The 69,014-nt window shown below is 38.6% G+C and overlaps 9 protein-coding genes and 2 pseudogenes across 9 annotated transcripts; 5 read left to right on the top strand and 6 right to left on the bottom strand.

The window, feature by feature from the left end:
• Nucleotides 1–2,253: 2,253 nt before the first annotated feature.
• On the bottom strand, nt 2,254–4,231 carry LOC141775884 (signal-regulatory protein beta-2-like). The gene is made up of 6 exons (XM_074649627.1): nt 4,189–4,231; nt 3,733–4,062; nt 3,251–3,592; nt 2,640–2,771; nt 2,479–2,513; nt 2,254–2,388 (listed from the first exon to the last, which is right to left on the bottom strand). Exons 1-6 carry the CDS (start codon nt 4,229–4,231, stop codon nt 2,254–2,256), a joined length of 1,017 nt encoding a protein of 338 aa, XP_074505728.1.
• An 11,009-nt stretch (nt 4,232–15,240) lies between these two features.
• On the top strand, nt 15,241–16,324 carry LOC141775945 (uncharacterized). The gene is made up of 4 exons (XM_074649683.1): nt 15,241–15,283; nt 15,399–15,743; nt 15,848–16,183; nt 16,302–16,324. Exons 1-4 carry the CDS (start codon nt 15,241–15,243, stop codon nt 16,322–16,324), a joined length of 747 nt encoding a protein of 248 aa, XP_074505784.1.
• A 149-nt stretch (nt 16,325–16,473) lies between these two features.
• On the bottom strand, nt 16,474–20,592 carry LOC141775944 (uncharacterized; annotated as a pseudogene).
• A 4,720-nt stretch (nt 20,593–25,312) lies between these two features.
• LOC141775943 (immunoglobulin kappa light chain-like) lies at nt 25,313–27,514 on the top strand. The gene is made up of 4 exons (XM_074649682.1): nt 25,313–25,390; nt 25,506–25,850; nt 25,954–26,289; nt 27,408–27,514. The coding sequence occupies exons 1-4, from the start codon at nt 25,348–25,350 to the stop codon at nt 27,512–27,514; spliced, it is 831 nt and encodes a 276-aa protein (XP_074505783.1). The 5' UTR covers nt 25,313–25,347.
• Nucleotides 27,515–30,052: 2,538 nt separating this feature from the next.
• On the bottom strand, nt 30,053–31,521 carry LOC141775942 (signal-regulatory protein beta-2-like). Its single transcript, XM_074649681.1, has 4 exons — nt 31,296–31,521; nt 30,837–31,166; nt 30,237–30,593; nt 30,053–30,057 (listed from the first exon to the last, which is right to left on the bottom strand). The coding sequence occupies exons 1-4, from the start codon at nt 31,336–31,338 to the stop codon at nt 30,053–30,055; spliced, it is 735 nt and encodes a 244-aa protein (XP_074505782.1). The 5' UTR covers nt 31,339–31,521.
• Nucleotides 31,522–35,911: 4,390 nt separating this feature from the next.
• On the top strand, nt 35,912–38,225 carry LOC141775941 (immunoglobulin kappa light chain-like). Its single transcript, XM_074649680.1, has 4 exons — nt 35,912–35,915; nt 36,221–36,565; nt 36,669–37,004; nt 38,119–38,225. The coding sequence occupies exons 1-4, from the start codon at nt 35,912–35,914 to the stop codon at nt 38,223–38,225; spliced, it is 792 nt and encodes a 263-aa protein (XP_074505781.1).
• Nucleotides 38,226–43,169: 4,944 nt separating this feature from the next.
• Nucleotides 43,170–45,474, bottom strand: LOC141775940 (uncharacterized; annotated as a pseudogene).
• A 2,519-nt stretch (nt 45,475–47,993) lies between these two features.
• LOC141775939 (signal-regulatory protein beta-2-like) lies at nt 47,994–54,729 on the bottom strand. Its single transcript, XM_074649678.1, has 6 exons — nt 54,672–54,729; nt 49,437–49,766; nt 48,946–49,296; nt 48,379–48,510; nt 48,219–48,253; nt 47,994–48,128 (listed from the first exon to the last, which is right to left on the bottom strand). The coding sequence occupies exons 1-6, from the start codon at nt 54,727–54,729 to the stop codon at nt 47,994–47,996; spliced, it is 1,041 nt and encodes a 346-aa protein (XP_074505779.1).
• A 146-nt stretch (nt 54,730–54,875) lies between these two features.
• On the top strand, nt 54,876–57,562 carry LOC141775938 (immunoglobulin kappa light chain-like). Its single transcript, XM_074649677.1, has 5 exons — nt 54,876–54,894; nt 55,538–55,882; nt 55,976–56,318; nt 57,060–57,087; nt 57,419–57,562. Exons 1-5 carry the CDS (start codon nt 54,876–54,878, stop codon nt 57,560–57,562), a joined length of 879 nt encoding a protein of 292 aa, XP_074505778.1.
• A 2,689-nt stretch (nt 57,563–60,251) lies between these two features.
• LOC141775937 (uncharacterized) lies at nt 60,252–62,492 on the bottom strand. Its single transcript, XM_074649676.1, has 3 exons — nt 62,459–62,492; nt 60,885–61,211; nt 60,252–60,640 (listed from the first exon to the last, which is right to left on the bottom strand). Exons 1-3 carry the CDS (start codon nt 62,490–62,492, stop codon nt 60,252–60,254), a joined length of 750 nt encoding a protein of 249 aa, XP_074505777.1.
• Nucleotides 62,493–66,091: 3,599 nt separating this feature from the next.
• On the top strand, nt 66,092–68,761 carry LOC141775935 (immunoglobulin lambda-1 light chain-like). The gene is made up of 4 exons (XM_074649675.1): nt 66,092–66,169; nt 66,285–66,629; nt 66,733–67,068; nt 68,730–68,761. Exons 1-4 carry the CDS (start codon nt 66,127–66,129, stop codon nt 68,759–68,761), a joined length of 756 nt encoding a protein of 251 aa, XP_074505776.1. The 5' UTR covers nt 66,092–66,126.
• Nucleotides 68,762–69,014: the final 253 nt, after the last annotated feature.

Here is a 69,014-nt window from a genome sequence, read left to right as displayed (position 1 = left end):
TACAGTTTCTGACCTGCATATCTTTATCTGAGGGAGGAAACCACAAATAAAACAATGCAATGATTAACAAGGTGATTAATATAAAACAATCGTAGGCCACCATACACTATGTGCAGTGGTCGACACCCCCACTATAACATTGACAGGAACACCTGACAATATAATGCAGCCCAGTGCAACACCACAAACTCTGGCATCAAAATAATCATCAAAGATTTAGAGTGGGGGTTTGTTTGAAAGGTGAAAGAGAAAGAAATACCACGACCAACAACCTATCTATTTATAGGGATCAGTGCATTTGTTTAGGGTCAATATATTGTTGACAACGAGCCATAACACCATTTGTACTTTCACACAAACAGACACAAATAGACACACATTCACAGTCACCACTGACAACAAATGATGCATGGAAACTTCAGCATTTTTGTGGTTGGGCTTCAAACTAAAGTGTCAGTACAAAGGGGCTTTTCTACCTTTCTCACTCTCTGTTTTAGCCTCAGGAAGCTGGGCTTGCACTGCTGTTTTAACTTTTATAAAAAGGCAAGAGGAACACCACACTTATTTATACGATTGTTATTTAATTGATAACATTTTTACGTAGACAAATATTTTTTTTTTTAAATAATAAGGGCTGTCGAAGTTAACACGATAATAATGCGTTGATGCAAATTTGTTTTAACGCCACTAATTTCTTTCAACTTGCAAATTTTAGGTTGTAGCGGGTTCAGTTTTAAAGCTAGAGTGAAGATACTGGCATCATATGAATCTAGAAAACCTAAGGAGCATTGGTACCAACCATGTCATACTAGCTTCTTGCAAAGGAGGCTAAATAACACTCCAAACTTAAGTTAGATTTTGGCGAGGAAAAACTGGCATGGCCTTTTTCAAAGGTGTCCCCTTGACCTGTGACCTGAAGATATGTGAATGAGAATGGGTTCTATGGGTACCCACGAGTCTCCCCTTTACATACATGCCCACTTTATGATTTTCAAAGGGGTAAATGCAGTAGTAGGTAACCTGCACATTGCACAATGCGACAAAAACTCCCACAAGACTCGTTGCCCGACAACCAATCCTAACCTTAACCATTCGAGATCAATGCCTAATCTTAACCATTTTATGAGTTTCCCAACTCGTGGGTTACCTTCTGCACACGACCCTGGTTCATGCTGTTACAGTAGTGATAGAGTGGTGCAGGATGACGTATTTTTGCAGGCCAACCAGGAAGTTAGCATCGCCCTGTGTTCCCTCGACAAAAAGCCAATGAGATTCTTCCATTGGATTTTGTATTATTACAGAAAATAAAGTAAAGGTGGACGTGTCGGCGTGATCACGGTTAGTAGTCTCATTTAGCCACTTGTTAGCAACCGCCTTTTTGAAGACACGTTAAGGCTTCAAAATCCTCGAGTGGGATATTTACTGTCGTATTTTATATTGTAGAACAAAACAATAAAATCTCTAAAGCTTGTGTTAACCACAGACCTTATTTCATGCATCTAATCAAAAACCCTTTGACTCTCAGACGAGGAAACAGGAAGTGCTAAAATATATTACAGGCCTACTAGTTGAACCCTGTGGATTTTTATTCATGCAAAATCTACTTGCAAAGTCTGTTTGTTTTTTATTTTCACAAGCAAATGTGAGTAACATGTTTGCAGTGTGAAGTCTTAATAGCAATACAAATTTTGAAAATCAATGTTTTAAGTGTGGTAAGAGATCAGCATGAGCAAGCATAAATCAGAAAAATTAAGCAATATAAAATGATGACGCTGTTTGAGTCTCTTACTTTAAAAGTATTTTATTTGTTTCTACTGTGTTGTAAACATTAAACAAGAAAAACAATCAATCTTACTGTCTTATACTAGATGATAACTTATAAAGTTATTTTCAAAATAAAGAGATCATGAGTAAACATTTAAAAATGTAACTATGTCATTATAAAAGCAAAGAGAAAACTAAAGTTTTACCTGAAAAACCTTAAAAACAGACAAATATATATTAGATGCCGTAGAATATCACCAAAAGCCATTAAAACTATTACATTCTGCATCATGATAAATCATACCCTTTTATTCAAAAAAAGTCATCCGTTGATTGCAAACGGATTGGACAGAAAACAATGTCAAAATGATACATGAAACATGTTTAAGGTTATCCAAATACAATATTATTATCGATATCAGAAGTGAAATTTATGTGAAGCAGCATATTTACAACAGTCTATCTTTAACTAGCAGATCCAGTAGATTGTTAATCTATCACCCAAGTCCTGACATCAGTGTAGATCGTCTCTCCCTCTGCTGTTTCTACCTTCCTTCTCTCTGCTCTGCCAGTTTTCCTCTTGGTGAAGGCTGGAGCAGAATAGGCCAATGAGTCCTCATTTCTCTAAATGAATAAAATATATGGAAAAACGTCATGTGACAGCATGCATTAATATTTACATATATATAGAGAACATTTCTTTAAATTCCTTACCTGCTGACTTTGGTGATGACCACTGGCTGTTGCAGCTGTATAATAAAATAAAAACACAGATATAAGAAGAAAGACGCTGTAGGTTCATTTACACAAATCAATAATCAGTAATCCTGGGAAAGTTAGCTTTTGCAAAATATTGTATGAGAAACTTCTATTACCGATGCAACAATCACAAGTTTTCATCTTGATGGTATGAATCAGGAAGGCAATAACAATCAGACTTAAAGCCAAAGCTGCACATGACAGAATCAGAACTGAGTTGGCCTTCTGCAGATCCCAGATGTTGAGTCCTGAAACAATATGAAAAGGAGCAAGATGTTATAACTAGGGCTGTCAAAGTTAAGGCGATAATAACCTGTTAACGTAAAATTGTTGTAATGCCAATAATTTCTTTAATGCATTAGCGTAACCGATCTTTTGGAGGTTGTCGTGGGCTCAGTTTCAAAGCTAGAGTGAAGGTACTGGCATCTAGGTTAAAAAACGCGCCAAACTTGCGCTAAATTTTGGCGTGGAAAAGCTGTCATGGCCATTTTCAAAGGGGCCCGTTGACCTCTGACCTCAAGATATGTGAATGAAAATGGGTTTTATCGGTACCCACGAGTCTCCCCTTTACAGACATGCCCACTTTATGATAACCAAATGCAGTTTGGGGCAAGTCATAGTCAAGTCAGCACACTGACACACTGACAGATGTTGTTGTTTTAATTGTTTCTACCAGATTCAGAAGTAATGATTATTAATGGTTAATATGGAAATGATCTGTAGTTACCTTCCACGTCCAGTTTTGTTCCTCTTCCAAAAAATATCTCCCCACACGTGGCCACAGCACAGTAATAAGTCCCGGCATCAGAGGAGCTGATGTTCTTAGAGAAGCTGTAGATACATTCCTGTAAAGAGTGAGCCTCGAGGCTCTTCTCACATTCACCACTGTTTCCATGAGCGTAAATTAAACTGGGATGAGATTCATCTGATCCGGCTCTGAACCAGAACACACTGTGTTCTCCTGGACATTTGCTCTCAGAGTCAGAGAGGACTGAACACTGCAGAGTCACTGAGTCTCCTGGACGGACCGGATCAGATGGAGGGGCTGTGGTGATATCAGGTTCTGGTCCTGGGAAATACAACGATGAAAATGAACATGCATTACTCACTCACAAATTAAACTATGTAATCTGTTGTTATAAATGTTTGATGTAAGCATAATGACTACATTTTTAAGGAATGTGAAACGTTTTTCTGTATTTTATTTACCTTTAATTCTCAGAAATGTTCCTTTCAAAAATGTCATTTTGAGTACGTTTACTTCTATACAGTAGTAAACTCCAGTATCGCTTGGCTTTGTTTTATGAATATGCAGAAGAAATGTTCCAGGTCCTTGTTTTGCTGTAAAGCGAGGAGTCTTATTAACAGCCTCATAATCAAATATATATGTTCCTCCCAAGAATTCAGGAAAGTTTCCAGAAACAAGTCTGACCCAAAACAAAGTTTTTGTGGACTGAACCCCCTGGCGAGGACACGTCAAAGTCACATCATCTCCAACACCAACAGTCTTTATCTCAAAGATCTGATCATCTGTGCATCCTGAAAATATTAGAGAAGCATTGATCAGTGATTAATGACAGAGAGAGAATCATGTATGTGCTGCTAAATTACTGTAAAAACTATAAATATATCTGGAGCAAATCTGATATTTCTACATGTACTTACGCCCGACTCTGAGCATCAGCAGAAAATAAAACACGATAATCATTTTCTGGTTAATCCACTGGAGACTGCAGTTAAATTAGATCGTACTGGAAGACGATTCGCCTTAATGTAATCATATGAAGTGGGAGGGAACAATTTCAGAGCAATCTGATTGGCCCCTTGTTATGTTTGTTTCACTAAACCACCAGTGGAAATAATACCACCCATTGCCCAGCTTAAACACATGACAAAACACCGACAGCACGTATTTGTTTCATGTTGGTTTTCTATAACTGACACAGAGAGTAACCTCAACAGATGATTTGATCTTAATGTGAACTACCGTTACCCAAAAATAAACTGGTTCACGAAATTTAGTTTTCATTCACTGTTGTACTACTTCAATTATTATTATTTTGAATTTAAAAACACAACATTGTAACTTGCACAATGTATTACTGTCTGGATTTTGTGATTGGGATGCTTTCTAAGGAAGAGTGCCGAGCTTGAAATGCTTTGCCAATCTAAGTCTTTGTTCGTGTGTTCTTCACACCATTGAGTGTCCTCTGTATTAGATTGGATTTGATAACATATATATCTCTTTGCATCACTGTCATCTTTTAAAGAAAGTCAAATGATTCAACAAACGAAAGATTTGCCATGAATTTTTTCAATAGCTAACCTTTGAATATAAATGCATGACATGTTATTTATCTGTAAATATACAGGCCTATGTATTTAGGTCTAACAGGAAATCCTACAACAATGTATGTAGCACTAAACAGAGATTTTTAGATCAGATTGATTTGTGTGCATATAAAAAAGATGCATCCAGCCATTTGCAAGAGTGATACACGACGATAGAGGAGCCATTTTAAATGTTGTGTGAGCCAATTCAGATGCTCCACATCATCAATGATGACCCGCCCACTCTGCCTGTCAATCACTTGAACAGGAAGAGCACAGAGTACAGAGGAGGGCTGTTAAACCATCCATCCTCTATACTCACATCACTTCTTTTCAGAGGGCTGGTGAGAGGAAGCAGCAGAGCGACGCTCTCACAGTATTACAGTCACCTGGAGACAATTTACAGTTTCTGACCTGCATATCTTTATCTGAGGGAGAAAACCACGAATGAAACAATGCAATGATTAACAAGGTGATTAATATAAAACAATCGTAGGCCACCATACAGTATGTGCAGTGGTAGACACCCCCACTATAACACGGACAGGAACACCTGACAATATAATGCAGCCCAGTGCAACACCACAAACTGTAGCCTCAAAATAATCATCAAAGAGTTAGAGTGGGGGTTTGTTTGAAAGGTGTAAAGAGAAAGAAAATAGAACAACCAACAACCTATCTATTTATAGGGACCAGCGCGTTTGTTTACGGTCAATATATTGTTGACAACGAGCCATAACACCATTTGTACTTTCACACAAACAGACACAAATAGACACACATTCACAGTCACCACTGACCACATGATGCATGGAAACTTCAGCATTGTTGTGGTGGCGCTTCAAACTAAAGTGTCAGTACAAAGGGTCTTTTCTACCTTTCTCACTCTCTGTTTTAACTTTCATAAAAAGGCAAGAGGAACACCACACTTATTTATACGATTGTTATTAAATTGTCTTATTGATAACATTTTTATGCAGAGAAATATTTTTTTTTAAATATTAAGGGCTGTCAAAGTTAACATGATAAAATGCATTACAGGCCTACTAGTTGAACCATGTGAATTTTTATTCATGCAAAATCTATTTTCAAAGTCTGTTTGTTAAGCAATATAAAATGATGAAGCTGTTTGAGCCTTGTACTTTAAAAGTATTTTATTTGTTTCCACTGTGTTGAAATTAATCAAGAAAAACAATCAATCTTACTGTCTTATACTAGTTAATAGTAAGTTATTTTCAAAATAAACAGATCATGAGTAAACATTTAACAAATAAACTATGCCATTATAAAAGCAAAGAGAAAACTAAAGTTTTACCTGAAAAACCTTAAAAAAGAGACACAAACAAATCTTCCTGAACTCCGACTATTTCAAGGTAAATCTTTCAAAAAGCCTGTTTGAGTGGTAGAATTATACACCTTTAATAGAAGACTTAAAAAAAATGCCCAAAACTTAAAGAATTAATAGATATGAGATGCCGTAGAATATCACCAAAAGCCATTAAAACTATTACATTTTGCATCATGATAAATCATGCCCTTTTATGAAAAAAAAGTCTTCCAATGATTGCGAACGGATGGGACAGAAAATAATGTCAAAAAGATACATGAAACATGTTTAAGGTTATCCAAATTAAATAATGTTACCAATATCAGATGTGAAATTTTTGTGAAGCAGCATATTTACAACAGTGTGCCAGACAAAATTATATTATCTTTAAAGGGACTGTTTGTAAAATCTTACATATAAATCAATCAATCCGGGTCGGTGTCCCACGTGTGCTCGCGTGTGGCTACACTGTTCAGACAAGACTCCAACACAAACGACACGGAAGCACCAAAACCGCAAAGTTATATCTAGTGAAGCCCGTCTTGCAAAACAGTGTTGACCGCGGTCGGAGGACACGGGGGAGACCGTACCTTTGGTCTCCAGGGCAGGAGTCTCTGCTCCTCTGCCTGCCTTCACTCACAGCTCGCTCCACCTCACGTGCGTTCGCGCACACTCCACACTGCAGAAAAGTTAGTTTAGCTCTGAGAATATCTAGTGAATGTGTACGTTTGTGCAGAAATAAATGCTGCAGCTCCTCCAGACCAACAGAGGTTTCCCGTGTCTTGTGAAGTGACGGGGCTCCGCAGCGAGAAACGTTATCGTCTCTGACCAAAACTCCGGTGTCTCCCCTGTTCCCTCTGGCCGCGGTCGGGAGGCTGAGGCAGGAAAAGCCAACACTAGGATCAGCAGTGATTCATGGAGAGACTTTCGTCAGGTCAGCTAACATTACTGCCAAGCAGTTGAAATATAGAGTGATATTGTGGTTTTAGCTGACGTGTGTCGCCTCACTGTGTTGAGCGATGCTCGTTCATGTCTATGTAGAGCGAGCACAAGAGCGAGCCCGACGCTGACTTTTGTTGACTTAACGGCCACAGGTGTCGCTGTTAGCAAGCATTTCTGATTCTTACAAACAGTCCCTTTAATTAGCAAATGCAGTAGATTGTTAATCCATCACTGAGGTCTTGACATCAGTGTAGATCGTCTCTCCCTCTGCTGTTTCTACATTCCTTCTCTCTGCTCTGTCAGTTTTCCTCTTGATGAAGGTTGGAGCAGAATAGGTCAATGAGTCCTCATCTCTCTATATAAAGAACATATATGAAAAAATCTCATGTGACAGCATGCATTAACATTTACATATATAGAGAAAAAAATTCTTTAAATTCCTTACCTGCTGACTTTGGTGATGACCTCTGGCTGTTGAAGCATTTGTTTGCAGGGCAACAGCAGCTGCATTATAAAATAAATACACAGATATAAGAAAAAAGACGCTGTAGGTTCATTTAAACAAATCAGTAATGTAAATCCTGGGAAAGTTAGCTTTTGCAAAATACTGTATGAGAAATTTCTATTACCGTTGCAACAATCACACGTTTTCATCTTGATGGTATGAATCAGGAAGGCAATAACAATCAGACTTATAGCCAAAGCTGCACATAACAGAACCAGAGCTGCGTTGGACTTCTGCAGATCCCATATATTGCATCCTGAAACAATATGAAAAGGAGCAAATAATGAAAATTAACAACTATTTTGACAAGATGTTATAACTAGGGCTGTCAAAATTAAGGCTTTAATAACCTGTTAACGCAAAATCGTTGTAATGCCACTAATTTCTTTGATGTATTAGCGCAACAGATCTTTTGGAGGTTGTCGTGGGTTAAATAACGCGCCAAACTTGTGCTAAACTTTGGCGTGGAAAAGCTGTCATGGCCATTTTCAAAGGGGTCTGTTGACTTCTGACCTCAAGATATGTGAATGAAAATGGGTTCTATGGGTTTCCACGAGTCTCCCCTTTACAGACATGCTCACTTTATGATAATCACATACAGTTTGGGGAAAGTCATAGTCAAGTCAGCACACTGACACACTGACAGCTGTTGGGCTGCAGTTTGCCATGTTATGATTTGAGCATATTTTTATGCTAAATGCAGTACCTGTGAGGGTTTCTGGACAATATGTGTCATTGTTTTGTGATGTTAATTGATTTCAAATAATAAATATATACATATATTTGCATAAAGCAGTATATTTTCCCACTCACATGTTGATAAGGGTATTAAATAATTGACAAATATCTCTTTAAGGTACATTTTGAAAAGATAAAATATGTTCGATTAATCGCGATTAACAATTTTAATTGATTGACAGCCCTAGTTATAACCAAGTAGGAACAAATGTTTTGTGATACTTGATTTTAATTGTTTCTACCAGATTCAAAACTAATGATTATTAATGGTTTATATGAAAATGATCTGCAGTTACCTTCCTCGTCCGGTTTTATTCCACTTCCAAATAATATCTCCCCACACGTGGCCACAGCACAGTAATAAGTCCCGGCATCAGAGGAGCTGACGTTCTTAGAGAAGCTGTAGACACATTCCTGTAAAGAGCGAGTCTCGGAACTCTTCTCACATTCATCACTGTTTCCATGAGCGTAAATTAAACTGGGATGAGATTTATCTGATCCGGCTCTAAAACAGCACACACTGTGTTCTCCTGGACACGTTTTGTTCTCAGAGTCAGAGAGGACTGAACACTGCAGAGTCACTGAGTCTCCTGGACGGACCGGATCAGATGGAGGGGCTGCGGTGATATCAGGTTCTGGTCCTGGGAAATTGAAAAAACATTAAACATTAATTTTTTTAACAAAAGACAAATGTCATTGTGACACATTTTTAAAACAAAGCTGCAATGCAAATTAAGAATTATTTACCTTCAACTCTCAGGTCTGTTCTTTTCAAAAATGTTAACTTTTGTTGGTATGTTTTCACACAGTAGTAAACTGCAGTATCACTTAGCCTTGCATTTTTAATATGCAGAACAAATGTTCCAGGCTCTTGTGTGGCTTTAATGCGAGGATCTCTCTCAACGCCATTGGTTTTTCCCAAGATTTTAGGAAAGTCTCCAGAAACAATCCTGATCCAGAACAAGCTTCCTGAAAACTTGCGGGTACAATTCAGTCTCACATCCCGTCCAACACCAACAGTCTTTGTCTCAAAGATCTGATCATCTGTGCATCCTGAAAAGACATTATTTTACATTAATAACACAGAAAGAATCACGTATGCTCTCTCCTAAATCAATGTAAGAACATGTTATAACTATAAATATATATCTGGAGCAAATCTGATATTTCTACATGTACTTACGCCCGACTCTGAGCATCAGCAGAAAATAAAACACGATCATCATTATCTGGTTAATCCACTGGAGACTGCAGTTAAATTAGATCGTACTGGAAGACGATTCGCCTTAATGTAATCATATGAAGTGGGAGGGAACAATTTCAGAGCAATCTGATTGGCCTCTCGTTATGTTAGTGTTTCACTAAACCACCAGTGGAAATAATACCACCCATTGCCCAGCTTAAACACATGACAAAACACCGACAGCACGTATTTGTTTCATGTTGGTTTTCTACAACTGACACAGAGAGTAACCTCAACAGATGATTTGATCTTAATGTGAACTACAGTTACCCAAAAAATAATCTGCTGCACGAAATGTTGTTCTCATTCACTGTTGTACTACTTCAATTATTATTATTTTTAATTTAAAAAGAAAACATTGTAACTTGCACAATATATATAGTAGTTATTCTATGTTTATATTTTTTCTGTTAGTCGTAGTAGTCGGGTATATCTATCTATCTATCTATCTATCTATCTATCTATCTATCCTGTACTACCATATGTACGAAGGTTGTGGCCTAGATAGAAACTAGATAGCAGTTGCATTTTTTAATTTTTACTATGTTTTCTAACTGTGTTTTCATTAGTGTATAATCACTTGAAACCAGAAGGCCATCATAGCTCTCTGACACACGTGAAACTACAGTAACGTGAACTGCCGTCTGACTTCTGTTGCTCCCAAAGTAGTGTTGTTTTGGTAATGCTGGCGTCTGAGGGGAGTTGAACGGCGTTACCACGGTTTTGCACTCTGCGGCTCACGTTACCGCAGTCTTGGAAAGCTAGGAGTGAGCGGAGGGGTACTCAGTTGGTTGCAATCTGCAGCCACAACACTAGATGCCGCCAAATCCTACACAACACCAAGTGTGTGACACATGCAAAACAATACAGTTAAAAATATTAACAGTTTGTCTGGATTTTGTGATTGGGATACTTTCTAAGGAAAAGTGCCGAGCTTGAAATGCTTTGCCAAACTAAGTCTTTGTTCGTGTGTTCTTCACACCATTGAGTGTCCTCTGTATTAGATTGGATTTGATAACATAACAATATATCTCTTTACATCACTGTCATATTTTAAAGAAAGTCAAATGATTCAAGAAAGGAAAGATTTATAATGAATTCTTTCAATAGCTAACCTTTGAATATAAATGCATGACATGTTATTTATCTGTAAATATACAGGCCTATGTATTTAGGTCTACAACAATGTCTGTAGCACTAAACAGAGATTTATAGATCAGATTGATTTGTGTGCATATAAAAAAGATGCATCCAGCCATTTGCAAGAGTGATACACAACGATAGAGAAGCTATTTTAAATGTTGTGTGAGCCAATTCAGATGCTCCACATCATCGATGTTGACCCGCCCACTCTGCCTGTCAATCACTTGAACAGGAAGAGCACAGAGTACAGAGGAGGGCTGTTAAACCATCCATCCTCTATACTCACATCACTTCTTTTCAGAGGGCTGGTGAGAGGAAGCAGCAGAGCGACGCTCTCACAGTATTACATTCGCCTGGAGACGATTACAGTTTCTGACCTGCATATCTTTATCTGAGGGAGAAAACCACAAATGAAACAATACAATGATTAACAAGGTGGTTAATATAAAACAACGGTAGGTCACCATACAGTATGTGCAGTGGTCGACACCCCCACTATAACATGGACAGGAACACCTGACAATATAATGCAGCCCAGTGCAACACCACAAACTCTGGCATCAAAATAATTATCAAAGAGTTAGAGTGGGGGTTTGTTTGAAAGGTGAAAGAGAAAGAAAATAGAACGACCAACAACCTATCTATTTATAGGGACCAGCGCGTTTGTTTAGGGTCAATATATTGTTGACAACGAGCCATAACACCATTTCTACTTTCACACAAATAGACACAAATAGACACACATTCACAGTCACCACTGACAAACAAATGATGCATGGAAACTTTAGCATTGTTGTGGTTGCACTTCAAACTAAAGTGTCAGTACAAAGGGGCTATTCTACCTTCTCACTCTCTGTTTTAGCCTCAGGAAGCTGGACTTGCACTGCTGTTTTACCTTTTATAAAAAGGCAAGAGGAACACCATACTTATTTATACGATTGCTATTAAATTGTCTTATTGATAACATTTTTATGTAGACGAATATTTTTTTTTAAATAATAAGGGCTGTCAAAGTTAACATGATAATAATGCGTTAACGCAAATTTGTTTTAAGGCCATTCATTTCTTTAACGCATTAACGAAAATTGCGAATTTTATGTTATAGTTGGTTCAGTTTTAAAGCTAGAGTGAAGATACTGACATCATATGAAACTAGAAAACCTAAGGAGCATTGGTACCAACCATGTCATACTAGCTTCTTGCAAAATAGGCTAAATAACGCTCCAAACTTGAGCCAAAATTTGGCAAAGAAAAGCTGTCATGGCCATTTTCAAAGGGGTCCGTTGACCTCTGACCTCAAGATATGTGAATGAAAATGGGTTCTCTGGGTACCCACGAGTCTCCCCTTTACAGACATGCCCACTTTATGATAATCACATGCAGTTTGGAGCAAGTCATAGTCAAGTCAGCACACTGACACACTGACAGCTGTTGTTGCCTGTTGGGCTGCAGTTTGCCATGTTATGGTTTGAGCATATTGTTTCTGCTAAATGTAGTACCTGTGAGGGTTTCTGGACAATATTTGTCATTGTTTTGTGTTGTTAATTGATTTCCAATAATAAATATATACATACATTTGCATAAAGCAGAATATTTGCCCACTCCAATGTTGATAAGAGTATTAAATACTTGACAAACCTCTCTTTAAGGTGTGTGTATCTGACATTTGGTGCCCACTTCTAACAAGGCTTTTGAGCAAACAGTAACTGCAATTGAAGTAAATGCAATGGAACGGGGGAGGGAGAATGAGACATCTAGTGGCTGAATGTCATCAATGTTATAAATAGTACCTTTATTATCCCAACTTACAGGAGTATGTAAACGGCTCAGGAGGGTTGGACACACACACACCTACCCAGTCACTCTATGTCATGACCGTTTTTCATCACACTCTTCTTGCAGTTTGATGCTTTTCATTGGTAGTTGCTGTCAGGGGGGGGAGGCGCTAATTATCCACTGGTCCCACCCCGGTCTTTTTGTCAAGAGCAGATGTTTGAACTGTGATCTTAAGTTAAGTTTGCATGATTATCTGCACATCGGTATGACAGCCTTCATTAAGTCTGCTCCAATATGCATCACTTGGTGCAGTGATAGATTAAAACAAAACAAACTAATATGCATCTATGATATTTTAAGATTGTAGATGCATGTGGTTGTAGATGCCTTTGGTTGCATCTTAAAAAACATGAATGATAGACATTATTTATACTTTAAATGAGCACACTAACAATAAAACTAAAACAGTAAATTAACCTGCTGAAGACTCTTGTAGCTCTACCCTCACTACAAACATCCTGTTGAAGCCCATAGTCAGGTCTGTTCTGAGTAAACAGCCTTGATGGTCGGTCAAAGGATGGAAAATTGGCCCACCGCAGCTTCTGTCTCAGTGTAGCTGTTGCATGTGGCTTTGCTCGTTCTCACAGCACAGACATACAGAAGGCCTTTATACGAGGTGCTGTGAAACCAGAAAGATGGAGGGGTTTATTCATTTGAGTGGTTGTCCCCCTACATTTATTTACGCTGTATATTTTTCAACAAAAGAAGACTTAATTGTGTCTACAACATAAAATGTTGCGTATTTGTTTTTGTGAGCCATGCTTTGCTCTACAGTTGTGGGAGGTTGTGGTGGAAAGATACACAGCAGTTCACTGGTGAAAACCCTGACTGTCTGTCTGCTAGTCTCTCTCTCTCTCTCTCTCTCTCACTTTGTGTCTCTCTCACTTTGTGTCTCTATGTGCACATGACAAATATATGGAGTGAAACAATAATGATAAGACCTTTTTCATAGCAGGCATTTAGACTTGTTAAACATGTAACATTACTAGAATCGTCCTTAATGTTATTGGTTGCACTAGTGCTTTTCCTGCTATGACACATCTAAATATGTGTTGTGAAAAGAAAATGGAGACGATGAACAAGCAAAAACACTTAAGAGTGCTTGCAAGACCATAAATATTTAGATCAAGAGGTCCCTATTAAGTAAACTGGTTAAAGAAATTAAATTGAAAATGAGTTAGCATTTTAGCACTTCCTGTTCCCTCGTCTGGAAGTCAATGGGTTTTTAGTTAGATGCCTGAAATAAGGTCTGTGGTTAACACAAGCTTTAGAGATTTTAATGTTTTGTTCTAAGGCATAAAATACATCAGTAAATATCCCACTCGTGAATTTTGAAGCCTTTATGTGTCTTAAAAAAGGCGGTTGCTAACAAGTGGCTAAATGAGACTACTAAACGTCATCACGTTGACTCGTCCGCCTTCACATCCTTGTTGTATATACTCATGCTCATGCCACCGTGGTGTAGTTTGTTTATAGCCTACGTAAGCTTTTTACTTCAGCCGATTGCATTTACACTTCAATTAATTTGTGGAGATTATCTTGCAGAACAAAACTTTTAAGTGTTGAGGAACCCAGGGCGATGCTTACTTCCTGGTTGGCCTACAAAAACATATCATCCCTGGAGCACTCTGTGTAAAAATAGAATAAAATAATCATTATTACAATATTGTTATGTTTATAAAATTGCAATGCTCAATACTAACTACAAAATGTGCATTCCCAAGAGTCATCTTTCTCTCACACATATGTTTACCTGTGGGCCCTTCACACCTCTTGATTTCCTATGTGGTTTTGGCAACACTTCTTCTGATCTCCCCCCTGCAACTGTCCCTCAAACCTGCAGGCCACAACCTACGCTGTAGCTAATGTTATTTAAAAACTCCTCCTTTCCATCTCTTGTTGGTGATTTGGATTTCAAATTATGACAAATATCAAACATTTTACTCTAGCTCCAGCATGAGTTTAGCCCAGCTTAGCACAAACACAGGAAGCATAATACTGTAGCTGGCCTACTGTAGCTGAAAAAGGAGAATACTGCTTCAGAAACTCCAATAATGTCTCATTTAAATATTGTATGTCATTAACTGACAAGCTAGCTACCAATACATCCAAAAATTCATTGAGGTTTTGTTCAGTTACAAAAGTGTGTGAAGTTGGCAACACTGCTTTCCACATTGCTACATTTCTCTGCATGTTACTGCCGATAGAATAGCGTGAAACTGGCAGAAAATGTGAATTGTGTCACCTGCATATGCATGTACATGTGCGTCCTTGTGCGTGTGCTGGCGAACTCAATATACAAACAAAGTGATCAAGATCAAACATTGCTCTGCATCGTGACCTTTAAATACACACATACAGTGTGACACTAAGACCGATTTTGCTGTTGTTAAAATACTTCCAGTACTTGTTCCAGCACAAAACACAAAAAACAGTAAATTCAGTCAGGAAGTCTGAATAAAGACACTGTTTTGAAAATACAACAACAACTCAGAACATATAGATTTCCTATGAAATGAAAAAGAATCACACGTTTGCTATAAGTAGGGGGACGGTCATTGCTCTCTGTAAACCTTGATCACTATGCGACTACATCTTTCATTTGGGCGGTAGACATCAGTAGTGCAAGACAAGAGTGCTGTATGTGCCACAATGACCGGAACACTGACTGCTTTGATTCTACTTTGTACTGTGTGTAAGTGCAATTCTTAACTACTATGAGAAAGACTAGACCATGTAATAATCTTAATACTTTACCTTTTTACTTCTTTTGTGTTGAAGCTCTGTTACTGTTTGTCTCTTTTCTTCAGACCCGATTGAAACTGCAGAGCTTCCTCATCAGATCTCTACGAAGGTGGTTGAAGTTGGTGGAAATGTTACTTTACACTGTTCATTTTCTGAGGGGGAAGGACAATCATTTCACTGGTACAAGCAGTCTCTTGGATATTTGGCCCAAACAGTCTTTGCTGTAGTTGTTGACAAAATAACACTTAGTGAAGAATTTAAAAACCCACGGTTCACAGCAACAAAAGAGGATACTCAGTATGTTCTTACCATCAGAAATGTTAGCAAAGAGGATGAAGCAACATACTTCTGTCTCATTGGAGGGACGTATTCACAGAGTTTTGCTAATGGCATCTTCTTGGCTGTGAACGGTAAAATATATATTTACTTTCAGTGTTTGTGCCAAGTTTTTATGTCGTACAAATAATTAAGATCATTAATTCCTTTTGATGTCTTTTTTAACTGAATCATGCAGATCGTAATAAGCAGACGTTTTTCTATGCAAAACAAAGTCCGGAGACTGAGTCGGTCCAGCCGGGCGACTCAGTGACTCTCCAGTGTTCACTTCTCTCCAAGAACAAAGAAAACGCAGATCAGTGTCCAGATGAACACAGCGTTCACTGGTTCAGATCTGGATCAAGAGAATATCATCCAGGCATCATTTACGCTCACAGTGATGAAGAAGAGGAAAAACGTTGTGACTACAGTCTGTCCAAAACTATACAGAACTCCTCTGATAATGGGACTTACTACTGCGCTGTGGTCACATGTGGAGAGATCCTGTTTGGTGAAGGAACTAAAGTGGAGACAAGTAAGTTTTTACAGTTGTATTTAAATCATTTATGCATCTTGTATTAATTCATTTAGCCTGGTTTATATTAACTCGATTTTGGCAAAATGTTATAAGACTGTGTTCATTATCGATCAAGTCTTTGTCCCAGAACTCAAGTAAAAAAAAAAAAGGATCTTTGACTAAATGCTATATTTGAACATTTGTGCCTGTTGATAAACGTTATTAGTTTTCTAAATGCCACTGTGTTACCCAAGAGTCCATAATTAAATAATGTTTAATGTCTTTAAGAAAATGATTGCCATTCGGGATCAGAACTGGACCCAGTTGTCCTTGTACTTGGAGTCCTGTTGGCCTGCTGTGCCATCGTGATTGTCGTCCTTATTTTCTATGGAAATCGAAGGAAAGTTTGTGAACATTGCAAAGGTAGGTTCACCAAATTTTACTTCCATTTAAGTTACACTTTTTGTGACCGTACCATAAAGATATGAATGTATGAAATTACTTTGCTGTTAAAAATGAGAATATGCGGGCTTCTGATGGTTAGATGGTTGGTGATTTATATTGTTTATCATAATAACACTGAAGTTGTATTGAGCTCATTATAGGAGTGAAAGTGTTTAACTGAAAATGTGATAAAAATCTTTTCTTTGTTTTTCCATGTCCTTTAAATCAAACTGATGTGTGTACACATATTGTGAAGGCTTTGTTTTTATTTTAACAGCACCAGTGAGTGCTTCCCATCATCTCGGACACGACAGGTCAACTGTGGTTCTGTCAAATGATCTGGTAAATACGTGGCAGTGTGTTGTCTTGGTGTAGCGATCTAGATATTCTGCCTTGATCCTCTGGACAAAACACACAATATTATACTCATACAAGAAAAATCTAATAAACTGTTGAGTAGCTACAACATAATGCCTGTTGTTATATGATAAATGGGGATAAAGTCAAGAGGTATAAATATAATACTGATGACTGAGAAATTATGTAAAAGAAAGTATGTTTAGATGACTGCAAAGACACTGTAAAGCATCTATACTCTAGACTTGGTCTTTATGTTACAGCCCTGATCTCTGAAATATTTGTCATTAACACACAAATATTATGTTTTTGCAGGATGGAGGACTGAACTATGCAGCACTGGATTTCTCCACACGGAAAGTGAAAAGAGGGAAGAGGAAGACGAGAGAGTCGCCACAAGAGTGTTTGTACTCTGCTGTTAGAGCAGATAACCACAACCAGCAACACACCTCTCTATAGACCGAGCACAGCCTGTGCAAAGATCCCCAAGTCTCTACAGAGAGCTTCAGCTTGGGTGTGTGTGCACACGTATAGCTTTTTATTCCCAACTGACATCCAGTAGTGATGGGAAGCAGTTGTGTATCAGAATGGGTATATTTTCTAAGAAAAGTTTTGCTGGCTGATTTAGTGAGAGAGCACCAGATGTTCAGTTGCTTTGTGCCTGTACTTCTGTATAGTGACATAAAGGTCAACATGTCTGTGGAGCTGTGTTTGCTTTTGTTGTTTTGTTGAGCTAAAACAGTATACTTTATATCTATATTGTCTTCTCATATGAAATAACAGCATTTTCACTCATCACAAATACTACAAGAAAAAAAGGTCTAGTTCCACCTCTGCCCCCCTCAGATTAAAGAGGTAACATTTCTTTGTATGAAAAAAAGCTGGATGAAATGACCATCTTGAGATGGGATCACATCAGCCAAGATGCCAAATCGGGCCATGTGTGTAAAGTGGGGGGAGGGGCTTCATCCCCACCTCCTACCCTCTACTTACAGCGCCTTTGTTTGGACCACACCCATCTTCAAACTCAGCCTTCATTTTTATCTCAACTACACACCTTTAAAGTTTCTTGACTGCATCTTGCACAGTTGTGACGCTATTTCATTAGTAAAATCTGTCCACAGACAGAAGTATAAACACCTGGTGACTCACACACACAGACTCACAAGGTGAAATCTGCCGTTGCTGGTAATCAACATGCAATGATGAGCTATCTCCTTTTACCTGAAGTAAACTAAGCTTGCTCTGTTAATCACCAGCCACGGCAGCATGTGGCTAGTATTGTTTTCACCTTGTCAGTTTGTGTGTGTCATCATGAAAAGGTTTTAAGTACTCTGCCAGCTGTTTATAAGTCTTGTCTGATAGATTTGGGCATATATCATAAGATTGATTTCTTGCTATTATTATATTGTTTGAGCCCTGAGTTGATTTTCTATTTGTGTAGTTGCATTTTTGTTGTTTTCCAGGCGCAAATGTGAGTACAATGCTTGCATGTGATGTGCTGATGGCAATGAAGAAAGTTAATTTGTACTGAATTAAGAAATTTGGATTTTATGTGTTAACAGATCAGTTTTGTACAGTAAGATGCATCCTGCAGTGATTGCAACTGAAAGTCTTTTCAAAGTTAACACACACTGTATGTACTGTAAGAAAACATGTGTTCATTTCTATTTAAAATGTAATTGTAGATGTGGTATCTTTTGTCATAATATAAGTTTGTTTACTAAGAAAGGAAACAACACGTGCACACATATATAAATTCCTTTTAGTACAATTGTACTGAACTCTTTTCACCGCTCTTTCAAAATTAATCTTCCAAAAAAGGGGCAGAATTTTTTGTATGGAAAACTTTAATAAAATGCACAAAATATTACAAGCATGGAATACACAATACTACAGGCTATTACGAAAAACTATTAAACATGGTTATTTTTGCACAAATTAACAAATCAGTATTTGGATTATTGATCCCTCACAAAAGCCCTGATATCGGTGTAGATCGTCTCTTCCTTTCTTTGATTCCTTCTCCCTGCGTTGCCGGCTTTCCTCCTGGTAAAGACTGCATATAATAAACCACAGTGTCCTCATTTCTCTGAGGAAATAAAGTGAACATGAGTGAGCGGATTCCAATGCAAAACATGTATATATAAACATATAAATTGCTGATAACTTTTATTCAGTTTTAATTCCTTACCTGTTGACTTTGCTGACTTTTTTTCTGGCTGTGCTAGTGCTTTAATAGATAGAGTAATGTCTCTTACCGTTGCAACAATTACAGGATTTTTTCCTGATGGCATAAACAAGGAAGGCTATAACAATCAGACTGATAGCCAAAGCAGCACATAACAGAAAGACAATCGTGTTGTCGTTCTGTGAATCACACGTGCTGCCAACTGAAACATTAAAGAAACAAATAATTAAAGTTAATAAATAGTAATAAATTATTTACGTTATTTGATAAGATTATGATAATTTAACCATTATATAGAAATATGATGCAGTTACCTTCAATTGTCAGTTTTGTCCCATTTCCAAATAATATCTCCCCACACGTGGCCACAGCACAGTAATAAGTCCCGGCATCAGAGGAGCTGATGTTCTTAGAGAAGCTGTAGACACATTTCTGTTGAGAGCGAGCCTCGAGGCTCTTCTCACATCCATCACTGTTGTTTCTTTGGGCATAAATTAAACTGGGATGAGATTTATCGGATCTGGCTGTGAACCAGAACACACTGTGTTCTCCTGGACATGCTTTCTTCTCAGAGTCAAAGAGGACTTAACACTGCAGAGTCACTGAGTCTCCTGGACGGACCGGATCAGACGGAAAGTCTTGAGTGACGGCAGTGATATCAGGTTCTGGTCCTGGGAAATAATAATAAAGGGATAAAAAACATGTTTTACTCAATTCAATGATGATAAATTATAGGTGTTGAGGTTACAATGATCTATTCTTAAACAAAAGAGTCTGGTGACTTCTATATGAATCATGCAAACATACAACAACTTAATAGAAGTTAGTAAGAAAATTGAAAAACATTAAACTATGTAACATTGCAGTTATAAATTATGTATAATTCTATCATTTTTAAGGCATCTGGAGTATATTTACCTTTGACTCTCAGAAATATTCCTTCCAAAAATGTCATGTTGCTTCGTGTCACTTTTATACAGTAGTAGACCGCAGTATCGCTGAACTGTGTTTTGGTAATATGCAGAACAAATGCTCCAGGCTCTTGTGTTGCTGTAACACGATGAGTCTCCTCAACAACCTCGCTATCATAGGTTATTGTTCCTCCTAATATTTCAGGAAAGGTTCCAGAAACGACCCTGATCCAAAATAAGTATGTTGTACGCCATGATGTCTGGCGGGTACATGTTAGAGTGACATTTTGTCCAACACCAATGGTCTTCGCCTCAGAGATGCGATCGTCTGTGCATCCTGAAAATAAAATTAAAACAGAATAATTATTAACAACAGAGGTACATTCATATGCCTTCTCTATATTCCTGCATGAAGATGACAAATGTATTTTAAATATATATGTGGAGTAAATGTGGCTAATACTTACGTCCAATTTTGAGCACGAGCAGAATAAAAAATATGATCTTCATTTTCTTTCCACATGAGAGACTGCAGTTGAATTAGATCGTATGAGAAGATGATTCACCTTAATGCAATCATATGAAATGGGAGGGAACAATTTCAGAGCAATCTGATTGGCCTCTGGTTATGTTGGCGCTTCACTGTACTACCACAGTGGAAATATGTCAACCAAAACTTTCCAACTTTAAAGCGTGTTGCTGGTGTTGTTTTATGTGTTTGTCATCTCATGTTTGGTTTTCAGGGTGGGTACTTACAGTAAAAAAAAATCAGCAACAACAAAGGCATATTTCTCATGGCTCTAATGCCATTTCATCTTGAAGTGACCTCATTTTCCCACACTCTCGACATTACCGCAGTACAACGTAGTTTACAGATTTCCACAAAAATCCAGACAGAATTATGTATTTATACAATATACTGTATGTGCTTGGCAACTACAGTATGGTGAAGTAACTAAAACATTTGGTTGAGGTTTGGGAATATTGTGGTTATGGTTAAAAAAAGGCAAAAGAGGTGCAAGCTTCATCAACTGTTGTTTTTGGTAATTAAGGTATGTTAGTTAGTTAAGAGTTATAATATTCATAATCAAAAATGACATCATTGACTCCTATACATGAACTAGAGAAGACTTAAAGCTAGGGTTGGTAATGTTGAGAAACTAGCAAGAGTAAGCTAGATTTTAAACGTTATCCAAACGAAAAACCCAGCCCAGTGTTGTCTTTTCCAACGAAAGTAGCTAGCAGCTACAAATGTCCCTAAATCTAGATAGAAAGACGCAAAGTTTGCAACACTGACAGTCGGTCCCTTCAGGCCTCCCTCCAAAACCACTCACCCAAAATTATCATAATGAATAGAAACATATCATAATACAGTAAACAAAAAACATGACTACTGTTAGTACTCACTGCTGTCAAGCTAGCCACTTGTGGAAGACTCTGTTGCGATGCAAATGAGTGCACGGAACATTAAGTCGGTAGTGGGCCGGGCGAGATGTGCCGTAACGTTGTAATTGCTTCTGAAATAAAGGCTCGTTCAAGTTTTCCCTGCCTCCTGTGAGTACATTGGGTCTTCACAAAGAGATACCTTGCAGACTAAGTGGCCTAGGAACTTGGAGCATGGTGAAACGGCCAATGTTTTTGAAGAACACTACCAACACTACCTTTAAGCTTGATCCATGGTCCTGATAGCTGATAGATGGGGTAATGATAGCTTTATAGCTAATCTGCAGTTGACGTGTACCTCTCCAAAAATGTATTTACACGTCAGGGCTATGCTGGCAACAGAGATACCACATATACCACATGAAATATGATTGGTCAGCATGGGCTGCTTGTGTTCTGTTTCCAAGGCCGGTCGAGATTGTTAATAGCTAAGACAACATTAAGGCTTAGAAAGGCTTTCTACTCTCTCTCTCACACACATTTATCAACGCCATTACACCACAAACCTTCTGCATGGGACTAGTTTCCTGTTCAGTAATGAGAGCAGATGAAATACAAGTTACTCCAGTTATCTAGATATGAGCAGCCCACCGTTACCGTACACAGTTTCTGAGGAGAATATAATTAAAGCACGACATGGTCTGAGGTGTTTGGTTTAATATCAAACCGGTTTGATCACTTTTACACCGGCCCAACTCTAACACCAGTAAGGCATCTCGGACTATTCCCATCCGCGCTTTAGTTGGTCAACAAAGATCTAGTACTGTATCTATGGAATAAGCTATTGCTAACGTTATTTTACTATCAAACTAGCTACCAATATGCCGTGCCTATCACTAACATGGTCGCTAGCCGCAAGATGACCGTCACAACATACGCTGAAATCATGCGCATCTCTCCGTTCCAGTGGACAGTACTTGCATAAACTATAACTACTGGAAAACGAGAGAAGTCAGAAAGGTATGACACAGTTTCCCTCTCTTATAAGTGTTTATTGTTCATAAAATAGATTCAGGAAGTGACAGCACGTTGATTTATATTGAAAATGTTGTTGAAATTCTATACTCCATTCAAATTGCCATTGACGGGTAGTTACTGTCAATGGCCGCTGCCACCTTGTGGTTTCCCGGCCCTTGTGTACATGAGCAAGTTGCAGTATTTTTTCCTTCATGTTATATAGCCTCCAGAATAAAATCAATGTTTTAAAAATGTCTGTTGTTCCAGTTTAACACTCACCAATGACGAACAAATGACGAGTGGAAAGTTGAACATGGCTGTGGTTGGGCTGCCAAAATAAGGTGTGATTTCAGAGCCTCATTTCTTCCTGTCATGCTCACCATTTTAGTCTTATGAAGGGGGGTTATGAAGTCAGCAAAGCATGTGCAATAGTAAGCAAATAGTGTCGTGGTGCAGGAGGGTTATGCAAAGCCACACCTGGTCGGTGATACAGTGTTTTAGTCATGCATTGTCAGTGCTACACATTCACTGATCCAACCCAGATCTTGGTGAAGGTGCAGCACATCTATGTTTTAATCTACTGCTGCAAAATCACGATCTCTTACTCCACATCAGTTATTCATGTCACGAAGACCCCCAAATATATAATGTGTCTGTCTTCATAGAATGACCTTCATTTCCTTGGGCTTTACATATTTATCAGAGTGAAACATGCAGCTCAAAGATCACATGAAGAGGTGACTGATCTTTGATAAATATGTTCTCAGAGGCACATGATGTGCTTGCAGGGCAGATGGAAACAGTATTAACACATTATCAATGTGTGGTGAACTGGGTTGACTCAAAAGTCCTTTCATTTGCAGTGTGATGCACAGTGCATGTAGTGGACACATTTAAAAATTTAAAAATCCATTTGAAAGTCTGCACCTGCGTGCATCGGTCTAATAAGTTACAAAAACGCATCTAAACTAAAATTAGCTTTCTGATGCCTCTTGTTTCGCTTCTCTTCTTGCACCTCTAACCTCACTACATATCCTGTTGATACCCATAGGCAGGTCTCTTCCAGTTAAACAGCTTCAGTGGTTGGTCAAAGGCAGACATGGCCCACCACAGCTTTTGTCTGTCAGTGTAGCTGTTGCATGTGGCTTTGCGTGTTGTTTTCAATGTAAATTGCCATTACAAAGTGCTGTGAGACAAGAAACACAGAGTAGTTGTGTCCTCAAAATGTTTTCTAACACATTATTTTGCAAACAGTCCTGAACAAAAATGCACTAACAACATAAATAGCTCTGTTAATATAATGCGTTACTGCCCAACACTGCACCACACCTAAATCATGTTCAGTAAAATCGCCCAATATTGATGCGATTCCTAAAGATAATGTGCTGAATGCCAAACAAAGGGTCCTGACATGTCACTTAGACATGAATAACCTCACTAACCTGGTTAGAATTGGGCTTTATGGGAGCAAATATATAGTGAGCCTGTGTAGTGAAGTCATTTAAATAAGGACTAGAAAGTTTTCAACAATAAATTCCCGTTACAGTTGTAATTCTGTCCACTGTTGTGACGAGAAGTTTGTATGAATCTGTCAGTCGTGTGAGTTTTCTTTTGTGGGTCTGCTGCCTATACACAGCAGTATGTTACATGGTGTTTGGTAGCCTTGTGTTAGCCTGGTCAGACAGCTTTGCAACAACCAGTTTCAGAAAAGGTCAGAATTAGTTGTAAACAAGCCTGTTAAAAAGTGCAGATGAAATCTCAGAATACACCTGTTGCAGCATCATTTATGCAGGAAAAGAAAAAGACTAGCACCATCAGATACCTGTGGTGGCTACAACTACAAGCTATTTGTCCTCTGCTCCCTGAGGCTGAGAAAGCAACCCCACTAACGCCGGGTTCACACTGGACGCGGAAGAGCTGCGATTTCGGGGAAGTGCTGCCCGCATCCTTTCGGCGCCCATGTAAACCAGTTGGGCTGTTCACACTGGACGGGCTGTTCACACTGGACGCACTGCGCCACGGAGCCCTGCAGCAGGCTCGCGATCTTCAGCCATAGTTTCAACACTGCTAATCTACTAAAAACAATATAAATGATATATTATATGTGATATAAATGACCTGATTCTGATAAGATGATAAAATATGCATCACACGGACGCTTTTGACTTGACCCCCCCAATAAAAATTCCAAATCCTTCCACTATATTTATTAGAAATAGCCTAGTGTCACTGCTGTTTGTGATCGTGGGTTTTAAATTATGTATTTATTCTGCATATTTGTTAGTTGTCAGTGAGAGAGACTAGCAGAAACACAAACACATTGACAGACATAGAAAGAGAGAGAGCTCGACAGAAAACAGCAGAATTGCTTGTTGACCGGCGCAGAAAAATACGCTTCTTGTGTGAACAGCCAGGCTCCGGCTCACTTGACAATTAACATTGTACGCCGCTTTCAGGCACTTCTGCATCCAGTGTGAAACCGGCATAAAGGTCCATTTAGTAGACGTTAAATTTGATACTTAAAAAAAATAAATAAAAAGTATTTATTTTATTTAACCTCAGCTTCATTATTATTGCTGATTACTTTTTTTTCTTTAAAACTGAGTGTAATTTGGTTTATTATTTATCTTTAGTTAAGCAATTCACCGCAAATGCATTATAAGTCTAACATTAAAAGAAAAATACAAATACAAATACATCTGAATTTCACTGAAAAGGGGACACGATCATGGGTTTGCTAAATTTAGGGCTATGCTCATTGTCTGCATTTCAGCCAATCACAATGACTTCTACTTTGTAAACCTTGATCACCTCCTGACTATCTTTCATTTGGGCGGTAGACATCAGTAGTGCAAGACAAGAGTGCTGTATGTGCCACAATGACCGGAAGACTGACTGCTTTGATTCTACTTTGTACTGTGTGTAAGTGCAATTCTTAACTACTATGAGAAAGACTAGACCATGTAATAATCTTAGTACTTTACCTTTTTACTTCTTTTGTGCTCTAGCTCTATTACTGTTTGTCTCTTTTCTTCAGACCTGATTCAAACTGCAGAGCTTCCTCAGCAGATCTCTACGAAGGTGGTTGAAGTTGGTAGAAATGTTACTTTACACTGTCCATTTTCTAAGAAGGAAGGACAATCATTTTACTGGTACAAGCAGTCTCTTGGATATACGGTCCAAACAGTCTTTGCTGTAATTGTTCGCAGAATAACACTTAGTGAACAATTCAACAACCCACGGTTCACAGCAACAAAAGAGGATACTAAGTATGTTCTTACCATCAGAAATGTCAGCAAAGAGGACGAAGCAACATACTTCTGTCAAAATGGAACATCGAATTCACAGAGTTTTGATAATGGCATTTTCTTGGCTGTGAACGGTAAAATATATATTTACTTTCAGTATTTGTACCAAGTTTTTATGTCAAACAAATAATTAAAATCATTAATTCCTTTTGACATCTTTTTAACTGAATCATGCAGATCGTAATCAGCAGAAATCTTTCTACGTGAAACAAAGTCCGAAGACTGAGTCGGTCCAGCCGGGCGACTCCGTGACTCTCCAGTGTTCACTTCTCTCCAAGAACAAAGAAAACGCAGATCAGTGTCCAGATGAACAGAGCGTGTACTGGTTCAGATCTGGATCAAGAGAATATCATCCAGGAATCATTTACACTCACAGTGATGAAGAAGACGAAAAAAGTTGTGACTACAGGCTGTCCAAAACTATACATAACTCCTCTGATACTGGGACTTACTACTGCGCTGTGGTCACATGTGGAGAGATCCTGTTTGGTGAAGGAACTAAAGTGGAGACAAGTAAGTTTTTACAGTTGTATTTAAATCATATATGCATCGTGTATTAATTCATTTAGCCTGGTTAATATTAACTTGACTTTGGCAAAATGTTATAAGACGGTGTTCATTATCGGTCAAGTCTTTGTCCCAGATCTCAAGTAAAAAAAAAAAGGATCTTTGACTAAATGCTATATTTGAACATTTGTGCCTGTTGATAAACGTTATTAGTTTTCTAAATGCCACTGTGTTATCCAAGAGTCCATAATTAAATAATGTTTAATGTCTTTAAGAAAATGATTGTGATTCAGGATCAGAACTGAACCCAGTTGTCCTTGTGCTTGGAGTCCTGTTGGCCTGCTGTGCCATTGTGATTGTCGTCCTTATTTTCTATGGAAATCGAAAGAAAGTTTGCGAACATTGCAAAGGTAGGTTCACCATATTTTACTTTCATTTAAGTTACACTTTTTGAGACCGTACCATAAAGATATGAATGTATGAAATTACTTTGCTGTGAAAACAGAAAATGTGGGCTTCTGATGGTTAGAGGGTCGGCGGTTTATATTGTTTATTATTATAACACTGAAGTTTTATTGAGCTCATTATAGGAGTGAAAGTGTTTAATTGAAAATGTGATTAAAATCTTTTCTTTGTTTTTCCATGTCCTTTAATTAGAGGGTGACAAAAATCAAACTGATGTGTGTACACATATTCTGAAGGCTTTGTTTTTATTTTAACAGCACCAGTGTGTGCTTCCCATCATCTTGGACACGACAGGACAACTGTGGTTCTGTCAAATGATCTGGTAAATACGTGGCAGTGTGTGGTCATGGTGTAGCGATCTAGATATTCTGCCTTGATCCTCTGGACAAAACACACAATATTATACTTATACTTTATTATAAAAATCTAATAAACTGTTGAGTCGCTACAACATAATGCCTGTTGTTATATGATAAATGGGGATAGAGTCAAGCGGTATAAATATAATAGTGGTGACTGAGAAATTACGTAAAAGAAAGTATGTTTAGATGACTGCAAAGACACTGTAAAGCAATCTATACTCTAGACTTGGTCTTTATGTTACAGCCCTGATCTCTGAAATATTTGTCAATAACACACAAATATTATGTTTTTTGCAGGATGGAGGACTGAACTATGCAGCACTGGATTTCTCCACAAGGAAAGTGAAAAGAGGGAAGAGGAAGACGAGAGAGTCGCCACAAGAGTGTTTGTACTCTGCTGTTAGAGCAGATAACCACAAACAGCAACACACCTCTCTATAGACCGAGCACAGCCTGTGCAAAGATACCCAAGTCTCTACAGAGAGCTTCAGCTTGGTTGTGTGTGCACACGTATAGCTTTTTATTCCCAACTGACATCCAGTAGTGATGGGAAGCAGTTGTGTATCAGAATGAGTATATTTTCTAAAAAAAAAGGTTTGCCGGCTGATTTTGTGAGAGAGCACCAGATGTTCAGTTGCTTTGTGCCTGTACTTCTGTATGGTGACATAAAGGTCAACATGTCTGTGGACCTGTGTTTGCTTTTGTTGTTTTGTTGAGCTAAAACAGTATACTTTATATCTATATTGTCTTCTCATATGAAATAACAGCATTTCCACTCATCACAAATGCTACAAGAAAAAAAAGCTCTAGTTCCACCTCTGCCCCCCTCAGATTAAAGAGGTAACATTTCTTTGTATGAAAAAAAGACGGATGAAATGACCATCTTGAGATGGGATCACACCAGCCAAGATGCCAAATCGGGCCAGGTGGGGGGCCTCTTCCCCACCTCCGACCCTCTTCTTCCAGTGCCCTTGCTTGGACCACACCCATCTTCAATCTCAGCCTTCATTTTGATCTCAACCCTCAAGTTTTGTGACTACATCTTGCACAGTTGTGACGATATCGCAGCGACAAACTGAGTCCACAGACAGAAATATAAACACCTGGTGACACACACACAGACTCACAAGGTGAAATCAATAACAGCGTCGCTGTCGTTGCTGGTAATCAACATGCAATGATGAGCTATCTCCTTTTACCTGAAGTAAGCTAAGCTTGCTCTGTTAATCACCAGCCACGGCAGCGTGTTGCTGGTATTGTTTTCACCTTGTCAGTCTGTGTGTGTCATCATGAAAAGATTTTAAGTGCTTTGCCAGGTGTTTATAAGTCTTGTCTGATAGATATGGGCGGTATCTTAAGATTGATTTCTGATTTCTTGCTATTATTATATTGTTTGAGTCCTGAGTTGATTTTCTATTTGTGTAGTTGCATATTTGTTGTTTTCCAGGTGCAAATGTGAGTACAATGCTTGCATGTGAAGTGCTGATGTCAATGAAGAACGTTAATTTGTACTGAATTAAGAAATTTGGATTTTATGTGTTAACAGATCGGTTTTGTACAGTAAGATGCATCCTGCAGTGATTGAAACTGAAGGTCTTTTCAAAGTTAACACACACTGTATGTACTGTAAGAAAACAGGTGTACATTTCTATTTAAAATTTCATTGTAGATGTGGTATCTTTTGTCATAATATAAGTTTGTTTACTAAGAAAGGAAACAACACGTGCACACAAATATAAATTCCTTTTAGTACAATTGTACTGAACTCTTCTCACCGCTCTTTCAAAATAATCTTAAAAAAAGGGGCAGATGCATCATTTTTTTGTATGGAAAACTTTAATGAAATGCACAAAAATTGAAACAAAATTATAAGGTTGAAATACACAATGCTACAGGCTATTACGAAAAACGATTAAATATCGTTATTTTTGCACCAATTAGCAAATCAGTATTTGGATTGTTGATCCATCACAAAAGCCCTGATATCGGTGTAGATCGTCTCTTCCTTTCTTTGATTCCTTCTCCCTGCGTTGCCGGCTTTCCTCCTGGTAAAGACTGGTGTATAATAAACCACAGTGTCCTCATTTCTCTGAGGAAATAAAGTGAGCGGATTCCAATACATGCACATATAAACATAAAAATTACTTTTATACAGTTTAAATTCCTTACCTGTTGACTTTGCTGATTAGCACTGGCTGTTGCAGCATTTGTTTGCAGAGTGGCGGCAGCTGTATTATTAAAAAACATTAATAACAGATAGTAAAAAATGATTTAAACTTTATTGTAAATGTATGATACTATAGGTTGACTTATACAGAGCACAAATTAATCAAATGATGTTAGCTTTTAGGGAAACACACTTTGATAATATGGCGTTGCCACGGGTGTGCCTGCGCCACGCAAAGACGCAGCTGGCACACACAAAAATCAGATGCAGAGTGATTCTTTAGTGATAGCCTTTCAAATAAGAGTTACTATTGCTAAACAACCCACCACTATCCATCTGCAGCCGTTCTATATTTCTACTAGTGGAAGTTGGCAACCCTACACACACGTTCAGCAGAAAAAAAAATCATGAGCAGTCTGGACCTGGAGAGGCTGCATAGAAAGCTGCCGGGCCGGTATAAAACGGAGTGGCAGGTGGCAGTGTCATCTTTTGCTGCATTCACTTGCACCCAGACATCAGAGTTCAGGTCACCAGCCACAACTTTTCATAAATACATACTGAGGTGGCTGTATTAGTGTTAAAACTGCCCAATTGGCCACTTGCATAAAAGAAAAGGCCTCTACATCTCAGACCCAGTCCATCCCTGGATCATGTAGCACATCCACTAGGTTTTTTCTGGCTGTGCTAGTGCTTTAATAGATAGAGTAATGTCTCTTACCGTTGCAACAATTACAGGATTTTTTCCTGATGGCATAAACAAGGAAGGCTATAACAATCAGACTGATAGCCAAAGCAGCACATAAGAGAAAGACAATCGTGTTGTCGTTCTGTGAATCACACGGGCTGCCAACTGAAACATTAAAGAAACAAACAATAAAAGTTAATAAATAGTATTAAATTATTTACGTTATTTGATATTATGTTAATTTAACCATTATATAGAAATATGATGCAGTTACCTTCAATGTCCAGTTTTGTCCCATTTCCAAATAATATCTCCCCACACGTGGCCACAGCACAGTAATAAGTCCCGGCATCAGACGAGCTGACGTTCTTAGAGAAGCTGTAGACACATTTCTGTTGAGAGCGAGCTTCGGGACTCTTGCCACATCCATCTCTATTGTTTCTTTGGGCATAAATTAAACTGGGATGAGATTTATCTGATCCGGCTCTGAACCAGAACACACTGTGTTCTCCTGGACATGTTTTCTTCTCAGAGTCAGAGAGGACTGAACACTGCAGAGTCACTGAGTCTCCTGGACGAACTGGATCGGATGGAAAGTCTTGAGTAATGGCAGTGATATCAGGTTCTGGTCCTGGGAAATAATAATAAAGAAATAATAAACATGTTTTACTCAATTCAAGGATACATTATAGGTGTTGAGTTAACAATAATCTATTCTTAAACAAAAGAGACTGGTGACTTCTATATGAATCATGCAAACAAACAACAACTTAATAGAAGTTAGTAAGAAAATGAAAAACATTAAAATAGGTAACATTGCTGTTATAAATTATGTATAATTATATCATTTTTAAGGCATCTGGAGTGTTTTTACCTTTGATTGTCAGAAATATTCCTTTTGAAAATGTCATGTGGCTTCGTATCACTTTTATACAGTAGTAGACCGCAGTATCGCTGAACTGTGTTTTGGTAATATGCAGAACAAATGCTCCAGGCTTTTGTGTTGCTGTAACGCGATCAGTCTCCTCAACAACCTCGCTATCAAAGGCTAATGTTCCTCCTAATATTTCAGGGAAGGTTCCAGAAACGACCCTGATCCAAAATAAGTATGTTGCATGCCATAATCTCTGGCGGGTACATGTTAGAGTGACATTTTGTCCAACACCAATGGTCTTTGTCTCAAAGATGGGATCGTCTGTGCATCCTGAAAATAAAATCAAACAGAGTAATAATTAACAACAGAGATACATTCATATGCCTTCTCTATATTCCTGCATGAAGATGACAAATGTATTTTAAATATATATGTGGAATAAATGTGGCTAATACTTACGTCCAATTTTGAGCACGAGCAGAATAAAAAATATGATCTTCATTTTCTTTCCACATGAGAGACTGCAGTTGAATTAGATCGTATGAGAAGATGATTCACCTTAATGTAATCATATGAAATGGGAGGGAACAATTTCAGAGCAATCTGATTGGCCTCTCGTTATGTCGGCGCTTCACTGTACTACCACAGTGGAAATATGTCAACCAAAACTTTCCAACTTTAAAGCGGGTTGCTGTTGTTGTTTCATGTGTTTGTCATCTCATGTTTGGTTTTCAGGGTGGGTACTTACAGTGAAAAAAAATCAGCAACAACAAAGGCATATTTCTCATGGCCCTAATGTCATTTCATCTTGAAGTGACCTCTTTTTCCACACTCTCGACATTACCGCAGAACAACGTAGTTTACAGATTTCCACAAATATCCAGACAGAATTATGTATTTATACAATATACTGTATGTGCTTGGCAACTACAGTATGGTGAAGTAACTAAAACATTTGGTTGATGTTTGGGAATATTGTGGTTATGGTTAAAAAAATGCAAAAGAGGTGCAAGCTTCATCAACTGTTGTTTTTGGTAATTAAAGTATGTTAGTTAGTTAAGAGTTATAATATTCATAATCAAAAATTACATCATTGACTCCTATACATGAACTAGAGAAGTCTTAAAGCTAGGGTTGGTAATGTTGAGAAACTAGCAAGAGTAAGCTAGATTTTAAACGTTATCCAAACGAAAAACCCAGCCAAGTGTTGTCTTTTCCAACGAAAGTAGCTAGCAGCTACAAATGTCCCTAAATCTAGATAGAAAGACGCAAAGTTTGCAACACTGACAGTCGGTCCCTTCAGGCCTCCCTCCAAAACCACTCCCCCAAAATGATTATAATGAACATAAACATATCATAATACAGTAAACAATAAACATGGCTACTGTTAGTACTCACCGCTGTCAAGCTAGCCACTTGTGGAAGACTGTTGCGATGCAAATGAGTGCACGGAACATCAAGTCGGTAGTGGGCCGGGCGAGATGTGCCGTAACGTTGTAATTGCTACTGAAATAAAGCCTCGTTCAAGTTTTCCCTGCCTCCTGTGTACATTGGGTCTTCACAAAGAGATACCTTGCAGACTAAGTGGCCTAGGAACTTGGAGCATGGTGAAACGGCCACTGTTTTTGAAGAACACTACCAACACTACCTTTAAGCTTGATCCATGGTCATGATAGCTTTATAGCTAATCTGCAGCTGATGTGTACCTCTCCAAAAATGTATCTACACGTCAGAGCTATGCTGGCAACAGAGATACCACATGTACCACATGAAATGTGATTGGTCAGCATGGGCTGCTTGTGTTCTGTTTCCAAGGCCGGTTGAGATTGTTAATAGCTAAGACAACATTAAGGCTTAGAAAGGCTTTCTACTCTCTCTCACACACATTTATCAACGCCATTACACCACAAACCTTCTGCATGGGACTAGTTTCCTGTTCAGTAATGAGAGCAGATGAAATACAAGTTACTCCAGTTATCTAGATATGAGCAGCCCACCGTTACCGTACATAGTTTCTGAGGAGAATATAATTAAAGCACGACATGGCCTGAGGTGTTTGGTTTAATATCAAACTGGTTTGATCACTTTTACACCGGCCCAACTCTAGCACACCAGTAAGGCATCTCGGACTATTCCCATCCGCGCTTTAGTTGGTCAACAAAGATGTAGTACTGTATTTATCAAACTAGGTAGCTACCAATATGCCGTGCCTATCACTAACATGGTTGCTAGCCACGAGATGACCGTCACACAACACACGCTGAAATCATGCGCATCTCTCCGTTCCAGTGGATTTCTCTGTTCAAAGGGACAGTACTTGCATAAACTATAACTACTGTAAAACGAGAGAAGTCAGAAAGGTATGACACAGTTTCCCTCTCTTATAAGTGTTTATTGTTAATGAAATAGATTCAGGAAGTGACAGCATGTTGATTTATATTGAAAATGTTGTTGAAATTCTATACTCGCCATTGGCAGGTAGTTACTGTCAATGGCCGCTGCCACCTTGTGGTTTCCCAGCCCTTGCATACATGAGCAAGTTGCAGTATTTTTTCTTTCATGTTATATAGCCTCCAGAATAAAATCAATGTTTTAAAAATGTCTGTTGTTCCAGTTTAACACTCACCAATGACGAACAAATGACGTGTGGAAAGTTGAGCATGGCTGTGGTTGGGCTGCCAAAATAAGGTGTGATTTCAGAGCCTCATTTCTTCCTGTCATGCTCACCATTTTAGTCTTATGAAAGGGGGTTATGAAGTCAGCAAAGCATGTGCAATAGTAAGCAAATAGTGTCATGGTGCAGGAGGGTTATGCAAAGCCACACCTGGTCAGTGATACAGTATGTTAGTCATGCATTGTCAGTGCTACACATTCACTGATCTAACCCAGATCTTGGTGAAGGTGCAGCACATCTATGTTTTAATCTACTGCTGCAAAAACACAATCTCTTACTCCACATCAGTTATTCATGTCACGAAGACCCCCAAATATATAATGTGTCTGTCTTCATAGAATGACCTTCATTTCCTTGGGCTTTACATATTTATCAGAGTGAAACATGCAGCTCAAAGATCACGTGAAGAGGTGACTGATCTTTGATAAATATGTTCTCAGAGGCACAGGATGTGCCTGCAGGGCAGATGGAAACAGTATTAACACATTATCAATGTGTGGTGAACTGGGTTGACTCAAAAGTCCTTTCATTTGCAGTGTGATGCACGGTGCATGTAGTGGACCTATTTAAAAATGTTAAAATCCATTTGAAAGTCTGCACCTGCGTGCATCGGTGCAATAAGTTACAAAAACGCAGCTAAACTAAAATTAGCTTTCTGATGCCTATTGTTTCGCTACCCTTCTTGCACCTCTAACCTCACTACATATCCTGTTGATACCTATAGGCAGGCCTCTTCTAGTTAAACAGCTTCAGTGGTTGGTCAAAGGCAGAAATGGCCCACCACGGCTTTTGTCTGTCAGTGTAGCTGTTGCATGTGGCTTTGCGTGTTGTTTTCAATGTAAATTGCCATTACAAAGTGCTGTGAGACAAGAAACACAGAGTAGTTGTGTCCTCAAAATGTTTTCTAACACATTATTTTGCAAACAGTCCTGAACAAAAATGCACTAACAACATAAATAGCTCTGTTATTATAATCCGTTACTGCCCAACACTGCACCACACCTAAATCATGTTCAGTAAAATCGCCCAATATTGATGCAATTCCTAAAGATAATGTGCTGAATGCCAAACAAAGGGTCCTGACATGTCACTTAGACATGAATAACCTCACTAACCTGGTTAGAATTGGGCTTTATGGGAGCAAATATATAGTGAGCCTGTGTAGTGAAGTCATTTAAATAAGGACTAGAAAGTTTTCAACAATAAATTCCCGTTACAGTTGTAATTCTGTCCACTGTTGTGACGAGAAGTTTGTATGAATCTGTCAGTCGTGTGAGTTTTCTTTTGTGGGTCTGCTGCCTATACACAGCAGTATGTTACATGGTGTTTGGTAGCCTTGTGTTAGCCTGGTCAGACAGCTTTGCAACAACCAGTTTCAGAAAAGGTCAGAATTAGTTGTAAACAAGCCTGTTAAAAAGTGCAGATGAAATCTCAGAATACACCTGTTGCAGCATCATTTATGCAGGAAAAGTAAAAGACTAGCACCATCAGATACCTGTGGTGGCTACAACTACAAGCTATTTGTCCTCTGCTCCCTGAGGCTGAGAAAGCAACCCCACTAACGCCGGGTTCACACTGGACGCGGAAGAGCTGCGATTTCGGGGAAGTGCTGCCCGCATCCTTTCGGCGCCCATGTAAACCAGTTGGGCTGTTCACACTGGACGGGCTGTTCACACTGGACGCACTGCGCCACGGAGCCCTGCAGCAGGCTCGCGATCTTCAGCCATAGTTTCAACACTGCTAATCTACTAAAAACAATATAAATGATATATTATATGTGATATAAATGACCTGATTCTGATAAGATGATAAAATATGCATCACACGGACGCTTTTGACTTGACCCCCCCAATAAAAATTCCAAATCCTTCCACTATATTTATTAGAAATAGCCTAGTGTCACTGCTGTTTGTGATCGTGGGTTTTAAATTATGTATTTATTCTGCATATTTGTCAGTTGTCAGTGAGAGAGACTAGCAGAAACACAAACACATTGACAGACATAGAAAGAGAGAGAGCTCGACAGAAAACAGCAGAATTGCTTGTTGACCGGCGCAGAAAAATACGCTTCTTGTGTGAACAGCCAGGCTCCGGCTCACTTGACAATTAACATTGTACGCCGCTTTCAGGCACTTCTGCATCCAGTGTGAAACCGGCATAAAGGTCCATTTAGTAGACGTTAAATTTGATACTTAAAAAAAATAAATAAAAAGTATTTATTTTATTTAACCTCAGCTTCATTATTATTGCTGATAACTTTTTTTTCTTTAAAACTGAGTGTAATTTGGTTTATTATTTATCTTTAGTTAAGCAATTCACCGCAAATGCATTATAAGTCTAACATTAAAAGAAAAATACAAATACAAATACATCTGAATTTCACTGAAAAGGGGACACGATCATGGGTTTGCTAAATTTAGGGCTATGCTCATTGTCTGCATTTCAGCCAATCACAATGACTTCTACTTTGTAAACCTTGATCACCTCCTGACTATCTTTCATTTGGGCGGTAGACATCAGTAGTGCAAGACAAGAGTGCTGTATGTGCCACAATGACCGGAAGACTGACTGCTTTGATTCTACTTTGTACTGTGTGTAAGTGCAATTCTTAACTACTATGAGAAAGACTAGACCATGTAATAATCTTAGTACTTTACCTTTTTACTTCTTTTGTGCTCTAGCTCTATTACTGTTTGTCTCTTTTCTTCAGACCTGATTCAAACTGCAGAGCTTCCTCAGCAGATCTCTACGAAGGTGGTTGAAGTTGGTAGAAATGTTACTTTACACTGTCCATTTTCTAAGAAGGAAGGACAATCATTTTACTGGTACAAGCAGTCTCTTGGATATACGGTCCAAACAGTCTTTGCTGTAATTGTTCGCAGAATAACACTTAGTGAACAATTCAACAACCCACGGTTCACAGCAACAAAAGAGGATACTCAGTATGTTCTTACCATCAGAAATGTCAGCAAAGAGGACGAAGCAACATACTTCTGTCAAAATGGAACATCGAATTCACAGAGTTTTGATAATGGCATTTTCTTGGCTGTGAACGGTAAAATATATATTTACTTTCAGTATTTGTACCAAGTTTTTATGTCAAACAAATAATTAAAATCATTAATTCCTTTTGACATCTTTTTAACTGAATCATGCAGATCGTAATCAGCAGAAATCTTTCTACGTGAAACAAAGTCCGAAGACTGAGTCGGTCCAGCCGGGCGACTCCGTGACTCTCCAGTGTTCACTTCTCTCCAAGAACAAAGAAAACGCAGATCAGTGTCCAGATGAACACAGCGTGTACTGGTTCAGATCTGGATCAAGAGAATATCATCCAGGAATCATTTACACTCACAGTGATGAAGAAGAGGAAAAAAGTTGTGACTACAGTCTGTCCAAAACTATACATAACTCCTCTGATACTGGGACTTACTACTGCGCTGTGGTCACATGTGGAGAGATTCTGTTTGGTGAAGGAACTAAAGTGGAGACAAGTAAGTTTTTACCGTTGTATTTAAATCATATATGCATCGTGTATTAATTCATTTAGCCTGGTTAATATTAACTTGACTTTGGCAAAATGTTATAAGACGGTGTTCATTATCGGTCAAGTCTTTGTCCCAGAACTCAAGTAAAAAAAAAAAGGATCTTTGACTAAATGCTATATTTGAACATTTGTGCCTGTTGATAAACATTATTAGTTTTCTAAATGCCACTGTGTTATCCAAGAGTCCATAATTAAATAATGTTTAATGTCTTTAAGAAAATGATTGTAATTCGGGATCAGAACTGGGCCCAGTTGTCCCTGTGCTTGGAGTCCTGTTGGCCTGCTGTGCCATCGTGATTGTCGTCCTTATTTTCTATGGAAATCGAAAGAAAGTTTGTGAACATTGCAAAGGTAGGTTCACCATATTTTACTTTCATTTAAGTTACACTTTTTGAGACCGTACCATAAAGATATGAATGTATGAAATTACTTTGCTGTTAAAACAGAAAATGTGGGCTTCTGATGGTTAGAGGGTCGGCGGTTTATATTGTTTATTATTATAACACTGAAGTTTTTTTGAGCTCATTATAGGAGTGAAAGTGTTTAATTGAAAATGTGATTAAAATCTTTTGTTTGTTTTTCCATGTCCTTTAATTAGAGGGTGACAAAAATCAAACTGATGTGTGTACACATATTCTGAAGGCTTTGTTTTTATTTTAACAGCACCAGTGAGTGCTTCCCATCATCTTGGACACAACAGGTCAACTGTGGTTCTGTCAAATGATCTGGTAAATACGTGGCAGTGTGTGGTCATGGTGTAGCGATCTAGATATTCTGCCTTGATCCTCTGGACAAAACACACAATATTATACTTATACTTTATTATAAAAATCTAATAAACTGTTGAGTCGCTACAACATAATGCCTGTTGTTATATGATAAATGGGGATAGAGTCAAGAGGTATAAATATAATACTGATGACTGAGAAATTACGTAAAAGAAAGTATGTTTAGATGACTGCAAAGACACTGTAAAGCAATCTATACTCTAGACTTGGTCTTTATGTTACAGCCCTAATCTCTGAAATATTTGTCATTAACACACAAATACGTTTTTGCAGGATGGAGGACTGAACTATGCAGCACTGGATTTCTCCACACGGAAAGTGAAAAGAGGGAAGAGGAAGACGAGAGAGTCGCCACAAGAGTGTTTGTACTCTGCTGTTAGAGCAAATAACCACAACCAGTAACACACCTCTCTATAGACCGAGCACAGCCTGTGCAAAGATCCCCAAGTCTCTACAGAGAGCTTCAGCTTGGGTGTGTGTGCACATGTATAGCTTTTTATTCCCAACTGACATCCAGTAGTGATGGGAAGCAGTTGTGTATCAGATTGAGTATATTTTCTAAAAAAAGGTTTGCCAGCTGATTTTGTGAGAGAGCACCAGATGTTCAGTGGCTTTGTGCCTGTACTTCTGTACAGTGACATAAAGGTCAACATTTCTGTGGACCTGTGTTTGCTTTTTTTGTTTTGTTGACCTAAAACAGTATACTTTATATCTATATTGTCTTCTCATATGAAATAACAGCATTTTAGCATCACAAATGCTACAAGAAAAAAAAGCTCTAGTTCCACCTCTGCCCCCCTCAGATTAAAGAGGTAACATTTCTTTGTATGAAAAAAAGCTGGATGAAATGATCATCTTGAGATGGGATCACACCAGCCAAGATGCGAAATTGGGCCAGGTGTGTAAAGTGGGGGGAGGGGCCTCTTCCCCACCTCCTACCCTCTTCTTCCAGTGCCTTTGCTTGGACCACACCCATCTTCAAACTCAGCCTTCATTTTGATCTTAACCCTCAAGTTTCGAGACTGCATCTTGCACAGTTGTGACGCTATCACGGCGACAAAATCTATCCACAGACAGAAATATTAATACCTGAGGCCTGTACTACGAAGTGAGTTCAACATACCCAGGGTATGTTCTCGTTATCTGGCTTCACTTACCCTATCAAACGAGATCTCGCTAAACTGTACTACGAAGCTGGTTATCAACTCGGTAAGTCAACCCAGGGTTTTCCAATCTCGTTATGAGCGCGTTCACATGAACGAGGCAGTGTTTGCAGCATCAATCACCAATCACAGACATTGACAAGACTACTGACGGACAGGCAGAGCGGCACATTTAACAAAGAGTAAACTATATTAGACAAATACGAAGAAATTAAACACTTAATCCAGGCTAAAAGTAACACAGTTGAAGCTGCCAAATGCAGGAAGGACAGCTGGTAAAAGAAAAAACTCCGGATGTGTGAATGCGTAAATTAACAGATTTATGATTTTAACGGAATACTCAAAAGTAAAGTGTACTTGTCTAAAGATGAATAGCGTTTACGAGAATAATAGATGAATGGAATACACTTCTTTTTACGCTGCAAGAATCAACTGCCCTCTGTGAGTTTTTAAACATCCTTTCAGCTGCGTCCCTCCTCTCTGACGGTGTGAAACGGACTCAAGAGCAAGTAAAAATAAATAAATATAAAAATATAATTCAAAGCGGTAAACACCCCCAGCATAAAGTCAGCTGTCCTTCCTGTATTTGTCAGTTTAAACTGTGTTGTTTTTAGTCTGCATTATGACTTAAACTTCTTCACATGTGTGTGATATTATCATACAATCACCGCAGAGAGCTCTGATTGGTCAGTAGGAGGTGCTTTCATACGAGTTGATCTCTGATCTGGAACATAACCTGCTCCGGAGCAGGTTAGCCGTTCAGCATAAGTTACCATGGTGATCTACCTCGATAAGAAGTGAACCAGCTTCGTAGTACGGAAAACCCAGAGTTAACCCTGAAGTTACCTCGATAACCGCAAATCCTGCTTCGTAGTAGAGGCCTCTGGTGACACACACACAGACTCACAAAGGCGAAAACAATACCAGCGGCTGGTAATCAACATGCAATGATGACCTTTCTCCTTTTACCTGAAGTAAACTAAGCTGCTCTGTTAATCACCAGCCACGGCAGCGTGTGGCTGGTATTGTTTTCACCTTGTGAGTCTGTGTGTGTCATCATGGCAAAATGTGATCTTGGAGACGCCTATTGTAGCGGGAACTACCACAGAAACGGTTTTAAGTACTTTGCCAGGTGTTTATGAGTCTTGTCTGATAGATTTAGGCGATATCATGAGATTGATTTCTGATTTCTTGCTATTATTATATTGTTTGAGCCCTGGGTTGATTTTCTATTTGTGTAGTTGCATTTTTGTTGTTTTCCAGGTGCAAATGTGAGTACAATGCTTGCATGTGATGTGCTGATGGCAATGAAGAAAGTTAATTTGTACTGAATTAAGAAATTTGGATTTTATGTGTTAACAGATCAGTTTTGCACAGTAAGACGCATCCTGCAGTGATTGAAACTGAAGGTCTTTTCAAAGTTAACACACACTGTATGTACTGTAAGAAAACAAGTGTTCATTTCTATTTAAAATGTCATTGTAGATGTGGTATCTTTTGTCATAATATAAGTTTGTTTACGAAGAAAGGAAACAACACGTGCATACAAATATAAATTCCTTTTAGTACAATTGTGTAGGGACCCACCATTACTGGTGGCAAAGACAATGAACTACGCTTCTCAGGATCCTTGAGTCATGCAGCCATTGGCTGTGGACGCAGCTCAGTAGCCATTGGCTACTGTAGCATTCACACATAGGTGTGAAATTCACCTAGGACAAAACCAGAGGAATGTCTTTGTTCGTCCTCTTTCTTCACCTTCTCTTCTCACTTCCTGAGGTTGAGCTGCTGCTCTCCAGACCAGAAGCAGCTCTGCTCTCTGATCTATGGCCTGTTAGGAAACAGCCATAGGAACACAAGGAACCTCTAAAGCAGAAGACGCGAGAGCCTGCCTTTTTACCTACTAACTTCAAGCAACAACCGCAAGGAAGTTAGCACCAAGCTATCAAGCTGCTGGGAAAAAGTATTGGAGTGATCAGCTTCCTCCAATCTGTACAACTGGATTTGAGCACAGCAAAGACAACATTTTTGACTTGGAACCACAACTTCAACACATGGAATTACAAATCCCTTTTCTTCAATGGATTTGTAACGTACTGGGCTTACTTTAGCAGTAGCAATTGCACATGGCTGAGCAAGACTGTTCAACTTTGATTTCTAGAATGTACTTGTATTGATTTGGTTTAATGTTATTCATTGAGTTTGACGGTTGTGATATTATTTGTATTTGATATTTGGGTAGGTGGCTTCGCCACATCTGATGTGTTTAGTTTATGCTTCACATAGTCAAGGTCTTGCATGCAAACTAACCATCTTTTCTAACCCACTGCATTATCTGACACACATTAAGATCACATACATAAACTGTGAATTAGTTAAACATAAACATACAGCTTCAGATAATCTTAACCCCCACATCACCCCCCTTTGTCCTTCCTGAGCACATGTGTTCCGAAGAACAAAGAGGCCATGTGGTGACATGTTGGCGGCCATCTTTGATCCCGCCATCTTTGTAGTTTTACAGTGCTCGCCCCTTTTGTCTGTAGGCAGACATCATGAGACAAGAAGCCATCTTGTCTCTCTCTCTCTCTCTCTCTCTCTCTCTCTCTTTCTCTCTCGCACACACACACACACACACACACACACACACACACACACACACACACACACATGCTTACACACTTTGTTTGGTTTGTTTAGTTTAGTTATTTAGTTAGATTAATATTGTGTTTTAAACCTTTATTATCTTGTAAATAAATGTTTGTGGAATATACATGCTGGTCTGTTTAATGTTGTACAAGAGTGAATAATGCCAACCTCTGCTATGTCAAGAACTCCGATATCCTTCAACCTTTACTATCTATTTTGGTTATAGTTATTAATTTAATTATTAATCAATGTTCCAAATTGATAGTTTAGTATATTTGATGAGACTATATTAACGTTTTGGTTATTGGTCCCTGATTCCAGGGTGGTGCCCTGTTTATTATTAATGTTTATTGATAATTTGTATTATATTATTTGTAATTTGTAATAATTATATTGTTATTTATTAATTAATTTGCTAATAACCAAAGCTGTTACTGCCAAATCCCTACATTTTGGTGTCCCGTGTGAGGCATAGTATTATTGTTGGCAAGTTGTTCAAAATTGTGCAATATTAATTTTCAGCATAATTTTTGGTCAAAAACAAATTTCATATTCCACTTCTATTAAACTATTAAACATGGTTATTTTTGGACCAATTAACAAATCAATATTTGGATTGTTGATCCCTCACAAAAGCCCTGATATCGGTGTAGATCGTCTCTTCCTTTCTTTGACTCCTTCTCCCTGCGTTGCCGGCTTTCCTCCTGGTAAAGACTGCATATAATAAACCAAAGTGTCCTCATTTCTCTGAGGAAATAAAGTGAACATGAGTGAGCGGATTCCAATGCATGCACATAAAAACATAAAAATTGCTGATAACTTTTATTCAGTTTTAATTCCTTACCTGTTGACTTTGCTGATTACCACTGGCTGTTGCAGCATTTGTTTGCAGAGTGGGGGCAGCTGTATTATTAAAAAAAATGATGGATTTAACTTTATTGGAAATGTATGATACTATAAGTTGACTTATATAGAGCACAAATGAATCAAATGATGCTTTTGGGGAAACACACTTTAATAATATGGCGTAGCCACGGGTGTGCCTGTGCCACCCAAAGAGGCAGCTGGCACACACAAAAATCAGATGCAGATTGAATATTTAGTCAAAAAATAAATACATACTAAGGTGGCTGTATTAGTGTTAAAACTGCTCAATTGGCTACTCACATAAAAGAAAAGTCCTCTACATCTCAACGTCCCGGGCTGAATCTCAGACCCAGTCCATCCCTGGATCATGTAGCACATCCACTAGGTTTTTTTCTGGCTGTGCTAGTGCTTTAATAGATAGAGTAATGTCTCTTACCGTTGCAACAATTACAGGATTTTTTCCTGATGCCATAAACAAGGAAGGCTATAACAATCAGACTGATAGCCAAAGCAGCACTTAACAGAAAGACAATCGTGTTGTCGCTCTGTGAATCACACGTGCTGCCAACTGAAATATTAAATAAACAATTAATTAAAGTTAATAAATAGTAATAAATTATTTACGTTATTTGATATTATGATAATTTAACCATTATAAAGAAATATGATGCAGTTACTTTCAATGTCCAGTTTCGTTCCATTTCCAAATAATATCTCCCCACACGTGGCCACAGCACAGTAATAAGTCCTGGCATCAGAGGAGCTGATGTTCTTAGAGAAGCTGTAGACACATTGTTGTGGAGAGCGAGCCTCGAGGCTCTTCTCACATTCATCACTGTTGTTTCTTTGGGCATAGATTAAACTGGGATGAGATTTATCGGATCCGGCTCTGAACCAGAACACACTGTGTTCTCCTGGACACTTTTTCTTCTCAGAGTCAGAGAGGACTGAACACTGCAGAGTCACTGAGTCTCCTGGACGGACCGGATCAGATGGAAAGTCTTGAGTGACGGCAGTGATATCAGGTTCTGGTCCTGGGAAATAAACATGTTTTACTCAATTCAATGATGATACATTATAGGTGTTGAAGTTACAATGATCTATTCTTAAACAAAAAGTCTGGTGACTTCTATATGAATCATGCAAACATACAACAACTTAATAGAAGTTAGAAAGAAAATGAAAAACATTAAAATATGTAACATTGCTGTTATAAATTATGTATAATTCTATCATTTTTAAGGCATCTGGAGTGTATTTACCTTTGATTCTCAGAAATATTCCTTTCGAAAATGTCATGTGGCTTCGTATCACTTTTATACAGTAGTAGACCGCAGTATCGCTGAACTGTGTTTTGGTAATATGCAGAACAAATGCTCCAGGCTCTTGTGTTGCTGTAACGCGATGAGTCTCCTCAACAACCTCGTTATCAAAGGCTAATGTTCCTCCTAATATTTCAGGAAAGGTTCCAGAAATGACCCTGATCCAAAATAAGTATGTTGCATGCCATAATCTCTGGCGGGTACATGTTAGCGTGACATTTTGTCCAACACCAATGGTCTTTGTCTCAAAGATGCAATCGTCTGTGCATCCTGAAAATAAAATTAAAACAGAGTATTAATTAACAACAGAGATACATTCATATGCCTTCTCTATATTCCTGCATGAAGATAACAAATGTATTTTAAATATATTGGGAAAAAAAAGTTCGGAAACTTGTGTTTGGTCGATTATTTCTCTGTTGTTACAATGCTAATTGGCATTGTATTTTACATCGTTGGAAAGCCTGTTTATTTACCTTCACAATGATGTCCAACTTGTAAGGATCATGCATTTGTGGGATGAGCAGCACAGCTGATTATGTGGGGAGCGCCCAAGAAAAATGTGCAAAAATGCTCTGCCAATGGTAAACAGTGTATTCTCATAAGGCTACCAGGAAGCCTGCAATGACTGCCCTACACCGTCAGGCCCGTTTGCGCTGGTGTCGACAACACAGACAATGGAACCTGAACATGTGGGGGAATGTCATGTTCAGTGATGAGTCCAGGTTCTGTCTGCGAAAGTTGGATGGCAGGGTGAAAGTATGGAGACGACGCGGAGAACGCTATGCTGATTGTTGCACCGATGGAGTAACAGCTTTTGGTGGGGGCAGTGTCATGGTGAGGGGCAGCATCTCCCTCACTGGCAAAACAAGGCTTGTCATCATTGAAGGCCATCTCAATGCAGTGAGATATCGGGATGAGATTCTGCAGCCAGTGGCGATCCCATATCTCCACAATCTGGCACCTAACTTCATCCTCCAAGAAACAACGCTCGCCCCCACAGAGCCAGGGTTATCACAGACTACCTCCACAATGTGGGAGTAGAGAGAATGGAACAGCCTGCCAAGAGTCCACACCTCAACCCAATTCAGCACTTGTGGGATCAGCTTGGGCGTGCTGTACGTGTTAGAGTGACCAACACAACCACGCTGGCTGACCTGCAACGAATCCTGGTTGAGGAATGGAACGCCATCCCACAGCAACGTGTGACCAGGTTGGTGACCAGCATGAGGAGTAGGTGCCAGGCTGTTGTGGCTGCGTATGGATCTTCCACCGCTACTGAGCCTCCTGATGGTGTATTGAAAGAATAAAGTGTAAAATACCCAATATGTCTTGTTTGTTCCTTGTTACTGATAGAGAGTTCAATCATCCAATCCACCAAACAACTCAAAACAAGAGTCAGTACCAACAGGAGAATACACTGTTTACCATTGGCAGAGCATTTTGGCAAATTTTGCTGCTCATCCCACAAATGCATGATCCTTACAAGTTGGACATCATTGTGAAGGTAAATAAACAGGCTTTCCAACCATGTAAAATACAATGCCAGTTAGCATTGTAACAACAGAAAACACACGTTTCTGAACTTTTTTCCCCAGTATATATATATCTCTTTACATCACTGTCATCTTTTAGTGAAGTCAAATGAAAGATTTACAATGAATTCTTTCAATAGCTAACCTTTGAATATAAATGCATGACATGTTATTTATCTGTAAACATACAGGCCTATGTATTTAGGCCTAACAGGAAATCCTACAACTATGTCTGCAGCAGATTATAGATCAGATTGATTTGTGTGCATATAAAAAAGATGCATCCAGCCATTTGCAAGAGTGATACACGACGAGAGAGAAGCCATTTTAAATGTTGTGTGAGCCAATTCAGATGCTCCACATCATCAATGATGACCCGCCCACTCTGCCTGTCAATCACTTGAACAGGAAGAGCACAGCGTACAGAGGAGGGCTGTTAAACCATCCATCCTCTATACTCACATCACTTCTTTTCAGACGGCTGGTGAGAGGAAGCAGCAGAGCGACGCTCTCACAGTATTACATTCAGCTGGAGACAATTTACAGTTTCTGACCTGCATATCTTTATCTGAGGGAGAAAACCACAAATGAAACAATGCACTGATTAACAAGGTGATTAATATAAAACAACCGTAGGCCACCATACAGTATGTGCAGTGGTCGACACCCCCACTATAACATGGACAGGAACACCTGACAATATAATGCAGCCCAGAGCAACACCACAAACTCTGGCCTCAAAATAATTATCAAAGAGTTAGAGTGGGGGTTTGTTTGAAAGGTGAAAGAGAAAGAAATACCACGATCAACAACCTATCTATTTATAGGGACCAGCGCATTTGTTTAGGGTCAATATATTGTTGACAACGAGCCATAACACCATTTGTACTTTCACACAAATAGACACAAATAGACACACATTCACAGTCACCACTGACCAACAAATGATGCATGGAAACTTTAGCATTGTTTTGTTTGCACTTCAAACTAAAGTGTCAGTACATAGGGGCTTTTCTACCTTTCTCTCTCTCTGTTTTAGCCTCAGGATGCTGGGCTTGCACTGCTGTTTTACCTTTTATAAAAAGCCAAGAGGAACACCACACTTATTTATACTTTTGTTATTAAAGGTCTCATTGATAACATTTTTATGTAGACAAATATTTTTTTTTTTAAATAATAAGGGCTGTAAAAAAACTGGCATGGCCATTTTCAAAGGTGTCCCTTGACCTCTGACCTCAAGATATGTGAATGAGAATGGGTTCTATGGGTACCCACGAGTCTCCCCTTTACAGACATGCCCACTTTATGATTTTCAAAGGGATAAATGCAGTAGTAGGTAACATGCACATCGCACAATGCGGCAAAAACTCTCACAAGACTCGTATCCCAACAACCTATCCTAACCTTAACCATTTGAGATCAATACCTAATCTTAACCATTTTATGAATTTCCGAACTCGTGGGCTACCTTCTACACACGACCCTGGTTCTGGTTGTTACAGTAGTGATAGAGTGGTGCAGGGATGACGTATTTTTGTAGGCCAACCAGGAAGTAAAGTAAAGGCGGAAGTGTCGGTGTGATGACGTTTAGTAGTCTCATTTAGCCACTTGTTAGCAACCGCCTTTTTGAAGACACATTAAGGCTTCAAAATCCTCGAGTGGGATATTTACTGTCGTATTTTATATTGTAGAACAAAACAATAAAATCTCTTAAGCTTGTGTTAACCACAGACCTTATTTCATGCATCTAATCAAAAACCCGTTGACTTCCAGACGAGGAAACAGGAAGTGCTAAAATGCATTACAGGCCTACTAGTTGAACCCTGTGGATTTGTTATTCATGCAAAATCTACTTGCAAAGTCTGTTTGTTTTTTATTTTCACGAACAAATGTGGGTAACATGTTTGCAGTGTGAAGTCTTAATAGCAATACAATTTTTTAAAATCAATAGATTTTAAGTGTGGTAAGAGATCAGCATGAGCAAGCACAAATAAGAAACATTAAGCAATATAAAATGATGACGCTGTTTAAGTCTCTTACTTTAAAAGTCTTTTATTTGTTTCTACTATGTTGCAAACATTAAACAAGAAAACCAATCAATCTTACGGTCTTATGCTAGATGCTAACTTATAAAGTTATTTTCAAAATAAACAGATTATGAGTAAACATTTAAAAATTAAACTCTGCCATTATAAAAGCAAAGAGAAAACTAAAGTTTTACCTGAAAAACCTTAGAAAAGAGACACAAAGAAACCTTCCTCAACTCTCCGACTTATATCAAGTTAATCTTTCAAAAAGCCTGTTTGAGTGGTAGAATTATACACCTTTAATAAAAGACTTAAACAAGAAATAATAGATATATGAGATGCTGTATAATATCACCAAAAGCCATTAAAATTATTACATTTTGCATCATGATAATTCATGCCCTTTCATAAAAAAAAGTCTTCCAATGATTGCAAACGGATGGGACAGAAAATAATGTCAAAATGATACATGAAACATGTTTAAGGTTATCCAAATACAATATTGTTACCGATATCAGAAGTGAAATTGATGTGAAGCAGCATATTTACAACAGTCTATCTTTAACTAGCAGATCCAGTAGATTGTTAATCTATCACTTGAGTCCTGACATCAGTGTAGGTCGTCTCTCCCTCTGCTGTTTCTACCTTTCTTCTCTCTGCTCTGCCAGTTTTCCTCTTGGTGAAGGTTGGAGCAGAATAGGCCAATGAGTCCTCATTTCTCTATATAAATGAAATATATGGAAAAATCTCATGTGACAGCATGCATTAACATTTACATATATATAGAGAACATTTCTTTAACTTCCTTACCTGCTGACTTTGGTGATGACCACTGGCTGTTGCAGCTGTATTATGAAATAAAAACACAGATATAAGAAGAAAGACACTGTAGGTTCATTTACACAAATCAGTAATCAGTAATCCTAGAAAGTTAGCTTTTGCAAAATATTGTACGAGAAACTTCTATTACCGTTGCAAGGATCACAAGTTTTCATCTTGATGGTATGAATCAGGAAGGCAATAACAATCAGACTTATAGCCAAAGCTGCACATGGCAGAATCAGAACTGTGTTGGCCTTCTGCAGATCCCAGATGTTGAGTCCTGAAACAATATGAAAAGGAGCAAGATGTTATAACTAGGACTATCAAAGTTAACACGACAGTAACGTGTCAATGCAAACCGTTTTAACGGCACTAATTTCTTTAATGCATTGCGCAACCGATCTTTCGGAGATTGTCGTGGGCTCAGTTTCAAAGCTAGAGTGAAGATACTGGCATCTAGGTTAAATAACGCGCCAAACTTGTGCTAAATTTTGGCGTGGAAAAGCTGTCATGGCCATTTTCAAAGGGGTCCCAAATCTCCCTTTAAGGTACATTTTGAACAGATAAAAAATGTGCGATTATATATTTTAAACGATTGACAGCCCTAGTTATAACGCAGGAGGAACAAATGCTTTGTGATACTTGATTTAATTGTTTCTACCAGATTCAAAAGTAATGATTATTAATGGTTAATATGGAAATGATCTGCAGTTACCTTCCACGTCCAGTTTTGTTCCTCTTCCAAATAATATCTCTCCACACGTGGCCACAGCACAGTAATAAGTCCCGGCATCAGAGGAGCTGATGTTCTTAGAGAAGCTGTAGATACATTTCTGTTGAGAGCGAGCCTCAAGGCTCTTCTCACATCCAGCACTGTTTCCATGAACGTAAATTAAACTTGGATGAGATTCATCTGATCCGGCTCTGAACCAGAACACACTGTGTTCTCCTGGACATTTGCTCTCAGAGTCAGAGAGGACTGAACACTGCAGAGTCACTGAGTCTCCTGGACGGACCGGATCAGATGGAAAGTATTGAATGACGGCAGAGATATCAGGTTCTGGTCCTGGGAAATACAAAGATGAAAATAAACATGCTTTACTCACTCACAAATTAAACTATGTAATCTGCTGTTATAAATGTTTGATGTAAGCATACTGATTAAATTTTTTAAGTAATGTGATACTTTTGCTGTATTTTATATACCTTTAATTCTCAGAAATGTTCCTTTCAAAAATGTCATTTTGAGTTGGTTTACTTTTATACAGTAGTAAACTCCAGTATCGCTTGGCTTTGTTTTATGAATATTCAGAAGAAATGTTCCAGGTCCTTGTTCTGCTGTAAAGCGAGGAGTCTTATTAACAGCCTCATAATCAAATATATATGTTCCTCCCAAGACTTCAGGAAAGTTTCCAGAAACAAGTCTGACCCAAAACCAAGTTTCTGTGGACTGAACCCCCTGGCGAGGACACGTCAAAGTCACATCATCTCCAACATTAACAGTCTTTGTCTCAAAGATCTGATCAGCTGTGCATCCTGAAAATATTAGAGAAGCATTGATCAGTGATTAATGACAGAGAAAGAATCATGTATGTGCTGCTAAATTACTGTCAAAACTATAAATATATCTGGAGCAAATCTGATATTTCTACATGTACTTACGCCCGACTCTGAGCATCAGCAGAAAATAAAACACGATCATCATTTTCTGGTTTATCCACTGGAGACTGCAGTTAAATTAGATCGTACTGGAAGACAAATCGCCTTAATGTAATCATATGAAGTGGGAGGGAACAATTTCAGAGCAATCTGATTGGCCTCTCGTAATGTTTGTTTCACTATACCACCAGTGGAAATAATACCACCCATTGCCCAGCTTGAACACATGACAAAACACCAACAGCACGTATTTGTTTCATGGTGGTTTTCTACAACTGACACAGAGAGTAACCTCAACAGATGATTTGATTTTAATGTGAACTACAGTTACCCAAAAATAATCTGGTTCACGAGATTTTCTTTTCATTCACTGTTGTACTACTTCAATTATTATTATTTTTAATTTAAAAACAAAACATTATAACTTGCACAATGTATATAGTAGTTATTCTTATTTATATTTATATTTTTTATGTTAGTCGTAGTAGTCGGGTATATCTATCTATCTATCTATCTTGTACTACCATATTTATGAAGGTTGTAGCCTAGATAGAAACTAGATAGCAGTTGCATTTTTTTATTTTTACTATGTTTTCTAACTGTGTTTTCATTAGTGTATAATCACCTGAAACCAGAAGGCCATCATAGTTCTCTAACACACGTGAAACTGCGGAAACGTGAACTGCCGTCTGACTTCTGTTGCGCCTAAAGTAGTGTTATTCTGGTGAGGATGGCCTCTGAGCGAAGTGAACGGCGTTCCCACGGTTTTGCACTCTGCGGCTCACGTTACCGCAGTCTTGGAAAGCTAGGAGTGAGCGGAGGGGTACTCAGTTGGTTGCAATCTGCAGCCACGCCACTAGATGCCGCCAAATCCTACACAACACCAAGTGTGTGACACATGCAAAACAATACAGTTAAAAATATTAACAGTCTGTCTGGATTTTGTGATTGGGATGCTTTCTAAGGAAAAGTGCCGAGCTTGAAATGCTTTGCCAAACTAAGTCTTTGTTCGTGTGTTCTTCACACCATTGAGTGTCCTCTGTATTAGATTGGATTTGATAACATAACAATATATCTCTTTACATCACTGTCATATTTTAAAGAAAGTCAAATGATTCAAGAAAGGAAAGATTTATAATGAATTCTTTCAATAGCTAACCTTTGAATATAAATGCATGACATGGTATTTATCTGTAAATATACAGGCCTATGTATTTAGGTCTACAACAATGTCTGTAGCAGATTATAGATCAGATTGATTTGTGTGCATATAAAAAAGATGCATCCAGCCATTTGCAAGAGTGATACACAACGATAGAGAAGCTATTTTAAATGTTGTGTGAGCCAATTCAGATGCTCCACATCATGAATGATGACCCGCCCACTCTGCCTGTCAATCACTTGAACAGGAAGAGCACAGCGTACAGAGGAGGGCTGTTAAACCATCCATCCTCTATACTCACATCACTTCTTTTCAGAGGGCTGGTGAGAGGAAGCAGCAGAGCGACGCTCTCACAGTATTACATTAACCTGGAGACAATTTACAGTTTCTGACCTGCATATCTTTATCTGAGGGAGAAAACCACAAATAAAACAATGCAATGATTAACAAGGTGATTAATATAAAACAACCGTAGGCCACCATACAGTATGTGCAGTGGTCGACACCCCCACTATAACATGGACAGGAACACCTGACAATATAATGCAGCCCAGTGTAACACCACAAACTCTGGCCTCAAAATAATCATCAAAGATTTAGAGTGGGGGTTTGTTTGAAAGGTGTAAAGAGAAAGAAAATAGAACGACCAACAACCTATCTATTTATAGGGACCAGCGCGTTTGTTTAGGGTCAATATATTGTTGACAACGAGCCATAACACCATTAGTACTTTCACACAAACAGACACAAATAGACACACATTCACAGTCACCACTGACAAACAAATGATGCATGGAAACTTCAGCATTGTTGTGGTGGCGCTTCAAACTAAAGTGTCAGTACAAAGGGTCTTTTCTACCTTTCTCACTCTTTGTTTTAACTTTTATAAAAAGGCAAGAGGAACACCACACTTATTTATACGATTGTTATTAAATTGTCTTATTGATAATTTTTATGCAGACGAATATTTTTTTTTTAAATATTAAGGACTGTCAAAGTTAACACGATAATAATGCGTTAACGCAAATTTGTTATAACGCCACTAATTTCTTTAACGCATTAATGCAACTTGCGAATTTTAGGTTGTAGCGGGTTCAGTTTTAAAGCTATAGTGAAGATACTAGCATCATATGAAACTAGAAAACCTAAGGAGCATTGGTACCAACCATGTCATACTAGCTTCTCGGGAAATAGGCTAAATAATGTTCCAAACTTACACTACATTTTGGCGAGTAAAAACTGTCAAGGCCATTTTCAAAGGGGTCTCTTGACCTCTGACCTCCAGATATGTGAATGAAAATGGGTTCTATGTGTACCCACGAGTCTCCCCTTTACAGACATGCCCACTTTATGATAATCACATGCAGTTTGGGGTAAGTCATAGTCAAGTCAGCACACTGACACAATGACAGCTGTTGTTGCCTGTTGGGCTGCAGTTTGACATGTTATGGTTTGAGCATATTTTTTCTGCTAAATGCAGTACCTGTGAGGGTTTCTGGACAATATCTGTCATCGTTTTGTGTTGTTAACTGATTTCCAATAATAAATATATACATACATTTGCATGAAGCAGCATATTTTCCCACTCCCATGTTGATAAGAGTATTAAATACTTGACAAATCTCCCTCCTTAAGGTGTGTGTATCTGACATTTGGTGCCCACTTCTAACAAGGCTTGTGAGCAAACAGTAACTGCAATTGAAGTAAATGCAATGGAACAGGGGAGGGAGAATGGGACATCTAGTGGCTGAATGTCATCAATGTTACCTCATCAAATAGTACCTTTATTATCCCAACTTACAGGAGTATGTAAACGGCTCAGGAGGGTTGGACACACACACACCTACCCAGTCACTCTATGTCATGACCGTTTTTCATTACACCCTTCTTGCAGTTTGATGCTTTTCATTGGTAGTTGCTGTCAGAGGGGGGAGGCGCTAACCATTCACTGGTCCCACCCCGGTCTTTTTGTCAAGAGCAGAAGTTTGAACTGTGATCTTAAGTGAAATTTGCCTGACTATCCGCAAATCGGTATGACAGCCTTCATTAAGTCTGTTCCAATATGCATCACTTGGTGCAGTGATAGATTAAAACAAAACAAACTAATATGCAACTGTCATATTTTAAGATTGTAGATGCATGTGGTTGTAGATGCCTTTTGTTGCATCTTAAAAAACATGAATGATAGACATTATTTATACTTTAAATGAGCACACTTACAATAAAACTAAAACAGTAAATTAACCTGCTGAAGACTCTTGTATCTCTACCCTCACTACAAACATCCTGTTGAAGCCCATAGTCAGGTCTGTTCTGAGTAAACAGCCTTGATGGTTGGTCAAAGGATGGAAAATTGGCCCACCGCAGCTTCTGTCTCAGTGTAGCTGTTGCATGTGGCTTTGCTTGTTCTCACAGGACAGACATGCAGAAGGCCTTTATACGAGGTGCTGTGAAACCAGAAAGATGGAGGGGTTTATTCATTTGAGTGGTTGTCCCCCTACATTTATTTACGCTGTATATTTTTCAACAAAAGAAGACTTAATTGTGTCTACAACACTAAATGCTGCGTATTTGTTTTTGTGAGCCATGCTTTGCTCTACAGTTGTGGGAGGTTGTGGTGGAAAGATACACAGCAGTTCACTGGTGAAAACCCTGACTGTCTGTCTGCTAGTCTCTCTCTCTCTCTCACTTTGTGTCTCTATGTGCACATGACAAATATATGGAGTGAAACAATAATGATAGGACCTTTTTCATAGCAGGCATTTAGACATGTAACATTACTAGAATTGGCCTGTCCTTAATGTTATTGGTTGCACTAGTGCTTTTCCTGCTATGACACATCTAAATATGTGTTGTGAAAAGAAAATGGAGACGATGAACAAGCAAAAACACTTAAGAGTGCTTGAAAGACCATAAATATTTAGATCAAGAGGTCCCTATTTAGTAAACTGGTTAAAGAAATGAAATTGAAAATATGAAGAAGTCCATCGTTCTCTTGGGTTCACTGCCAATAGAGTGCTACAGGAATGAGTCCTAAAGCCCGTAAATGAGTTAGCATTTTAGCACTTCCTGTTCCCTCGTCTGGAAGTCAATGGGTTAGATGCCTGAAATAAGGTTTGTGGTTAACACAAGCTTTAGAGATTTTAATGTTTTGTTCTACGGCATAAAATACGTCAATAAATATCCCACTCGTGAATTTTGAAGCTTTTACTTGTGTTAAAAAAGGCGGTTGCTAAAAAGTGGCTAAATGAGACTACTAAACGTCATCACGTTGACTCGTCCGCCTTCACATCCTTGTTGTGTATACTCATGCTCATGCCATCGTGGTGTAGTGTGTTTATAGCCTACGTAAGCTTTTTACTTCTGACGATTGCATTTACACTTCAATTCATTTGTGGAGATTATCTTGCAGAACAAAACTTTTAAGTGTTGAGGAACCCAGGGCGATGCTTACTTCCTTGTTGGCCTACAAAAACATGTCATCCCTGGAGCACTCAGTGTAAAAATTGAATAAACTAATCATCATTACAATATTGTTATGTTTATGAAATTGCAATGCTCAATACTAACTACAAAATGTGCATTCCCAAGAGTCATCTTTCTCTCACACATATGTTTACCTGTGGGCCCTTCACACCTCTTGATTTCCTGTGTTGTTTTAGCCACACTTCCTCTCATCTCTCCCCTGCAACTGTCCCTCAAACCCGCAGGCTACCACCTACGCTGTAGCTAACGTTATTTCAAAACTCCTCCTTTCTTTCTCTTGTTGGTGATTTGGACGCCCAAATTATGACAAATATCAAACATTTCACTCTAGCTCCAGCATGAGTTTAGCCCAGCTTAGTACAAACACAGCAAGCATAACAGCTGGCCTACTGTAGCTGAAAAAGGAGAATACTGCTTCAGCAACTCCAATAATGTCTCATTTAAATGTTGTATGTCATTAACTGACAAGCTAGCTACCAATACATCCAAAAAATCATTGAGGTTTTGTTCAGTTACAAAAGTGTGTGAAGTTAGCAACACTGCTTTCCACATTGCTACATTTCTTGGCATGTTACTGCGTGAAACTGGCAGAAAATGTGAATTGTGTCACCTGCATATGCATGTAAATGTGCGTCCTTGTGCGTGTGCTGGCAAACTCAATATACAAACAAAGTGATCAAAAGCAAAACATTGCTCTGCATCGTGACCTTTAAATACACACATACAGTGTGACAGTAAGACCGATTTTGCTTCTACTTTGTAAACCTTGATCACGTCCTGACTATCTTTCATTTGGGCGGTAGACATCAGTAGTGCAAGACAAGAGTGCTGTATGTGCCACAATGACCGGAACACTGACTGCTTTGATTCTACTTTGTACTGTGTGTAAGTGCAATTCTTAACTACTATGAGAAAGACTAGACCATGTAATAATCTTAGTACTTTACCTTTTTACTTCTTTTGTGTTGAAGCTCTGTTACTGTTTGTCTCTTTTCTTCAGACGTGATTCAAACTGCAGAGCTTCCTCACCAGATCTCTACGAAGGTGGTTGAAGTTGGTGAAAATGTTACTTTGTACTGTCCATTTTCTAAGACGGAAGGACAATCATTTTACTGGTACAAGCAGTCTCTTGGATATTTGGCCCAAACAGTCGTTGCTGTAGTTGTTGGCAGAATAACACCTACTGAACAATTTAACAACCCACGGTTCACTGCAACAAAAGAGGATACTCAGTATGTTCTTACCATCAGAAATGTCAGCAAAGAGGACGAAGCAACATACTTCTGTCTCAATGGAGGGACGTATTCACAGAGTTTTGTTAATGGCATCTTCTTGGCTGTGAACGGTAAAATATATATTTACTTTCAGTTTTTGTGCCAAGTTTATTTAATTAAGATCATTAATTCCTTTTGACGTCTTTTTTTACTGAATCATGCAGATCGTAATCAGCAGAAATCTTTCTATGTAAAACAAAGTCCGAAGACTGAGTCGGTAAAGCCGGGCGACTCAGTGACTCTCCAGTGTTCACTTCTCTCCAACAACACAGAAGTCCAGTGTCCAGGTGAACAGAATGTGTACTGGTTCAGATCTGGATCAGGAGAATCTCATCCAGGCATCATTTACACTCACAGTGATGAAGAAGAGGAAAAACGTTGTGTCTACAGTCTGTCCAAAACTATACAGAACTCCTCTGATACTGGGACTTACTACTGCGCTGTGGTCACATGTGGAGAGATCCTGTTTGGTGAAGGAACTAAAGTGGAGACAAGTAAGTTTTTACAGTTGTATTTAAATCATATATGCATCTTGTATTAATTCATTTAGCCTGGTTAATATTAACTTGATTTTGGCAAAATGTTATAAGACAGTGTTCATTATCGATCAAGTCTTTGTCCCAGAACTCAAGTAAAAAAAGAATAATCTTTGACTAAATGCTATATTTGAAAATTTGTGCCTGTTGATAAACGTTATTAGTTTTCTAAATGCCACTGTGTTACCCAAGAGTCCATAATTAAATAATGTTTAATGTCTTTAAGGAAATGTTTGTGATTCAGGATCAGAACTGGACCCAGTTGTCCCTGTGCTTGGAGTCCTGTTGGCCTGCTGTGCCATTGTGATTGTCGTCCTTATTTTCTATGGAAATCGAAGGAAAGTTTGTGAACATTGCAAAGGTAGGTTCACCAAATTTTACCTTAATTTAAATTACACTTTTTGAGACCGTACCATAAAGATATGAATGTATGAAATGACTTTCTGTTAAAAAATGAGAATATGTGGGCTTCTGATGGTTAGAGGGTTGGCGATTTATATTGTTTATCATTATAACACAGAAGTTGTTTTGAGCTCATTACAGGAGTGAAAGTGTTTAACTGAAAATATGATTAAAATATTTTCTTTGTTTTTCCATGTCCTTTAATGAGAGGGTGACAAAAGTCACACTGACGGTGTACAAATATTCTGAAGGCTTTGTTTTTTATTTTAACAGGACCAGTGAGTGCTACCCATCATCTTGGACACAACAGGTCAACTGTGGATCTGTCAAATGATCTGGTAAATACGTGGCAGTGTGTTGTCTTGGTGTAGTGATCTAGATATTCTGCCTTGATCTCCTGGACTAAACACACAATATTATTCTCATACAAGAAAAATCTAATAAACTGTGGAGTAGCTACAACATAATGCCTGTTGTTATATGATAAATGGGGATAAAGTCAAGAGGTATAAATATAATACTGATGACTGAGAAATTACGTAAAAGAAAGTATGTTTCGATGACTGCAAAGACACTGTAAAGCAATCTATACTCTAGACTTGGTCTTTATGTTACAGCCCTGATCTCTGAAATATTTGTCATTAAAACACAAATATTATGTTTTTGCAGGATGGAGGACTGAACTATGCAGCACTGGATTTCTCCACAAGGAAAGTGAAAAGAGGGAAGAGGAAGACGAGAGAGTCACCACAAGAGTGTTTGTACTCTGCTGTTAGAGCAGATAACCACAAACAGCAACACACCTCTCTATAGACCGAGCACAGCCTGTGCAAAGATCCCCAAGTCTCTACAGAGAGCTTCAGCTTGGGTGTGTGTGCACACGTATAGCTTTTTATTCTCAACTGACATCCAGTAGTGATGGGAAGCAGTTTGCAGGCTGATTTTGTGAGAGCACCAGATGAACAGTTGCTTTGTGCTTGTACTTCTGTATGGTGACATAAAGGTCAACATGTCTGTGGAGCTGTGTTTGCTTTTGTTGTTTTGTTGAGCTAAAACAGTATACTTTATATTTATATTGTCTTCTCATATGAAATAACAGCATTTTCACTCATCACAAATACTACAAGAAAAAAAAAGGATAATTATAGTTTGCTTCTAAGTATGTCTGGTTTTCTGTCCAGGTTTAGTTCCATCTCGGCCCCCCTCATATTAAAGAGGTAACATTTCTTTGTATGAAAAAAAGACGGATGAAACTACCATCTTGAGATGGGATCACACCAGCCAAGATGCCAAATCGGGCCAGGTGGGGGGCCTCTTCCCCACCTCCGACCCTCTTCTTCCAGTGCCCTTGCTTGGACCACACCCATCTTCAAACTCAGCCTTCATTTTGATCTCAACCCTGAAGTTTTGTGACTACATCTTGCACAGTTGTGACGATATCGCAGCGACAAACTGAGTCCACAGACAGAAATATAAACACCTGATGACACACACACACAGACTCACAAGGTGAAATCAATAACAGCGTCGCTGTCGTTGCTGGTAATCAACATGCAATGATGAGCTATCTCCTATTACCTGAAGTAAGGTAAGCTTGCTCTGTTAATCACCAGCCACGGCAGCGTGTGGCTGGTATTGTTTTCACCTTGTCAGTCTGTGTGTGTCATCATGAAAAGGTTTTAAGTACTTTGCCAGGTGTTTATAAGTCTTGTCTGATAGATTTGGACGGTATCATATGATTGATTTCTGATTTCTTGCTATTATTATATTGTTTGAGCCCTGAGTTGATTTTCTATTTGTGTAGTTGCATTTTTGTTGTTTTCCAGGTGCAAATGTGAGTACAATGCTTGCATGTGATGTGCTGATGGCAATGAAGAAGTTAATTTGTACTGAATTAAGAAATTTGGATTTTATGTGTTAACAGATCGGTTTTGTACAGTAAGATGCATCCTGCAGTGATTGAAACTGAAGGTCTTTTCAAAGTTAACACACACTGTATGTACTGTAAGAAAACAGGTGTTCATTTCTATTTACAATTTCATTGTAGATGTGGTATCTTTTGTCATAATATAAGTTTGTTTACTAAGAAAGGAAACAACACGTGCACACAAATATAAACTCCTTTTAGTTCAATTGTGTTGAACTCTTCTCACCGCTCTTTCAAAATGAATCTTCCAAAAAAGGGGCAGAATTTTTTTGTATGAAAAACTTTAATAAAATGCACAAAAAATGAAACAAAATAACATGGTTGGAATACACAATGCTACAGGCTATTACGAAAAACTATTAAACATGGTTATTTTTGGACCAATTAGCAAATCAGTATTTGGATTATTGATCCCTCACAAAAGCCCTGATATCGGTGTAGATCGTCTCTTCCTTTCTTTGATTCCTTCTCCCTGCGTTGCCGGCTTTCCTCCTGGTAAAGACTGGTGTACAATAAACCAAAGTGTCCTCATTTCTCTGAAGAAATAAAATCATGAGTGAGCGGATTCCAATACATGCACATATAAACATAAAAATTGCTTTTATACAGTTTAAATTCCTTACCTGTTGACTTTGCTGATTACCACTGGCTGTTCCATCATTTGTTTGCAGAGTGGCGGCAGCTGTATTATTAAAAAAAGATGAATAACAGATAGTAAAAAATGATGGATTTAACTTTATTACAAATGTATGATACTATAGGTTGACTTATACAGAGCACAAATGAATCAAATGATGTTAGCTTTTGGGGAAACACACTTTGATAATATGGCGTAGTCACGGTGTGCCTGTACCATGCAAAGACGCAGCTGGCACACACAAAAATGTGATGCAGATTGAATATTTAGTGATAGCCTTACTAAAACGAGTTACTATTGCTAAACAGCCCGCCACTATCCATCTGCAGCAGTTCAATATTTCTACCAGTCGAAGTTGGCAACCCTACACACACATTCAGCAATGAAAAAAAGTCATGAGCAGTCTGGACCTGGAGAGGCTGTATAGAAAGCTGCCGGGCCGGTAGAAAACGGAGTGGCAGCTGGCAGCGTCATCTCTTGCCGCATTCACTTGCACCCAGACATCAGAGTTCAAGTCAACAGCCACATCTTTTCATAAATACATACTGAGGTGGGTGTATTAGGGTTAAAAAAGCCCAATTGGCCACTCGCATAAAAGAAAAGGCCTCTACATCTCAACGTCCCGGGCTGAATCTCAGACCCAGTCCATCCCTGGATCATGTAGCACATCCACTAGGTTTTTTCTGGCTGTGCTAGTGCTTTAATAGATAGAGTAATGTCTCTTACCGTTGCAACAATTACAGGATTTTTTCCTGATGGCATAAACAAGGAAGGCTATAACAATCAGACTTATAGCCAAAGCAGCACATAAGAGAAAGACAATCGTGTTGTCGTTCTGTGAATCACACGTGCTGCCAACTGAAACATTAAAAAAACAAATAATTAAAGTTAATAAATAGTAATAAATTATTTACGGTATTTGATAAGATTATGATAATTTAACCATTATATAGAAATATGATGCAGTTACCTTCAATTGTCAGTTTTGACCCATTTCCAAATAATATCTCCCCACATGTGGCCACAGCACAGTAATAAGTCCCGGCATCAGAGGAGCTGACGTTCTTAGAGAAGCTGTAGACACATTTCTGTGGAGAGCGAGCCTCGGGGCTCTTCTCACATCCATCTCTATTGTTTCTTTGGGCATAAATTAAACTGGGATGAGATTTATCTGATCCGGCTCTGAACCAGAACACACTGTGTTCTCCTGGACATGCTTTCTTCTCAGAGTCAAAGAGGACTGAACACTGCAGAGTCACTGAGTCTCCTGGACGGACCGGATCAGACGGAAAGTCTTGAGTGACGGCAGTGATATCAGGTTCTGGTCCTGGGAAATAATAATAAAGAGATAAAAAACATCTTTTACTCAATTCAAGGATACATTATAGGTGTTGAGGTTACAATGATCTATTCTTAAACAAAAGAGTCTGGTGACTTCTATATGAATCATGCAAACATACAACAACTTAATAGAAGTTAGTAAGAAAATTTTAAAACATTAAAATATGTAACATTGCTGTTATAAATTATGTATAATTCTATCATTTTTAAGGCATCTGGAGTGTTTTTACCTTTGACTCTCAGAAATATTCCTTCCAAAAATGTCATGTTGCTTCGTGTCACTTTTATACAATAGTAGACCGCAGTATCGCTGAACTGTGTTTTGGTAATATGCAGAACAAATGCTCCAGGCTCTTGTGTTGCTGTAACGCGATGAGTCTCCTCAACAACCTTGTTATAGGTTATTGTGCTTCCTAATATTTCAGGAAAGGTTCCAGAAACGACCCTGATCCAAAATAAGTATGTTGTACGCCATGATGTCTGGCGGGTACATGTAAGATTGACATTTTGTCCAACACCAATGGTCTTCGCCTCAGAGATGCGATCGTCTGTGCATCCTGAAAATAAAATCAAACAGAGTAATAACTAACAGCATAGATACATTCATATGCCTTCTCTATATTACTACATGAAGGTGACAAATGTATTTTAAATATATATGTGGAATAAATGTGGCTAATACTTACGTCCAATTTTGAGCACGAGCAGAATAAAAAATATGATCTTCATTTTCTTTCCACATGAGAGACTGCAGTTGAATTAGATCGTTTGAGAAGATGATTCACCTTAATGTAATCATATGAAATGGGAGGGAACAATTTCAGAGCAATCTGATTGGCCTCTCGTTATGTCGGCGCTTCACTGTACTACCACAGTGGAAATATGTCAACCAAAACTTTCCAACTTTAAAGCGTGTTGCTGGTGTTGTTTTATGTGTTTGTCATCTCATGTTTGGTTTTCAGGGTGGGTACTTACAGTAAAAAAAAAATCAGCAACAACAAAGGCATATTTCTCATGGCCCTAATGTCATTTCATCTTGAAGTGACCTCATTTTCCCACACTCTCGACATTACCGCAGTTCAACGTAGTTTACAGATTTCCACAAAAATCCAGACAGAATTATGTATTTATACAATATACTGTATGTGCTTGGCAACTACTGTATGGTGAAGTAACTAAAACATTTGGTTGAGGTTTGGGAATATTGTGTTATGGTTAAAAAAAGGCAAAAGAGGTGCAAGCTTCATCAACTGTTGTTTTTGGTAATAAAGGTATGTTAGTTAGTTAAGAGTTATAATATTCATAATCAAAAATGACATCATTGACTCCTATACATGAACTAGAGAAGACTTAAAGCTAGGGTTGGTAATGTTGAGAAACTAGCAAGAGTAAGCTAGATTTTAAACGTTATCCAAACGAAAAACCCAGCCCAGTGCTGTCTTTTCCAATGAAAGTAGCTAGCAGCTACAAATGTCCCTAAATCTAGATAGAAAGACGCAAAGTTTGTAACACTGACAGTCGGTCCCTTCAGGCCTCCCTCCAAAACCACTCCCCCAAAATGATTATAATGAACATAAACATATCATAATACAGTAAACAATAAACATGGCTACTGTTAGTACTCACCGCTGTCAAGCTAGCCGCTTGTGGAAGACTCTGTTGCGATGCAAATGAGTGCACGGAACATCAAGTCGGTAGTGGGCCGGGCGAGATGTGCCGTAACGTTGTAATTGCTTCTGAAATAAAGCCTCGTTCAAGTTTTCCCTGCCTCCTGTGAGTACATTGGGTCTTCACAAAGAGATACCTTGCAGACTAAGTGGCCTAGGAACTTGGAGCATGGTGAAACGGCCAATGTTTTTGAAGAACACTACCAACACTACCTTTAAGCTTGATCCATGGTCCTGATAGCTTTATAGCTAATCTATAGCGGATGTGTACCTCTCCAAAAATGTATCTACACGTCAGAGCTATGCTGGCAACAGAGATACCACATGTACCACATGAAATGTGATTGGTCAGCATGGGCTGCTTGTGTTCTGTTTCCAAGGCCGGTCGAGATTGTTAATAGCTAAGACAACATTAAAGCTTAGAAAGGCTTTCTACTCTCTCTCTCACACACATTTATCAACGCCATTACACCACAAACCTTCTGAATGGGACTAGTTTCCTGTTCAGTAATGAGAGCAGATGAAATACAAGTTACTCCAGTTATCTAGATATGAGCAGCCCACCGTTACCGTACACAGTTTCTGAGGAGAATATAATTAAAGCACGACATGGCCTGAGGTGTTTGGTTTAATATCAAACTGGTTTGATCACTTTTACACCGGCCCAACTCTAGCACACCAGTAAGGCATCTCGGACTATTCCCATCCGCGCTTTAGTTGGTCAACAAAGATCTAGTACTGTATCTATGGAATAAGCTATTGCTAACGTTATTTTACTATCAAACTAGGTAGCTACCAATATGCCGTGCCTATCACTAACATGGTCACTAGCTGCGAGATGACCGTCACAACATACGCTGAAATCATGCGCATCTCTCCGTTCCAGTGGATTTCTCTGTTCAAAGGGACAGCACTTGCATAAACTATAACTACTGGAAAACGAGAGAAGTCAGAAAGGTATGACACAGTTTCCCTCTCTTATAAGTGTTTATTGTTCATAAAATAGATTCAGGAAGTGACAGCATGTTGATTTATATTGAGAATATTTTTGAAATTCTATACTCCATTCAAATCGCCATTGGCAGGTAGTTAATGTCAATGGCCGCTGCCACCTTGTGGTTTCCCGGCCCTTGTGTACATGAGCAAGTTGCAGTATTTTTCCTTCATGTTATATAGCCTCCAGAATAAAATCAATGTTTTAAAAATGTCTGTTGTTCCAGTTTAACACTCACCAATGACGAACAAATGACGAGTGGAAAGTTGAGCATGGCTGTGGTTGGGCTGCCAAAATAAGGTGTGATTTCAGAGCCTCCTTTCTTCCTGTCATTCTCACCATTTTAGTCTTATGAAGGGGGGTTATGAAGTCAGCAAAGCATGTGCAATAGTAAGCAAATAGTGTCGTGGTGCAGGAGGGTTATGCAAAGCCACACCTGGTCAGTGATACAGTATTTTAGTCATGCATTGTCAGTGCTACACATTCACTGATCCAACCCAGATCTTGGTGAAGGTGCAGCACATCTATGTTTTAATCTACTGATGCAAAATCACGATCTCTTACTCCACATCAGTTATTCATGTCACGAAGACCCCCAAATATATAATGTGTCTGTCTTCATAGAATGACCTTCATTTCCTTGGGCTTTATATATTTATCAGAGCTCAAAGATCACGTGAAGAGGTGACTGATCTTTGATAAATATGTTCTCAGAGGCACAGGATGTGCCTGCAGGGCAGATGGAAACAGTATTAACACATTATCAATGTGTGGTGAACTGGGTTGACTCAAAAGTCCTTTCATTTGCAGTGTGATGCACGGTGCATGTAGTGGACCTATTTAAAAATTTAAAAATCCATTTGAAAGTCTGCACCTGCGTGCATCGGTGTAATAAGTTACAAAACTGCAGCTGAACTAAAATTAACTTTCTGATGCCTCTTGTTGCACTTCTCTTCTTGCACCTCTAACCTCACTACATATCCTGTTGATACCTATAGGCAGGTCTCTTCCAGTTAAACAGCTTCAGTGGTTGGTCAAAGGCAGAAATGGCCCACCAAAGCTTTTGTCTGTCAGTGTAGCTGTTTTATGTGGCTCTGCTTGTTGTTTTCAATGTAAATTGCCGTTACAAAGTGCTGTGAGACAAGAAACACAGAGTAGTTGTCCTCTCGCAATGTTTTCTAACACATTATTTAGCAAACAGTCCTGAAAAAATATGCACTTACAACATAAATAGCTCTGTTATTATAATGCGTTACTGCCCAACACTGCACCACACCTAAATCATGTTCAGTAGAATCGTCCAATATTGATGCGATTCCTAAAGATACTGTGCTGAATGCCAAATAAAGGGTCCTGACATGTCGCTAACACATGAATAACCTCACTAACCTGGTTGGAATTGGGCATTACTGGGACAAATTGTAGTGAGCCTGTGTAGTGAAGTCATTTAAATAAGGACTAGAAAGTTTTCAACAATAAATTCCTGTTTCAGTTGTAATTCTGTACACTGTTGTGACGAGAAGTTTGCATGAGTCTGTCAGTCGTGTTAGTTTTCTTTTGTGGGTCTGCTGCCTGTACACAGCAGTATGTTACATGGTGTTTGGTAGCCTTGTGTTAGCCTGGTCAGACAGCTTTGCTACAACCAGTTTCAGAAAAGGTCAGAATTGGTTGTAAACAAGCCTATTAAAAAGTGCAGATGAAATCTCAGAATACACCTGTTGCAGCATCATTTATGCAGGAAAAGTAAAAGACTAGCACCATCAGATACAACTACAAACTATTTGTCCTCTGCTCCCTGAGGCTGAGAAAGCAACCCCACTTACGCCGGGTTCACACTGGACGCGGAAGAGCTGCGATTTCAGGGAAGTGCTGCCCGCATCCTTTCGGCGCCCATGTAAACCAATTGGGCTGTTCACACTGGACGGGCTGTTCACACTGGACGCACCGCGCAACGGAGCCCTGCAGCTGGCTCGCGATCTTCAGCCACAGTTTCTGGCAAGAAAACACAATGCTAATCTACTAAAAACAATATAAATGATATATTATATGTCATATAAATGACCTGATTCTGATAAGATGATAAAATATGCATCACACGGACGCTTTTGACTTGACCCCCCCGATCAAATTTCAAAATCCATCTACTATATTTATTAGAAATAATCTAGTGTCACTGCTGTTTATGATCGTGGGTTTTAAATTGTGTAATTATTGTGCATATTTGTCAGTTGTCAGACTAGCAGAAACACAGACACACTGACAGACATAGAAAGAGAGAGAGCTCGACAGAAAACAGCAGAATTGCTTGTTGACCGGCGCCGAAAAATAGACTTCTTGTGTGAACAGCCAGGCTTCGGCTCGCTTGACAATTAACATTGTACGCCGCTTTCAGGCAGTTCTGCGTCCAGGGTGAACCCGGCATAAAGGTCCATTTAGTAGACGTTAAATGTTATACTTTTTGAAAAATAAAAAGTATTTATTTTATTTAACCTCAGCTTCATTATTATTGCTGATTACTTTTTTTTTTTTAAACTGAGTGTAATTTGGTTTATTATTTATCTTTAGATAAGCAATTCACCGCAAATACATTATTAGTCTAACATTAAAAGAAAAATACAAATACAAATGCATCTGAATTTCACTGAAAAGGGGACACGATCATGAGTTTGCTAAATTTAGGGCTATGCTCATTGTCTGCATTTCAGCCAATCATAATGAGTTCTACTTTGTAAACCTTGATCACCTCCTGACTATCTTTCATTTGGGCGGTAGACATCAGTAGTGCAAGACAAGAGTGCTGTATGTGCCACAATGACCGGAAGACTGACTGCTTTGATTCTACTTTGTACTGTGTGTAAGTGCAATTCTTAACTACTATGAGAAAGACTAGACCATGTAATAATCTTAATACTTTACCTTTTTACTTCTTTTGTGTTGAAGCTCTGTTACTGTTTGTCTCTTTTCTTCAGACCTGATTCAAACTGCAGAGCTTCCTCATCAGATCTCTACGACTGTGGTTGAAGTTGGTGGAAATGTTACTTTACACTGTCCATTTTCCGAGACGGGAGGACAATCATTTTGCTGGTACAAGCAGTCTCTTGGATATTTGGCCCAAACAGTCTTTTCTGTAATTGTTGGCAGAATAACACCTAGTGAACAATTTAACAACCCACGGTTCACAGCAACAAAAGAGGATTCTCAGTATGTTCTTACCATCAGAAATGTCAGCAAAGAGGACGAAGCAACATACTTCTGTCTCAATGGAGGGACGTATTCACAGAGTTTTGCTAATGGCATCTTCTTGGCTGTGAACGGTAAAATATATATTTACTTTCAGTATTTGTGCCAAGTTTTTATGTCATACAAGTAATTAAGATCATTAATTCCTTTTGATGTCTTTTTAACTGAATCATGCAGATCGTAATAAGCAGAAGTTTTTCTACGTAAAACAAAGTCCGAAGACTGAGTCGGTCCAGCCGGGCGACTCCGTGACTCTCCAGTGTTCACTTCTCTCCAAGAACAAAGAAAACGCAGATCAGTGTCCAGGTGAACAGAGTGTGTACTGGTTCAGATCTGGATCAGGAGAATCTCATCCCGGCATCATTTACGCTCACAGTAATGAAGATGAGGAAAGAAGTTGTGTCTACAGTTTGTCCAAAACTATACATAACTCCTCTGATACTGGGACTTACTACTGCGCTGTGGTCACATGTGGAGAGATCCTGTTTGGTGAAGGAACTAAAGTGGAGACAAGTAAGTTTTTACAGTTGTATTTAAATCATATATGCATCTTGCATTAATTCATTTAGGCTGGTTAATATTGATTCGATTTTGGCAAAATGTTATAAGACAGTGTTCATTATCGATCAAGTCTTTGTCCCAGAACTCAAGTAAAAAAAAGGATTCTTTGATATATATGCTATATTTGAACATTTGTGCCTGTTGATAAACGTTATTAGTTTTCTAAATGCCACTGTGTTACCCAAGGATCCATAATTAAATAATGTTTAATGTCTTTAAGGAAATGATTGCCATTCGGGATCAGAACTGTACCCAGTTGTCCTTGTGCTTGGAGTCCTGTTGGCCTGCTGTGCCATTGTGATTGTCATCCTTATTATCTATGGAAATCGAAGGAAAGTTTGTGAACATTGCAAAGGTAGGTTCACCAAATTTTACTTTCATTTAAGTTTCACTTTTTGAGACTGTACCATAAAGATATGAATGTATGAAATTACTTTGCTGTGAAAACAGAAAATGTGGGCTTCTGATGGTTAGAGGGTTTGCGATTTATATTGTTTATCATTATAACACTGAAGTTGTATTGAGCTCATTACAGGAGTGAAAGTGTTTAACTGAAAATGTGATTAAAATCTTTTCTTTGTTTTTCCATGTCCTTTAATGAGAGGGAGACACAAATCAAACTGATGTGTGTACACATATTCTGAAGGCTTTGTTTTTATTTTAACAGCACCAGTGAGTGCTTCCCATCATCTTGGACACAACAGGTCAACTGTGGATCTGTCAAATGATCTGGTAAATACGTGGCAGTGTGTTGTCTTGGTGTAGCGATCTAGATATTCTGCCACTCGATCCTCTGGACAAAACACACAATATTATACTCATACAAGAAAAATCTAATAAACTGTTGAGTAGCTACAACATAATGCCTGTTGTTATATGATAAATGGGGATAAAGTCAAGAGGTATAAATATAATACTGGTGAGTGAGAAATTACGTAAAAAAAAGTATGTTTAGATAACTGCAAAGTCACTGTAAAGCAATCTATACTCTGGACTTGGTCTTTATGTTACAGCCATAATCTCTGAAATATTTGTCATTAACACACAAATATTATGTTTTTTGCAGGATGGAGGACTGAACTATGCAGCACTGGATTTCTCCACACGGAAAGTGAAAAGAGGGAAGAGGAAGACGAGAGAGTTACCACAAGAGTGTTGTACTTTGCTGTTAGAGCAGATAACCACAACCAGCAACACACCTCTCTATAGACCGAGCACAGCCTGTGCAAAGATCCCCGAGTCTCTACAGAGAGCTTCAGCTTGGGTGTGTGTGCACACGTATAGCTTTTTATTCCCAACTGACATCCAGTAGTGATGGGAAGCAGTTGTGTATCAGAATGAGTATATTTTCAAAAAAAAAATTTTGCAGGCTGATTTTGTGGGAGAGCACCAAATGTTCAGTTGCTTTGTGCTTGTACTTCTGTATGGTGACATAAAGGTCAACATGTCTGTGGACCTGTGTTTGCTTTTGTTGTTTTGTTGACCTTAAACAGTATATTCTATATCTATATTGTCTTCTCATATGAAATAACAGCATTTTAGCATCACAAATGCTACAAGAAATAAAAGGATAATTATAGTTTGCTTCTCAGTATGTCTGGTTTTCTGTCCAGGTCTAGTTCCACCTCTGCCCCCCTCAGATTAAAGAGGTAACATTTCTTTGTATGAAAAAAAGCTGGATGAAATGACCATCTTGAGATGGGATCACACCAGCCAAGATGCCAAATCGGGCCATGTGTGTAAAGTGGGGGGAGGGGCTTCATCCCCACCTCCTACCCTCTACTTCCAGCGCCTTTGCTTGGACCACACCCATCTTCAAACTCAGCCTTCATTTTTATCTCAACTACACACCTTTAAAGTTTCTTGACTGCATCTTGCACAGTTGTGATGCTATTTCG

The sequence above is a fragment of the Sebastes fasciatus genome, chromosome 10 (assembly GCF_043250625.1).
Source record: "Sebastes fasciatus isolate fSebFas1 chromosome 10, fSebFas1.pri, whole genome shotgun sequence".
Lineage (NCBI taxonomy): Eukaryota > Metazoa > Chordata > Actinopteri > Perciformes > Sebastidae > Sebastes > Sebastes fasciatus.
The sequence above is the reverse complement of the archived record's forward strand: the minus strand, read 5'-3'. Positions and strand labels throughout refer to the sequence as shown.

What these genes read in the sequence shown, in the direction of transcription:
- LOC141775884 (XM_074649627.1), bottom strand. Translation starts at nt 4,231, where the DNA reads ATGATTATCGTGTTTTATTTTCTGCTGATGCTCAGAGTCGGGC. An exon ending in AACATTTCTGAGAATTAAAG is followed by an intron (nt 3,593 to 3,732) that starts GTAAATAAAATA and finishes TGTATTTCCCAG; the next exon opens with GACCAGAACCTGATATCACC. An exon ending in AACTTGTGATTGTTGCATCG is followed by an intron (nt 2,514 to 2,639) that starts GTAATAGAAGTT and finishes TTTATTATACAG; the next exon opens with CTGCAACAGCCAGTGGTCAT.
- LOC141775945 (XM_074649683.1), top strand. Translation starts at nt 15,241, where the DNA reads ATGACCGGAACACTGACTGCTTTGATTCTACTTTGTACTGTGT. An exon ending in GATTCTACTTTGTACTGTGT is followed by an intron (nt 15,284 to 15,398) that starts GTAAGTGCAATT and finishes TCTTTTCTTCAG; the next exon opens with ACCCGATTGAAACTGCAGAG. An exon ending in AGGAACTAAAGTGGAGACAA is followed by an intron (nt 16,184 to 16,301) that starts GTAAGTTTTTAC and finishes TTATCGATCAAG; the next exon opens with TCTTTGTCCCAGAACTCAAG.
- LOC141775943 (XM_074649682.1), top strand. Translation starts at nt 25,348, where the DNA reads ATGACCGGAAGACTGACTGCTTTGATTCTACTTTGTACTGTGT. An exon ending in GATTCTACTTTGTACTGTGT is followed by an intron (nt 25,391 to 25,505) that starts GTAAGTGCAATT and finishes TCTTTTCTTCAG; the next exon opens with ACCTGATTCAAACTGCAGAG. An exon ending in CATTTTCTTGGCTGTGAACG is followed by an intron (nt 25,851 to 25,953) that starts GTAAAATATATA and finishes TGAATCATGCAG; the next exon opens with ATCGTAATCAGCAGAAATCT.
- LOC141775942 (XM_074649681.1), bottom strand. Translation starts at nt 31,338, where the DNA reads ATGAAGATCATATTTTTTATTCTGCTCGTGCTCAAAATTGGAC. An exon ending in GCTCGTGCTCAAAATTGGAC is followed by an intron (nt 31,167 to 31,295) that starts GTAAGTATTAGC and finishes TTTTATTTTCAG; the next exon opens with GATGCACAGACGATCCCATC. An exon ending in AATATTTCTGACAATCAAAG is followed by an intron (nt 30,594 to 30,836) that starts GTAAAAACACTC and finishes ATTATTTCCCAG; the next exon opens with GACCAGAACCTGATATCACT.
- LOC141775941 (XM_074649680.1), top strand. An exon ending in CATTTTCTTGGCTGTGAACG is followed by an intron (nt 36,566 to 36,668) that starts GTAAAATATATA and finishes TGAATCATGCAG; the next exon opens with ATCGTAATCAGCAGAAATCT. An exon ending in AGGAACTAAAGTGGAGACAA is followed by an intron (nt 37,005 to 38,118) that starts GTAAGTTTTTAC and finishes ACGTTTTTGCAG; the next exon opens with GATGGAGGACTGAACTATGC.
- LOC141775939 (XM_074649678.1), bottom strand. Translation starts at nt 54,729, where the DNA reads ATGAGAGGAAGTGTGGCTAAAACAACACAGGAAATCAAGAGGTGTGAA. An exon ending in GAGGTGTGAAGGGCCCACAG is followed by an intron (nt 49,767 to 54,671) that starts GTAAACATATGT and finishes TAATATTTTCAG; the next exon opens with GATGCACAGCTGATCAGATC. An exon ending in AACATTTCTGAGAATTAAAG is followed by an intron (nt 49,297 to 49,436) that starts GTATATAAAATA and finishes TGTATTTCCCAG; the next exon opens with GACCAGAACCTGATATCTCT.
- LOC141775938 (XM_074649677.1), top strand. An exon ending in CATCTTCTTGGCTGTGAACG is followed by an intron (nt 55,883 to 55,975) that starts GTAAAATATATA and finishes TGAATCATGCAG; the next exon opens with ATCGTAATCAGCAGAAATCT. An exon ending in TGGATCTGTCAAATGATCTG is followed by an intron (nt 57,088 to 57,418) that starts GTAAATACGTGG and finishes ATGTTTTTGCAG; the next exon opens with GATGGAGGACTGAACTATGC.
- LOC141775937 (XM_074649676.1), bottom strand. Translation starts at nt 62,492, where the DNA reads ATGCTCCAAGTTCCTAGGCCACTTAGTCTGCAAG. An exon ending in TAGGCCACTTAGTCTGCAAG is followed by an intron (nt 61,212 to 62,458) that starts GTATCTCTTTGT and finishes TTTTATTTTCAG; the next exon opens with GATGCACAGACGATCGCATC. An exon ending in AATATTTCTGAGAGTCAAAG is followed by an intron (nt 60,641 to 60,884) that starts GTAAAAACACTC and finishes ATTATTTCCCAG; the next exon opens with GACCAGAACCTGATATCACT.
- LOC141775935 (XM_074649675.1), top strand. Translation starts at nt 66,127, where the DNA reads ATGACCGGAAGACTGACTGCTTTGATTCTACTTTGTACTGTGT. An exon ending in CATCTTCTTGGCTGTGAACG is followed by an intron (nt 66,630 to 66,732) that starts GTAAAATATATA and finishes TGAATCATGCAG; the next exon opens with ATCGTAATAAGCAGAAGTTT. An exon ending in AGGAACTAAAGTGGAGACAA is followed by an intron (nt 67,069 to 68,729) that starts GTAAGTTTTTAC and finishes TTTTCTGTCCAG; the next exon opens with GTCTAGTTCCACCTCTGCCC.